Below are 70,026 nucleotides of genomic sequence, written 5' to 3' on the forward strand. Positions count from 1 at the left end.
TACTGACCCAGTCATCATTCCAGCCTCAAATCTTCCATTTCTAAAGAAAACATAAGGGGTGGGAGCGTAGAGATGACTCAGTGAGGAAGGACGCTTGCTATACAAGCATCGCTGTTTTAAGCTGGGCATGGCTGCAAGTGTGCCCACGTGGAGGAGAAGAGAGAGTTACTCAGGCACACTGGCTGCTAGCCTACCTCACGATTTTGGGAGACCCTGTCTCAAGCGTCAGGTGGAGAGTGATGGGGCAGTACTCCTCCCTTCATGCTCTCTGGGCTTTGTGCTCACACGGGTGTGTACACCTTCACGTGTGTGCACACACTGCACACACAAACAACATTAAAGCATAGTGACATGTAATTCTAGTGCTCAGGAGTCTGAGGCAGAAAGATCGTTGTGAACTCTAGTCCACTATACACAGCGAGTTCCAAGCCAGTCTACAGTCTAAAAAAGCAAAGATCTGTGAAGTGCAATGAAAAACAGATGCAGTATGCCAGCAATGGCTCGCAGTTCTTGGCCTTGTTTCAGTGCTCTGCATTCTGTTCCAGAGACCAGTGCTTTGTGCTAGCGGTACAAAGGGTACAGTAGCTTTGTAATGTAGTTTGAAATCAAGAAACATGAAATCGAGAAGGAAGTTGGCAAGCACGTTTGAGGAGCCGCACTCCTGGCAAAGGCGACTGACTGCAGACAGCTTGGCGTCTTCCTGCTGAAGTGCAGTCATGTTTCTCCAGTATTACCTCAACGAACAGGGAGATCGCGTCTATACGTTAAAGAAATTTGACCCGATGGGACAACAGACTTGCTCTGCCCATCCTGCTCGCTTTTCCCCTGACGACAAATACTCAAGACACCGAATCACCATCAAGAAACGCTTCAAGGTGCTCATGACCCAGCAACCGCGTCCTGTTCTCTGAGAGTTCGTTAATTTCCTCTGCTGCCCGCCCGCAGGCTGATTATCAGTAACCAAATGCGTCAATCCGTGAGCAGGGACGCCTTCCCGCACTGTTTGGAATCCTATCTCACCACGTGACTGACTCTATCGTAATGGGCATCTCCCGTAAAAGGAACAATCTTAACTTTTGTTTTTCATGCTTTGAATTAATGCCAGGTTATTAAAGATAGAATGACTTGAAAAAAAAAAAAAGAAACATGAAATCTTGGGGTTGGAATGATGGCAAACCATCCATCCATACACATAAAGTAGAAATAAAGAAATGTGATACTTCTCATTTGTTTTGTTTCATTTTGTTTTGTTTTCTGTTTGAAAATCGTTTCGGGGGCTGGAGAGATGGCTCAGCAGTTAAGAGCATTGCCTATTCTTGCTCCTTCAAGGTTATAACTGGAGGTTTGACCCAGGGTATGGCTAGCTACAGGATGTTTTGATCTAGGCTGTGGTTAGTTGATGCTTTGGGTAGTGAGAAGGTGATTACTTTATTTGTTCCTTCATCTCAGTGAAGAAGTCTTTTGTCTTCCCCCTCCTCTTTGAACTGGGGTATGTAAAGTCTATGAGAAATAAACGTGGGCAGATTCAGCATTCACTGGGTTGCCCTTCCAACTCTATCCTGTGGCTCTGTCCATTTCTCTTGTGTCTCTCTGCTTCTGCCTAACATAATCCACATGCTCCCTATCCTGGAACGTACGAACCCGTCGAGGCCAACAATACATTAAGCCTCAAGCCCCATCCTATCAACCCCCCTACACACCACCATACACTCTTGAGGTTCTTACGCACTCACACACTCCCTATACCACCGTGAAATGCTCTCTAAAATCCAAGCTCACCTGATTGCCGGATTTGTCTAAGAACAAGACAAGTTACATAGGCTTAACTCAGATCCCTTGAGCCAACAGCTCCATGTTCTTCAAGACCTGCCTCTGGGCCCTGCATGTACAAACTGGGGCACAGCTGTCTGTGGGGGTCCCTACCCCAATTGCACCAGGTTACTCTCCAACTCAAGAGCCCCTGGGGGCACCCATTTCACATACCCCTCTTCTCCTGTTACCCCGTCAGTTCCTGCCAAGTGGTATACTTAGTTCTGGATTTTAGAGTCATCCCTGGAAGGATAAATCAACCCGCCCCATCCTCATCCGAGCCAAAAGGGATAGTATATTACTTCCACTCCTATGAGGAGTAACCACAGCAGGGGCTGTGGCCCCGGGGAGCACAGCCACTGGACTCCCAACACGTACAACACAGCCAACTCTCCTAACCAACCAAGGCTAACCTGACGCTGGCCAGGACAGTTCTGAAAAACGCCAGACTCAGTTCCCTCGTTCCCTCACCGCAATGGCATTACAGGATGGATGGTGATAACAAAATCAGTCTCCTTGCAGCAGAGAGGGGAGGAAACCGCCGTGTTAGGGGAGGCATGTTGCTTCTACAGGAATTTTTCGGGTGTCTAAGGGAGACTACAGGCAGCTAAAAGAAAGAATAGACTCATGGGCCTGATACTCCCCACTGTTTAACAGTCTTCTGGGGCACTTGGGGAACAAGGATTATGAGGGCCAAACTTATATTTTAAGTTTAATTTACCATCATTAAGAGATCTTTGGAGCCGGGAGGTGGTGGTACACGCCTTTAATCCCAGCACTTGGGAGGCAGAGGTAGGCGGATCTCTGTGAGTTCGAGGCCAGCCTGGTCTACAAAAGCTAGTTCCAGGACAGGAACCAAAAGCTACGGAGAAACCCTGTCTCGAAAATCCAAAGAGAGAGAGAGAGAGAGAGAGAGAGAGAGAGAGAGAGAGAGAGAGAGAGAGAGAGAGAGAGAGAGAATATCTTTGGAAGAAAAAATGCCTCTAACCTTTAAGTTTCACTTGCCCAAGGACAGATGACTTCTGGAATGTGGGGGCTGTAATTCACGTAAAATAATTAGCCAGGTGTTTTCACTTCTGTAAACAAACTTGGTTGCTCCAGCTACATAGGATGTCCTTGCTCTGGCATTGGTGGGATGTGCGTGGGCAGGAAGTAGTCAGGATGTATGTTTGTACCTGATTGGATGAAGGCAGGAAGTACATAGTCCTGCTACCTTTGTCTTTATAAGCACCTGACTAAGGTAATTCGTGGCCATTCACTGGAAATCCTGGGTATGGACCTGGCCGGTGTCCATTGTCCTGGCCATTTAAATTTAATAAAGCCTGCTTCAAATCTGGTTCAAAAACTGTGGTAGTGGTCTTATTCCAGCCTGGTAGGATTAACACTCTGCTGAATTCCAAAGCAATGAACAAAGCCGGACGTGGTGGTGCACAACTTTAATTCCAGCACTAGGGAAGCAGAGGCAGGCAGATCTCTAAGAGCTTCAGGCCAGCCTGGTCTACAGAGTGAGTTCTAGGATAGCCAGGGCTGCCTAGAAAGGTGCCATCTCAAAATCCCAAAACAGACAGTGACCCTGAGCAAGGAGTGGATGAAGTTGTCTGGGAGTGGAAACTTCAAGGTAGAATTCCATCTGGGTTGCGGCATGACTGTGGTGTGGTTGATGACGGTGCTTACCGGTTTTGACCAGGGAGAGGAGAGAAAGTGGAGCAGGAAGATGGAGGAGCACGCCTTCGGACAAGAAGAAAGCGCACCCGGTTAGCGCTGGGGATGGAGCTGTTTGGACAAAGTAGCTGTGCCGGTTACTGTTCTGTGGCTGTGATAAACCATCCCAACCAAAAGCAGCTGACAGCTGACGGAGAGTTTCTTCTGGCTTATGGTTTCAGAGGAGTCTCGTGCTATGGTGGTGGAGCAGAGAGAGGACAACCAGCAACTGGCCTGGCGACAGGAAGGGAAGCTAAGGGCTCACGTCTTGAACCACAGGCACAAAGCTCAGAGAACAAACTAGAAATGGCACAAGTCTTCTGACTCTCAAAGCCTACTCTCAGCGACATACTTCTTCCAACAAGGCCGTATCTCCTAAGCCTCCCCACACAGTGCCCCACCTGGGGACCAGGGTTCAAGTACATGGAGTTGTGGGAGAGCATCTCATTCAAATCAGCACAGGGCCTGGGACCAAACAGATAATTGCCACTGAGGAGAAACCTCAGACCCTGGACAATAGGAGAGGTGCCTGGCGGGTTAGATGCGCCACCTCCAGAGCCCTAGCGTACAGCAGTGTGAACACGTGGCCAGAGACTGCCAGAAAATATGAATGAGCCTTCGGGGTACCTGTGGGAAAATGGCTGCCCAGGGAAGTGTTTTCCCAGATTCAGTTATGACGGCACACAGAGGTTGCTACAGCTGTGGCCCCAAAGGGCCATGCTGCTGCCTGAGCTGGCTTTGTCCACATGGTGCTGGTTTTGCCTGTATAAGATCCGAGAGTAATGGGGTCATGGAGGCTGGCATCAAGATTCCCAAAAGCCGAATTCCCATGGACTCCCAAGCTGTGTGTGAAATTGTAAAATTGCAGTGAAGACCCCAGGATGTTGGAGGTGCCAGAAACACACGGCATCTGCTAAAGATAGCAGCAGGCGCTTAGTAGAGAGGCTGTCTACACTGTAGGCCACCGAGCTGGAGGGGTGTGGTGACGTCAGAGGCCTTGCATTGGTCTGATCTTCCCTCACTATTCTCCTGATCCTCCCTTTGAAAAGAAGTATTTACGTTGTCTTTGTAGCAAATCACTCTCTCAAAAGGGGAAGGAGGTTTGAAGAGAGAGAAGGGAAGGGAAGAGGAAAGAAAGGGTAGGAGGGAGGAAAAGGAAAGAGAAAACGGAACTCTTTTATTTTTTAATTTGGTGGGCTGGTGAGTCTAAAAACTATTCTCCCACAGTGGTCACCAAATGGGTTTCCATCAAAGTCCCATCCCGTTTGTGTGTGTGTGTGTGTGTCCCTGTCCAGAGATAGAAGGATTGGAAAATTGCTGGTGTTAATCCAGGGCGTATCTCCTTGTTAATCCTCTCTGCAGGGACCGATGGACTGATTAGAACACGAAGTTGTGGAGAGGTTGGACTGTCCGCAATCCAGAGACTAATTACCTTAGCCTGAGCTCGCTTCAGCCCTGCCTCCTGCCTCCTGCCTCCCGGTTCCTGCCCTCCCGTCCTGCTCACAATTGCTTTTGGTTGAGGTGTTTATTACAACAATAGAAACCCTAACTAAGACCCTAGCTCTGAGCGATCTTGGGGCTACAGCCTCACTGTATCCCTGCTCTGATGTTCCTTCCCTTCAGTGTATTTTAAACCTGCCTTGATTTATGACTTTTTCTGTTCTGTGAAACTATAAAGCTTCATGAAACTGCTTCCATGTTGGAACATGGAACCAACATCTGTGTTCCTTGGCCATGGTCACTCAAAATAGCTCCAGAATAAACTCCCCTCGTTACCTTATAGGTTTTGTTGATGTTTCTTTCTAGCCTTTTCTCTCTGTGTTCTCCTGGACTCCATTTAGTAAATATTGAACTTTTGCATCTTTTCTTGTTTTTTTTTTTATCTGTTCTTTCATGTTTTCTTTTTAGTCTGTTCTGACAGTCCCTCTTTTATCATTATTTTGAGCATTTTATTTCAACTATTATGTTATTGCTTTCTAATAACTATCTTTTCTTCAGACCGTCTTATTGGCAAAGTGTTGAGTCATTTCCCTCCATTCCCAGATTGTCTTCCTTTCCTGTAGAATTTACTTTTCGAGTCTGTGTGCGTTTCGGTTTCTTTTTCAGGCTGCTACTTTTACTCAGGTGGCCATCCTTAAGGAGAGGCTGCGCAACTGGATGTCTCTCAGCGGGGAGAGTTATGACATGATGCTCTGGTGAGGGTGCAGCAAGGTTCAAATTCATTTCTAGCCGGAGGCCCCCTGGTTAATAGGACAGGACTTCCCTTAGGGGCACCAAGCTGATGACTAAAACCCCGAGATTCTCTAGGACAATCGGTGTCAGATGCTTGTTTGCTTAGGTCTGGAGTGACCGACAGTCAGGGGAGGAAAAGCTGCTGTTAATCTATCAGAGACTGCCTGGTCACACAGTTGGCTAGGCGCTCTCCTCCCCAGCCTGCTATCGGACGCACCAAGACTTTATTAAAATTCATGTTATCATGCAGAACGCAGAACCAAATCTCACTTACTTTTTTTAGAGTTAGTAAGCCAGTCTACACTCCACTCCTAACCAATAGCCAGGTTTGAGAAACTCCTGACTCCTCTCCTCTTCCCACAGTGCCGCTTTCTCTTCGCTGGTCCCTTGCACACTGAGCCCTTGTTTCACAGGGCTCCTTTTGTTCTGTTTTCCTGCCTTGCAGTTCTCAGAATCTCTCTCAGGGTCTCATCAGGTTCGGCCTGTGGTCTGACTGAGTAGCCCTACCTTTGACCTTTGATAGGGAAACACCGGCAGCAGTCCCGGCTAACCTGGTAAATACTGCAGTAACTTCCTTAGTTTACTGGATCTGATTCTGATCGATCGTTCCATGACAGATTAATAAATACAAGTAATGCTGCAGCTGGGAATCACAGTTGCTAGCTATGTAACTAATCAGTGGCCAGAAATAAGACTATCGGCCTGAGTCTCAGATAGCCAAGATTCATTTCTTCCTGTGCGTTCCACAGGCAGGGGGTTGTGAGGCAGTGGGTCCGCTGGTGAGTTCTCTTTTATTTACTCAGTATGAAGAGATGCTGTGACATTGCCATTAGGTTGTGAGGGGTGGATAACAGAGGAGTTGGCAACACGGCCCAGAGGAACTCTCCGTGGGCTGGGGCCAGCTGACACATGCCACTTAGGTTTCCAAGGAGCCAAACGCCCCACTCACACACGGCTGATGCATTTGTGTCTAAATGCGGTGCTGCCAGGGCCTCTGGCCAGCTTCAGGGCAGGAAATAGAATGTCCCCTTCTTCCCCAGTGAAATCGGCCTGTGCATGATTTATACTGGGGCCAGTGAAAAGGCTCAGAGGGACAGGCAGCCGAGGCAGGCAGACCAGGAGGCGGCTTCTACAGATCTTCATGAGCTGCCTACTTGCCCAGGTCTAAGGGCATCTGCCTGGAAGATGGCGATATTTGACATCTTACTGGAGACTTAGGGAAACAATGTCTCCGACTGGCCACTTGGGACCGCGGATGAAGGTGCCTCTCGAGTTCAGGTGATAAATTTATGGTGTGTTTGTGTTTTCAGCAGTGTGTCGGGCGCTTGCAAACCCTCCTGAAAATGCTTTTAGAGTTTGGCTTTTCTAAACAGCAATAGAAAATGAACAGCTGCTGGACTTGGATGCATGTATTTGGTTTTAGTCTGACCAGGTCTGGGGAAATTACACATGTAATTTAGAGATCATAGTGTGATATTCAAACATGTTGCTCTGATTAATAATTCAGACGTTTAATGCATTTGAGACTGTTCCAGCTGGTAACTATTCCCAAATGCTCACTAACTTTGCTTTACAAACATGTCCCAAGTTAATTCTGCTTTGTAGATTATGAATTGTGCATAAAGTTAAGAACCTTTCTTCCTAAGTTGACTGGGAATCTATTAAAAAAAACAAACCAAACAATAACAGCACAACTGATATCATGGCTCATGCCTGCAATACCAGTACTTGGAAAACTGAGGCAGGAGGATTGCTGTGTGTTTGAAGTTAACCTGGGTCACATAGTGAGTTCTAGGCTAGCTTAGGTTATAGAGTGGTTTTAAAAAAAAATAAAAAAGTACCAACCGAAAAACAAAAATTGTTGCTTTGTTTCTCATGATTTGCTACCTTTGAAGACTTTGGTTCAGCTATGACCCAGCAATTGAGCTCACTGTGACTCTCCTACATCACAGAGGTGGCTCTGTGTCAGGCTCTCTTGATCACTTCTGTCCATTTTCCCAGGGACCTTATCATGGTACTTCCCACCTCAAGAAAGTCCGTTGCTGGTTGTCTCCCTCACTCTTTCAGTCTGGATATTTCTCATCACTTTTCAGTTCATCCTGCTGGATCTCCTGAGCTTTCCCTGGTCCCTTGAAGGATGAGAGATAGAAGGGGCCAAGGAAAGGCAATTTAGTGAATACAGAGCTAACAAAACTCCAAGAAGAGCCTAGGTCCCTTATAGCTCTCATCTTTCAAGGCTCAAATTAAAGTTTGTTTTCTCCAGAACATCCCCCTACCCCCAATCCTTTTGCCTCCTCTTTCACAGTGGCACTCTGGCTAAGCATCCAGGAAGATGGTTGTGGGAGCCCAGCCACCCGCCATGCCATTTGGTCTCCTGACTCTGGCTGACCCTTTGGTTCCTGTTCTGCTTGCTTTCTGAACCCATCCTCACTCCCTCCCTCACATGGCAGGGCTTCATGAGGGTCTGTCAGTCATCCAACCCCAGACCTGCTTGGTGTGTTCATGCCCTTGTCTCCTTTCCCTGTTCTTAAGGTCACTAGGACAAGCCAGGAGCCTCTTCTATGTTCCCTCAGGTCCCTCAGATCACACACACTGGTCCAGGAAAAGAGGAGAGGTGAGATGGAGGGAAAGAGCGTAAACAGGGGAAGATAAAATTCCTTTCATCAGATACAGGCAGGCTGGAAATATTTGTGTATTGTACAGTTTTATTCCATCACACTTATGCCCTTTGTTTTTAATCTGTGAGTGGCTGTGAGGGTTAATTTTGATCATCAGACTCACGCACCTGACAGAGAAGAACCTGAACTGAGAAACTGCCTCCATCAGATTGGCTTGTTGGCGTTTTCGTAGCGGCAGTGTTTTGCTTGCTAAGTAGTGAAGTAGGGTTCAGTTCACCGTGGGTGATGCCCCCCCTCAGTAGGTGGACAGGGCCTATATAGGACAAACAATGGAACAAGCCCTGGGAGCCAATGTGAAGTGTTTCCCGCCTGAGTTGCCTCCTCTTCCTTCAGTGATGACTACGGTCTGTAAGCGGAGATAAACCCTTTATTCCCAGGGGCCAGCTTTGGCCATGTGTTTATGATAACAACACAAAGGAGACCAGAGCAGAGATAGGGCCACCTAGAGTCTGCGGTTGCTGTAATGGACCCTTCATTTTGGGGGCGGATTGGGGAAGTGTTTGAAGATTTGGGCTGAAAGAGCCATTGCTCCCCCAGGATGTAATGAAGTGTCCTGGGACTTGAGGGAAGACACCGAGAGCAAGGCAAACTATGGAAGCCTGGCTTATGAAGTCTCAGAGGGAAGCTTGAGAGTCCCTTACAGAATCTATCAGGGCTGTTTGTGTGAGCATCTGTGGTATCTGGTCCTTTGGGGCTGAAGAGTGAAGTGGGATTAATAAGAAGAGACGAGCGGAACTGAAGTGAGGCTGGAACAATTGAGGCTGGTGAGCTAGGCCTGAGATGCCAGCTGTGATAGACAGGAGACCGGAGTCGCTGAGGTGAACTCTTCCGGCAAGTGTTGGGTCAGCGCGTAGAAGGGGGCCAGGGCTGCCTTTCAAGCAAGTAGCCAAACTTGATAATGTGAGGTCTCCCACATGGGACTTCAAGGCACTGAAGGGGTCATGGAGAGCAGCTGAGAACTTAGCACCATGTGGCAGGGTTGGAGTCCCGGGAGAGAACCAAGATACAATGGTTGAAAGTGCTGCTTTGGTTGCAGAGGAGACACCAGAATAGAGAGAGGCAGGGACATCCACCAAAGAGCCACAAGCAGGGAGTAGAGTCAGCTCGATTGCAGATATGTGGGACTGTCCAAGTCCTTGGATTCCAGAGGATCATGAGTCCCAGACACTGGACATGTTTTACACTGTTGGGGTTGGTTTTGCTTTGATCTGATTGTAACTATGCCTCGGTTCGGCCCTTTAGGGATATAAAAGTATATAACTTACTTTGAATTTTACAGGCACCCACAGTTAGGAGAATTAGGTGAGACTTTTGATACGGTGCTGTTTTATATTGTGATATCGATATGAGAGCTTGGGGACGCGGAAAGGTTGTGTGTGATTCAACAGTGACGTGTTTGTGTGTCAAGTTGGTGATGGGTGGACTTGTGATGGCTGGCCTCCCAATGGTTCTCAGCTTGATGCACCTGGGAAGAGGGTACCTGAGCTGAGAAATTACCCCTCAGACTGGCCTGTGGTCATGGCTATGGAACATCTTATTCTTGTTGACTGGTGCAGGAGGGCCCGGTCCACTCTGGAGCAGATGGGTCTGGGTTGTTTAAGAAACGTAGCCGAGCAGGCTGAGGAAGCAGAACAGTAAGCAGTTCCTTCATTGGTTTCAGCTCCAAGCTCCTGTCTTGGTTTCCTTCTGCAATGTACTGTAAGCTGTAAGCTGAAACAAACCCTTTCTTGTTCAGGTTGCATTTGGTCAGTGTTCCATCATCCTTATCCATTGTTCTGCTATGCGGCCCTTAACTCCATCCAGACTTCTGGGGTTTCTTGTGGCACAAGGAGAACTCTGAGCTCACAAGTAAATACAGCCAGGGAGCCTAAATAAGATTACAATTAAAATCATCTAATATCAAAAGTCTGCAAGTCCTTCTCTAAGTAGGATTAGTCCTAGCAGATGAGTGGAGGTTTTCAAGCAATGTATTTGTGTGTGTTGCGGGGAGTACATAGGTCTGCAGAAGCTCTTCCTTCTACACACCTTCAGGGGTGTAGAGGTGCTCCCCACTTCTTCAGGAGTCAAAGATCCTAATCCCTTCTCCTCAGATGAGCAGCCAGAGGGAGGCACATGGGAAAACGCGCCACGGATGGGAGTTTCCTTACCGCGAGAGCTGGCAGAAGGATAGCCCAGGCATCTGCCAGCATGGAGCCTGTCGGCCTGGTTCTCACTTGTGATTTTATTTGGGTTTTCTGAATTGGTAGTTGGCGAATACAGCCCTCTAGAGACAAATGCAGGTTCCAGTCAGACAACAGGAGGTTTCAGAGTGCTAGATGATTACCTACATTTAAACTGAAGTTCTTCTGTGTACTTTGGAAATGTCTCGATTTTTGCAAGCCTGAGTTTGTCTTTAAAAATGAAGATAACAGCCGGGCGGTGGTGGCGCACGCCTTTAATCCCAGCACTCAGGAGGCAGAGGCAGGCGGATCTCTGTGAGTTCGAGGCCAGCCTGGTCTACAAGAGCTAGTTCCAGGACAGGAACCAAAAGCTACGGAGAAACCCTGTCTTGAAAAATCAAAAAAAAAAAAAAAAAAAAAAACAAAAAAACAAAAAAAAAACAAAAAGAAGATAACAGCTCCTACCTCCTACACTTGTTGGGAAGGCAAATAAGGTAATTTATATAGAGATGTCACACACATAAAAGGGCTGGTGTCTACCAGCCCCTTGAATGCACTTGCTCTCCAATAAACAATGAATAAGTAGATAAATGACTTAACTACCATTCATTTGGATTTAGTTCCTGGTGGTGCTTTTCGGTTTTCTTCCAGTGTCCAGCTAATTCCCTCTGCCCTTGCTGAGACAGGGAAGCTATTCAGCTGGGGATTCAGGGAGGGAAGAAATGAAACAAAAGGGCTTCAACCAGGGCTAAGATGGCTGAGCTCAGAAAACCGAGGCAAATGTACCAGCAGCACAGGGCTGGAGGGAACCACTACCCCCAGGCGAGGCTTCGGCACAGTTGTTCTTCCCACTCCGCCTCTTCAGAGGAGCCAGCCTGGCTTGGGGCTTGGTTCCAGGCAGTTTCTGGATTCATCCTGTCAGGATATGGGGCTGCTTCGATCCTCTATCTGGGGTCACTATGACAAGACAAGTTAGAGACATTTTTTTTGTGTGTGAAAGAATTAGCAACCAATCTTGGCATCTGGGGGTCCCCTGCATTTCAGCCCCTTCCTTACGTCCTCGAATGACTGTTAGAACTGAGCCTGAGGGACACAGGCCAATCGGACCCTCTAGCTGCCCCTGAGGTCTCTTAACTCCCAGAACTGGTGGGGAGTTCCATGATCTCTCTAAGGGCTTCATTTAGTCATCCAGTTCTGTCTTCGCCAATCACCTGCTGTGTGTCTGCAGAAACATTCTTCCCCTCTCTGGTCCTTAGATTTCCCATCTGAAAATCAAGGGAGATTATAGCCCTGTCTGAAATTTCTCTTGCCTCCCAGGGTACTCTGGGAAAGATCTGACTCTGGCACATCTTAGAGCACACGTCCTGTGTCGCGACCTTCTCCTGGCTGCAGTGTGCCTGAGTTCTTACGGAATCTGCACTTAGTTATGGCTTCCTGAGTTCTTTCATTTGGGAAGGTAATTGTCGGATCCTCCTAGCCCAGAGGTAATCAATTAGGCTCCCAGCCAGAGTGTGAGCAGCCCCGCAGAAGAAAATGAGGGCCTCTGACCTCTTCTGGTGCTGGTTGGGACTTCTCTGACCTGAAAGGCTGAAGATAGGAATTCCCAGTTCGCCTAGGCCTGTACCAGATTCTGAACAGAGTGTTTCAAGCCAGCTCAGCCCCAGGACTCCCCTCCCTTCACTCCACCCTCTTTGGACTACACAATGTTTGTTTCACAATTAGACAGCTTGCTAAGTGATGCAGGAAGTAGCCCCCCTGGGAAGGCAGATACAGCCCAGCAAAGCAGATAACCAAGTGAAGCCTCTGGAAGCTTCTGGGGCCTGGACAGGGTCAAAGATAAGTGGAAATACCAGGCTTATCACTAAGCCTGAGCTCTTCCCAGAGAAGTCAACCCAGCCAACCAGCCCACCTCATTCCCAGGGCTCCGTATAGTTGGGCAACATCTATCTCCAGGCAAAGTAAACACGACTTGGCCACTGTGGCCACAGGATGGGAACTCTGTGCCCTGTCCCAGCACTGTGCAGGCCTGGCACCAGAGGCCAGCAGCGGGCATCAGATTACACCCAGATATTTGCGGTAAGGGTGGCGTCAAGCCATGGTGCTTTGAAGTTAGAGCCTGAGAAACAATTGGTAAGGTCGCAGGACTAAAGGAGACAATGACGATTGTTCCCGAGGCTTAGGTCCTCTTGGATAAAGAAATGTAGTCAATAGAAAATTTTGATTGATGGGTATAGTCTGTGGATAGCCATTTTGGGCGTCCCTAGCTTCTACTAGGGTGTAAAGGACAGGCAATGTCAAGCGGTAACTCACCCTCCAGTGTGCGCTGGACTCTGGATTTCTGGGACCGATTTCCGTTTGCTTTCCTTTCTTAACTAAGTTTGGTTCCACAGAGAGCGTGTGTGTGTCTTCCAAGCTTCCAAGCATGTCGTCTAATGCTGCCTGCGGAGGGTGCGGAGAGGTACAGGGCGGACTGACCGGAGAGGGCGGAAATGTGTTCCCTGCTTGTACCCATAGCTGCCTTACTGGGCTGACAGCTCCGCGGGGAAGGTGGGGACGGCGGTCTTAATCTCAGCTTGTGCTAGACACTGTGCAGGAGCTGGGCTGACTTTCCCGGTCAATCGCAAGCCTCCGGTGAGGAGGAGGGATGCCGCAGGCAGGCAGGTGAAGCCGTTCCCACGCGCAGCAGCCCCTATGTCACTATTCTCTGAGCATATGCTTCTGGTTCTAGGAAACATCTCTTGATACTTGGTTTGTTAGAGTAGGACCCGCCCCTCTCATAACAATACGTAATATTTGTTATGAATATACAAAAAGGAGGGTGCCTTGTGTTCTGTTTCTTAGACGTGTGCCTTGAGTTCTCCGTAACAGACCTCTTTTTCCCACAGACAACGATGGAAAATTTTCAGTTGTTTTTGTTGCTGTTTTGTTTTGTTTTGGTTTGGTTTTTCGAGACAGGGTTTCTCTGTGTAGCCCTAGCTATGCTAGAACTTGCTTTGTAGACCAGACTGGCCTCAAGCTCATAGATACCCACCTGCCTCTGCCTCGGGAGTGCTGGGAGTAAAGGTGTGGGCCACCACGCTCGACTCAGCTCTTTTCCCATACGTGTTTGCTGTTAGTTCCATCCCTGGACTTCCTTAGCTAAATCGACGTGGACCTTTCTCACTCAGGCTTCCAAGCTCATCCTAATCTTGCCACATTTCTGTTTCTGCATACTCAAGTGTTTGCTTCCTTAGGGCTGTATATATTCATCGCTAAATCAATGACTGGACTCTAACATCCTTGTTTCTTGTAAGACATTTCTGGGGTTTTTGTTTCTGTTTGTCATGCCTGCCAACCGTCAGGCTACCTGCTGAAGACTTTGACTGTGTCAATCACTGATAAACCTTGTAAGGTTCCGCATTTCCCTGGTAACATGAGATACACATTTAGTTACCTGTCTTATGTCACAGAACGAGCAAGAAGGGCAGACTCAGAAGTTAGGTAACCCTTGGCCACCGTTCTAGATAATAAGAGAGAGAGAGAGAGAGAGAGAGAGAGAGAGAGAGAGAGAGAGAAGCAGGAGTTAAATCTAATCATTCTGACTCTCAGGCCCCAAGCTCTTAACATTTCTCAGATATTTTAGGACTGGGAGTGTAGCTCAGAGGTACAACGCTTGCCTAGCGTGTGAACATCACTCCTCCAACCCCTAACAACAACGAAACAACAAAAAAAAAACAGTGTGTGTGTGTGTGTGTGTGTGTGTGTGTGTGTGTGTGTGGGCGGGAGAGACAGGTTGCTGCATTTTGAGACAAGGGTTCACAATCTCATGTAGCTCGGGGTGGCTTCAAGCTTGAACTGTTGACCCTTCTGCTTCTACTTCCCAAGTGCTAGGCTCACAGGCATGGGCTACCACACTTAGCTAACTATTTTACAGACTGTTCCCCCTCCCTTAGAATCATCCCTCGGGAGAATTCTTCATTCTCCTGCTTCAGCATCGAGACTGTGTTGAAACTTTTTTCCCCTGCTTTGACTGGAGTTCAGCTTTAAAGCAGCTCCCCTGGGGAGGGCACAGGGAGGAAAGGAAACTAAAGTGTGTTTCTACATTTTTGCGAGCTCTAGAATTCTCTGGCAAGGGTGCATTGTCGTCAAAGGGAAAGGCTTTCCAACCTAGAAGTCTACGTCCAACCCAGCTGTTTTCTGGTGTCCAGTTGTTAGGATAAGAAGTCTGATGTCTGACTTCTCATTGTTGGGTTTGTGGTTCATTGTGCAGTTTTGTTTTCTAATTTCCAGAAGCTTTTATTTATTTTTTAATTAAAAACTTATTCTATTTTAAAGTGTGTGTGTGTGTGTCATGTACATTGTAAGCTGGTTCCCATAGAGGCCAGGGGTGTTGGATCCTTTGGAACTGGAGTTACAGGCTTCTGGGAGCTACTGGGCCTGGATGCTGGTTCTCTGGAAAGGCAGTGTGGACTCCTAGCTGTTGGGTCATCTCTGCCATAAAATTGCACAGTATAGTGTTTGCTAAGTTTCTGAAACCCAAGTTAATTAGATGTGACACTAGCTGGGTACATACTTTAATATATTTTTGCTTATTTTCTTAAAATAATTTTGATTTTATTTTATGTGTGTGGGTGTTTTGGCCTGCATGTAGTCTGCGTACTGCATATGTGCTGGGTCCCCAAGGAGGAGAAAAGAAGGTGTCAGGTCTTCTGGCCCTGGAGTTGTGTGGGTGCTGGAAATCAAACACAGGTCTTCTAGAAGAGCAGTGTTCTTTAACCACCGAGCTATCTCTCCAACACTTCTCTTTGCTTCTTATTTCTTCATTTTCATGTGTTGTTATTTTTAATTTTAAGTTACATTTGTCTGTTTCTTTTATATTGATTGGCTAATCTGTGTACCTTTTTACCCACAGACCCATCTCACTTACCCTATGTCTTTATTTTACCTGTTTTGTGACTATAAATTTTATGAATGGCAACCATTTTGAATTATTCTGCTTCTTACATTCTCTGTTTCCTCCTTGATTATCTTTCTTTTCTCTTTAATCTCCTAATTTCTTTGGGAGTTTTCTTTGAATAACTGATGATCTTTTTTTTTGTCTCTGTGTATTTCAGAATGTGATTTAGTGGCTGAGGCTTTTGGCTGCTCTGTTTTGTTGAATATCATCTGGGGATAGATTCCAAGGGGCCTCATCTATTCCAGTACATAGAACTCTTGTACTGTGGACCTTTGAGTTTCCCTAGAAGCATTGTCAGAGGGGTATAGTCTTTTAGCTGTGCCCTCTCTGTACATGGAAGTTTCTGTCCCACCTGGTCCTGCAGTCATTCAGTTCCAAAGAAACACACAGAGACATATATTAATTATAAACTGTTTGGCCTATAGCTCAGGCTTATTACTAACTAGCTCTTAAAACTTAAATTAACCCAGAATTCTTGTCTATGTTTAGCCACATGGCTTGTTACCTTTTCTCAGCGAGGCATTCTCATCTTGCTCCCTCTGCATCTGACTGATGACTGTGCCTCTGCCTCTCCTCTTCCCAGGATTCTCCTACTCCATTTGCCCCGCCTATAATTCTTGCCTGGCTACTGGCCAATCAGCATTTTATTAAACCAATATGAGTGACAAATCTTCACAGTGTGTACTTCTCTGTGTAGAGGTGTGGGAAACAGTTAATTAAGAGTGAATCTCTTGGTGCTGCTGTCTATACTGCTGGGGGTCAGTATCCCAGGGTTCAGATCTGGTCTGATTTAATCTTACATTGTGGGGTGACAAGTGTCAAGAAGTTAGTGCCTAAAAACCTTTTGTGGCCAATTTTAAGCATCTAAGTGATAAAAAAAGGAGTGGTTCTTAGGTAAACTGTACCTGAAGTCCACTCTGTTGGCATTGTGAATGATGTCTTAGTATCTCAAAAATGCCATTTATGTTCCTTTGTCAAAAGCTGTACTTCTATGGCATGTCAAAGGACAATAAACTTTCTAGAAACACAACTGTGAAGAGAAGATAGTGCTGCAGAAGGTTCATATACAATAGTTATAATCTAATTTGGGAGGCAGAGGGGAGGTGGTCACAGATGCGGCCTTTGCTCTGCTTTCCCTAGGCTGCTTCATACCCACGCACACAGAAACCTGGCAGTACGGTCAATGTCTCCTTACTGCAGGACCGAGCAGAGGAAAAGGAAACTGCAGCTGCTTCCCAGGCCTGCTCTCTGTTTCATTTAGAAAGGAAAACTGATGAATTCAAGCTGTAGACTTTTAGGACAAAATAAAGGATGAAAGGTAGTGGAACCATGCTGATTTTTAGGAATGTTTTTGTTCTCTAAAAATAGGCTCTCTTATGAAGTCCTCTTGACTCTCCATGCCTCACTCACTTTCCTGTTGTAGTGGTAAGGCACCATGGCCAACGCAACTTAAAGAAGGGAGGGCTTATGTTGGGCTCATGGCCCTGGATCCATCTCCATCACAGTGGGGAAGCAAGGCACCAGTACCACAGCGTGGAGGCAGGAAGAGCTGGGGGCTTGCATCTTGAAACAGAGAGTTGAACTGGAAATGGAGGGAATCTTTTAAAACCCCAGAGGCATACTTCCCCTAGCAAGGCCACACCTCCTAAACCTTCCCAAATAGGGGCCCCAACTGGAACCCAAACATTCAAATGTCAGAGTCCTCTGGGGGGGGGCGGGGAATCTCATCAAACCACCACACTTCTCTTAACAGTTCAGGAAGCAGAGTCACAGCAGGAGAGAGAAGACAGCATACGTATCATTTTCAACACACAATGCAGCTTTCTCTTGTTTTGAGACAGGGTCCCTAGCACACAAGTTTCAGGGAACAGCATTATTTGAACAAAGGGACAAACAGGAGAAATGTTCATGTGAAGATGGAGAACGGGGTGCTAATTCTCTGTATTACAGCGAAAGAATGAACTTTTTATTTAAAAAAAGAAAAAGCGAGCTTCAAAATGGATTTGATGTTGAAATTGTCATGTATACACACATACACTATACATATGTGTGTATGCAAATATACCCCAAATTATCTTTTCCCCTGGAACAGGAGTTACAGTTGTCAGTCACCCTGGGAGTGCTGGCAACTAAGCTGCTGAGCCATCTCGAGCCGCCTCTCCAGCCCTGAGAGCATTCTTAGCTCTTCCAGTGGTAGAGGGGAGGGTTCTGCTAAGTTAATGCATCTGTCAGGATGTTAGAGCTGACATAGGTGGGTCAAGATAGCTGTTTGGTAGGCTAAAGATCACCCAACATAATTGTAGCCCTGAAACTGTGACCTTCCAAACTCTGCTCAACCCTGGAGTTTAAGGAGGTCAGCCTTGGCACACAGCTTTTTTTTTTTTTTTTTTGGTACCTGTATGGTTCACACATTGTCATTGCTGGGAGCCAGAGGGTCACTGATAATTGTCCCCAGAGGGCCTTTTTAAGGAACAGGACTCGCGGGGTTGCACTTGGTGAGTAGCCTAAGTTGTTGTTTCTCAGATCTATTTTTAGGTACAAGTGGGGACCCAAGTGCATGTTTGGTAGGGGCAAGACCTGCAGACTCTCCCCACAGGCGGTCCAAATCCACACTTCATGTATCATCCAAGCAGGAAACAATAACGAAAAGCTCGTTTTTAGTTTGCAGAAACAGTAAAATTTTCGTGACGGTGAAAGGCAGAACTTGGTGGAATTGCCTTGCACTTTGCTCTGCTCTCTGCCGCGAATTAGGTGTGTGGATGGCTCTGGACACCATGTCTTCAGCGTCTGCAATTCTGAAAACTGCCTTGCATAGGCTGGCTAAAAGATATACTTGCTTAGGTTTTTTTTTTTTTTTTGCTAATAATAAATTACAAGGAAATTTAATTTAAGACAATTTGTTGATATATATATGACTTTATCATTTTAAAAGACCAAAGTGGCTGGGTGGTAGTGGTGCACGCCTTTAATCCCAGCACTTTGGAGGCAGAGGTAGGCGGTTCTCTGTGAGTTTGAGGCCAGCCTGGTCTACAAGAGCTAGCAGGCTCCAAATCTACAGAGAAGCCCTGTCTCAAAAACAAACAAACAAACAAAAAAAACATAACAGCAACAACAACAAAAAAGACCAAAGTGAATTTGTATGATGAGAACATGTTTTCCTGTGTTTTATTTTTATTTTGTTTTGGTTTCTTGAGACAGGGTTTCTCTGTGTAGCCCTGGCTCTTCTGAAACTGGCTCTGTAGACCAGGCTGGCCTCAAACTCAGAGATTCACTTGCCATCGAGTGCTGGGATTAAAGGTGTGTGCCACCACTGTCTGGTTATTTTTATTTTTAATTAAATTGCAATAATATAATTTCTCCTTTCCCTTTCCTCCATCCAACCCCTCCAATCCATTCAAATTCATGTCTTTTTCTTCATTGTTATTATATGTATAAAAGCACATCAATTTATAACTACAACCTACTAAGTTTGTTTAGTGTTACTTGTATATTAGTTCAGGTCTGTTCACTTGGTATTGGATAATCAGTTCGTGGGTTCATCTCTGGGGAAGACTAATTCTCCTGTTCTCAACTCTCCTTAGTTGCCTATAATTCTTCATCTAGAGGTGGGGTCCCGTGGATTTCCCCTCCCCAGTTTTCATGTTAAAAGATAATTTTCTTCTAGCCTTTAGCATCGGCTGTATGAACCGCAGCCTGCTCTGGGCAGATTCTTAAAATAACTGCCATCAGCAGCCTCTCAAAGGGGAATGTTAATTGTCACCATGATGTCAAAGAGGCCCCAAGAAAAGGGCCTGGGCTAAACTCACCCTGTCACTCCCTGGCAGTGGCTGAGTGGAAGACAGGCAAAGCAGACACACGGAAAACCTGGCCCTCTCAGCTCCCCAAACGCCCAGGCAGCAGAACAATGGCCTTCCAGACGTTACCGCCTAAGTGAGAAGCGGGGCTGTGGCGCTTCTTCGTGGCCTTGCCTTTGCCCTTACCTAGCCGGAATTGGGATGTCAGGAGTTCCAGAGGGGGATCCCGAGGGTCTAGGGCCCCTGGGGCTGCCAGCCTTGGGCATTGCTCCCTTAGCCAACATGGACAGCAAACTTACGGTGCTGAGCGAGAAGGTTGACAGACTCCTACATTTCCAAGAAGATGTCACAGAGAAGCTGCAATGTGTGTGCCGGGGCATGCACCAGCTGGAACAAGGTCTACATCGGCTGGAGGCCTCCCGCGAGTTGAGTCTGTCAGCGCCTGACGGCCCTCTTCCAGCCACTGCTCAGGCTGCGTGGCCTGAGGTCCTGGAGCTGGTGAGGGCAGTGCGGCAGGAGGGTGCCCAGCATGGTGCCAGGCTCGAAGCCCTCTTCAAGATGATGGTGGCTTTGGACAGGGCTATTACTTTGGTAGGGGCCACATTCCAGAACTCAAAGGTGGACGATTTAATCACGCAAGAGAACGTGCCCTGGAGGAAGGGCAGCCTGGCTGCTGGCTCCGAGGAGGTTGGTTCTGGATTCCCTGCCCTGGCTGGAGGGTGTTCCGGGACCCTGGTGGGAAGACCTGCCTGGAAATTATTCTTAGAAGAGCTGGGGACATTGTTGCCTTATCATGTGTTCTGTGTCCCGTTGATGGGGAAATGAAAGATGGACACTTAGGGGGAATAGATGGATTTCCATATGGTTCAATGATCCCCGCTCTAAGAAAGAATGAGGTAGTGGTCCAGTCAGAATGTAGCTCCTTGGGCAACTCTGCCACCTAGATGTGAAGGACAAACTAGATGTGAGGAAACGGAGGGTGCTGTGCTTAACACCCCCGGGACTTCTCTCTTGCCCCTTCCTGTCCCTTTATATCTGGAGTAAGAGACATGGTCATTTTATCCCACAGCCCTTACTCAAACAACCAAACCCTCATTGTCCCCTACACTGTGCTTTGTCCCAGAGATGGCAAAGTGTATAGCTGCCTGTGGGAAAGTGAGTGTTGACGGTGACTAACAAGGGACAGCAAGCAGAGGTATGATCCCCCCCCCCCCAGGGTAAAAGATGGCATTTCTGAGAGTGGCTGTTCCCAAGGATTGTATAATCACACAACCGCTGGCTAATAGAAGCGTGTCCACTGGGCACACTGTGTGTGTGTCTCTGTGTGTGTCTCTGTGTGTGTGTCTCTGTGTGTGTCTGTGTGTCTCTGTGTGTGTGTGTCTCTCTGTGTGTGTGTAGGGAACACCTTGTTTGAGAACAGCTGAAGACCAGCCACTTAGCAACACCAGATAGCCTGGAGCCACCATTTAAGATTCTGTGATTATCACTTGCCCCTGGCATAGAATGGATTGGTGTGAATGAGGCCTGAACTAAAAGAGGACACTTCCTGCCCAGTCCCGCAGGTCCCAGGCCACCCAGCTGTCCCTCTTCTCCCTGTCTGAAGCTCCTCCCTCCTAGAGCACACCTCTCCCCTCTCCCTCAGCTCCCTGATCCCTGCTCTGCAGCCCTGGAAATGCTGGCCTGCAGAGAAAATGGGGCACAAGGAGTGCACTGCTCTGGCCGAATCTAATTACATTACTAAAATAAGTTGAATCAATGGCCTTAGAAAGGAAAACTAAAATGCTTTTAATCTGATAGTTTAACACGGTAAAAGAAAACACTTTTGATATAGGTGGCCCTAAGTTGAATCCCTAACATTAAAGAGAGAGAGGGAGAGAGAGAAAAAGAGAGAGAGAGATTTATCAAATATAAATAAAAAAAAAAAACCCAAAAAAACCTCACATGAAAAGCATCTCCTTCTGATTCCACCACTGGGTCCTCAGGAGACTCAATTTCCAGGTTCTTGTGAGCTGCCCAGATAAAGGCTTTGCAACTAAAAGCACATTATGTGCAAAGCCTAACCAGCCTTCAAAAAGTCCATTTTAAGGCAAGGTTTGGCAGCACAGGCCTGCAGGAGGATCAGGGTCAGTCTGGGCTATATGCCTGCCGTTCGTTGTCTAAAACAATTAGAAGTCATTCCAGGGGTTGTGGGTGGAGGTTCACTATGCCTTCAGTAAAGAGCTTTCTTCTTAGTTTTCCTGAGTGTGGGGAGGGAATTCCACCCCCTCCTAGGGGATGTTTCTGCTACAAGATAATAGCTATTTGCATAGCACATTACATACATTAAGAACTATACGATACAATGTATAATGAACGGACAATTTAAAGTTGAAAGGAAGACTGAGGCTGGAGAAAAATACTACATTTCCTGCGTGTCCTGGATACTATGGGTTCTTGAAGAGGTTTGTTTCTTGAAGAGGTTTGTTTCTTTTGAGGTTTGCCATATTGAAATATTAAAAATGAACATACGATCTCAATTTTTCATTCATCAGAATGAAAAGAATAGTGGAAGAGAATCAAAGTGTTGGGTAATGTGTGTTTCAGAGAAAGTAATCTCATGCTTATCTAAGGCAGGGAACTAATCTGGAGTGAGTGGTGTTCAAAGGGGTCTCTTACCCAGCATGCCCAAGGCTCGCATTTCAAACCTAGCACTACAATCAGCAAACAAGTAGAGTTCAGCATTTGTGTCTAAAAGACATGGACTACCTCAGAAACAATTGTATTGCTGTTAGTATGGCCCTGAAGTAAACGCTTTTGCTATTATTTGAAGTCAGTATTCAAGCATCCCCGAAAGTCTCAAACTTAAACTTCTTAGTTTCCTTATTGAATCAGGCCCCAATGAAACAGTTGGTGATGCCTTATAAAGTTAACACTTCTTCTGAATTCATAGAAAGTTGTCTTTTTATTCAGGAAAACCTCAGACATAACCAAGAACAGAGAGAACGTGTCCTAACGCTTTGACATCTTTTACTAAAGGATGGACCATCGTCTAAAACCATTTGCATTTTCAGTGAATGACCTGTTCACAAATTTTCCTCCTGTTCTTTATTTTGTTTTCTACCCTTTCCTGTTTATTCATAAGGGCTCTGTATAGAATAACGGAACTAACTGGCGCCCGTGTTGTAAATACATAGGCGTCTGGGACAGAGGAGGTCAGGGACTGTTTATTCCTGCAGCTTTACCTGTCTGCGAGGCCCCACTGCATCTCCCTCTGCTCTTTGTGTTTAATTTGTGTATGGTTGACTGTCTGCTGGTTTGGGTCCTGTCTTCCCATTAGATTACCAATTGTTAATTGGATCATGGCATGCTTCTGCTTGTCATGGGTGAATTTGCAGCTCAGAGAACCCTTCTAACGAGATGGAACCACAGGCCTGTAACAAATTCCTCATGCTGAAATCTAGACTCCAGAGACTTCTGGAGACCCTCCGTTTGTTTCTTAAGAGAACAGGGGTGTAGTAATCACATGTAGAACTGAATTACATCCTAACACTGGCTGTTAAATTCGGAAATTATGCCAGGGCTTGGTCAAGGTCCTCCTTGATTATATTATATTTTGGTGGTAGTGCTGGGGATTGAACTCAGGGCCTCACTTATACAAGGCAGGTGTCCCGCCATTGAATTACTTCCCCAGACACCACCCATACCTGCTTCATCTTCTAAAGTACTCACCGAACTCTGTAATGATGTATTAGATTATCACTAGAAGCCAGCTGCCGTCAGCTTCAGTCCAACACAGTCGCGCTGTTCAGGACATCAGCCCTCACGAGAGGTGGACACAGGAGCCTTCCTATACTGAAGAAAAGGAGGGGGAGGAAGGACTGTTGGCATCAACAGGGACTGCCTCAGGACAGTGTGCAAGGCAGTTTCTGCTGACGAGGAGGTCTGTGGCAATGCCTCTGGTTTCCTAAAACAGAAGTGGCAGAGAAGATCCTGCAGAGGAAGGGAGAGGGGGGGCTGTTTGATGTGAGGATTATAGCAACAAGTATTGTGTGTGTGTGTGTGTGTGTGTGCGTGCGTGCGTGTGTGCGTGCATGTGTGCGTGTCCTTTGGGCATTGGGCTTTGTGCTCTCCATGTCCTTACTATTGAAAGAGGAAATCTGGGCTGGCTTCTCAAAAACCGAGTTTAATCCCTAGGCCTACCATACAGAGAGAGAACTGACTTCCATAAATTGTCCTTTGAACTCCACATGCCACCTTGGCACATGCACAAGTGCACACACCAAAAGGAAGACAGAAAGAGAAAGAAGGAAGGAAAAGAACGATGGAGTCCTTTAGTGTCCTGGGGTTCGCAAGACGCTTGCTACAAAGTCTGAAAATCAGTGGTAGAACGAGGGGACCAATTCCTGCAAACTGTCATGTGATCTCCAAGGGTTGGGCTCATGCTTGTTCTCTCTCACACACACTTACACACACACACACACACCTAACACACACACACTGAATAAATGAATGAATGAACGAATGAATGCAATACTTGATGTTCTGGAGCCACAAAGAAGTGAGAAGGGAACAGGGCTGAGAAAGGTGACTGAAGCCAAGGAAAAGCTGGCAAGGGAGTTGGGGGAACCTGGCCAAGGGGGTTGGGGGAGCAGAGAACTTTGGGAACTGCTCTGGCTGATGAACGAAGGACTTAGGTCAGGAATGGAAAATCAAACTCTACCCATCCTAAGTCAGATCAACATTCAAGCTGCTATAGTTCTGATTGAGACTGGATTCCGAAGTCAAATCATGCTAACAGGATGGGGCACCACAGTCAGGGTCTAACCTCAGCCTGGGGGCTGGGTGGGGGACCCCGAGTCACCCTTCCTAGTGTAGCAGTGTGGCAGGAGCCTGACCTCTCAGGTCAAATTTGTTGCTTTTAATTCTGCTTTTAGCACCTGGCCAACTCCTCTGCTTCTGTGTTTCTCATTTTCTCTCTGTAAACCAGGAATTATCCCATTAGTAAATGTTATCTCAAAGAGTGGGCAGGACAAGGGGGAACTAATCTGTGAAATGTTTGGAAAAGTGTGTCCAGCACATGAAAGTTACTTAACAGCTATGGCTATTTTGAAACAGAGCAGTGAGTGGCCGGTGTCCAGGAGCCCTCTAGTAAGGATGCTGAGGATAAGGATGCTGAGCGCTGGTCCAGAGGGATTCTCCGCAGCACTTCTTTAAACCTAAAAGGTCTGCTAGAGACCAGGGCCTGACAGACATGCTCAGAGCCCTACACTGGACCTGGCCACTCCATGACAGTCAGGAAACCCTCCACAAAAGGTTGCTTCTCTTGCTGGTGGTTTCAACCTTTGACCAGTAAAATCCCAACTGTGGCTCCTGGTGTTAAGTCACAGCAATAGCTCCGGTTAACATGTCCCTGATCCCCTGTACACCAGGGAATGTGACTCACCAGCTAACTGGCTTCTCTCTGGCCCCAGCCACAGAGTTCCTTAATGGGGAGCCCTGAGATCAAAACAGCTGAAGGCACATGTTATCTGCAGCATTGAAAAGACTTTAATTGATTTCCAACACTGAAAATTGAAATCTTTGGATTAAAATGCTAGGGATCCTTCGGGGGTAGCAGAATTGCCCTGCGTTTGTGCACTGGTTGAGCTGGTGTAGTGGACACCTTTAGGCTCAGTACTCAGGAGGCAGAAGCAGGTGGATTTCCATGAGTCTGGTCTTTATAGAGAGTTCTAGAGAGTTATAGACTCTCAGGGCTACATAGTGAGACAGTCTCACAAAAAAGTTTATAGTTTGTATGTGTAATTTATTATATACAAATGATGCTTTAATAAATTATTTTTTATTTAATTTTGTGCTTTAGTAAGTCTGATTTAAGCAAAAATCTAAGTTCAGTTTCTCTTGAACAACAAAGCTCTGGCAACTCTAGGCCTAAATGATAGAGCCCAGCTGGAGGCGGTTCCTCAGCTCCTGACGTGACCGTTGGCTGTGCTGCCCCATCCTGAGCACGGATTTGACTTTGGAATCCAGTTTCAACCAGGACGACTGCAGTAGGAATAGTAGAACTGAGCTGATGGTGATTGAGGATTGAGGTTTCTTTTCCTTCCCCATTCTTGGCTTAAGATCCCAGTCTATTTAGAACCTCTTCTCAGGGAGCCAGCCCCATAGCCGTTCAGTGAAGCCCTGGAAAGGACATGGGCTCTAGCTGTGAAGCTGGGCACATGCGGCCTCAATGTCTAGCCACACTGCTGTGGGTCATATTAAATAAACTAACTACATATGAGCATGTGGCAGGTGGTCCGTGGATGTTTGAATGATGGTGTTTTTATGGTGGTTATTTTAGAACAAGGAGCCAACAGAAGCTACGGGAGTCAAGCCGAAGCATGCGCTGAGTACCCAAGGTGAGCAAGCTGACCCTGCCAGGAGGCTGTGAGCAAGCTGACCCCTCCAGGAGGCTGTGGGTAGGTGAGGGGGTCCACAGGTGAGCAAGCTGACCCCGCCAGGAGACTGTGGGTAGGTGAGGGGGCCCACCTGCCTGTTTCTACCGCACACGTAATGGTTTGGAATAAAGTACCAGGTACGTTGCCCATGCCATGGTTGTTCTAGTTTTGTTTGGACTTTTGAGACAGGGTCTCATGCACCCCAGACTGGTCTCAAACTCCACCACGTAGCTGAGGATGACCTTGAACTTCTGGTCCTCCTGCCTCCATTTCCAGAGTGCTGGAATTAAGACTTTGGCTGGGTTTCTTTTATAAAAGCTCATTCTCTTTTAAAACTTTACGTGCCTGGTGGTGTGGTGCACACCTTTAATCCTGGCACACAGAAGGCAGAAGTGGGCAGATCTCTGTGAGTTTTAGGGCAGCCAAAGCTGCACAGTGAGACCCTGTCTCAAAAGACAAAATTCCTTTTTTAAATAGTATTTTTAGGGTTCTAAAGTCAGGTTGATAAAATAAGGTATACTAAGAGAAGCCTGCCCTTTGTCCTTTCTCCTTAAGGCCTTTATTTATGATCAATTAAAAAATCCTTATCTTTCCAGTGAGGTCCATTTTATGGAAACCACTCATAAGTAGTCATAGGTTTACACTCACAAACATCCTCCCTTCTTCTCTCAGTGCGTGTTGGTGTTTTGTCTGTATGTATCTGTGCACCGCTGTGTGTGTGTGTTGTCTATGGAGGCCAGAGAGGGCATCAGATCCCCTGGAACTGGATTCCAGACACTTGTGAGCTACATTGTAGGTGCTGGGAATCAAACCTGGATTCTCTCGAAGAGTAGGCAGTGCTCTTACCTACTGAATCATCTCTTCAGCCCCTCTTTTCTTATTTTAAGGGTGGCTGTACAACACGTCCTTGGGTGGGACACATCTCCCATGGCAGTATGGGTTACGTCCAGTCTTCGGCTTTCACAGTTGTGGTATGTGGGATGACACATATGTGTTTGTTTTCTCCTTGTGATCTGTGTCCCTTAGAGTATGTTTCCCCTTCCCGTTATCTTGTAGAGAGCCAGAAGGAGGACACAGAAGTGGGGGCAGTGGAGAGGCTGCCTCTCATCATCAGTACTTCACTGAAGGGAGCTGACTCCACCCAGGCGGGAGCTTCACTGAGGCAGGAAACTGAAGTTCTTGGCCTAGGCCAAGCACCCCCATCCACAGAGGCGGAACCCAGGCTTCTGGGAACGTCTGGTGAGAATACTGGGGCTACCCTGGAGTTGTCTGTCGCACTCGACAGAATCAGCGAGGTCCTCAGCAATCTCAAGATGTCGCAAAGTGCAGGACAAGGAACCTCGTCCAGCAAGCCTGACTGTTGGCTCTCAGAAGAGAGCATGAGACTGAATTCAGGGCTTAGCCCTCCGCCCGTAGGGTCACTAACTCCGGCCAGTGAAGTCCACGGTGGTGAGGCATTTTCCAGGTAAGGGGTGTTCTTCTGTGCTGGGCAATGGGCACAAACAGCTGTGTCCTTTCTGTGTGGCGTGGCCAATAGGCCAGTGACATGTGTTGGTGACCACTGTATACATAGAGCCGCACTAGATTGACAGGGGGAGATTTTATGTTTGGGATCCTGGGGGTAGTGGTATCTACCTGGGACTAGGGAGGAGGGATTAAAAAGAAACATCCATGCCCAGAAATCTTGATTCCTTTGGTCTGGAGTGATTCTCAGGTACCATTCTTGGATTTTCGTTTTTCATTCTAGTGGAGAATAGGTTTGAGAACGACAAACTTTTAGATAAGTAATTACTTCAGCGAACAGGCTTCACAGAGCACTTCACCACGTTCCAAGCACTGGCCTGGCCTTCTGAGGCCTCATCTCATTTTATTCTCCCCGTGTTCCCAGTGTGGGAAAGTGGTCGTCCTATTATCTTACTGACTGTGACATGGGGACTGAGCACCACCATCCCACAAAACCACTAAATCTGTACTCTTTAGGCCAGCATTTAAGTCCTAAACAATCTGGCGAGGAGAAAAGGGCGGGGCAGGTAGAGGCATCTAGAGCTTTGGGGAGGTTTGTGTCAGAGGTCCTGGAGAGGCAGTGACACCTGGGACAGGAACTGTGCTCAGCAGAAATGGTGGAAGCGAGAACTGGCCGGCTGCATTTTGTCTGTATTCAGTACCATTGGTGCAGTACTGCTGTGTCCGCACAGCCTGCGAGGGCCCTGGCCTTCTAGACCTCTCTCAGACACTCTACCTGATGCCTTCTCCACCTGCCCCACGGGTCTACCACGGACACCACAAGACCCAGCATTGGGAGATTATCTAGCCTCTTTTTGCTGAGGCTATTGGTTCTAGAAGGAAATAGGACCACATCCCACCTCCCTCCCTCTGTGCCAGGGGCCTTGGCAGCCTGGAAAGAGGGATTCCTGGTAACTGTGCCTGGGAAAACTCTGAATGTAGCAATTGCGGAAGGAGTGAACTTCCTCTGACATGTTAGGGATCCCCAAAAACCTCTCAGTGAGAAGCATGTCCCACCCCAGACACAGCCCTGAGCTGAATTTCAGACACGCCAGATCCGAAGCAGGTCTCAGGAAGTGGGGAGGCCACCACCTGCCTTTCCTTCCCTAGAATGTCTTTTGAGGAAAGCATATCAAAAATTGAGTGTCAGTTCTGACCAGAAGGGGCTGCTTGTCTAGGTGTCCTGAGACCATACCTGAACTCGGCAGCCGGAGTTGTTGGCAGTGCCTGTGGTTGGTGTGCTATGCAGTGGGTAAGGAAGCGCTGTACATCAAACATGACATAGACCTGCGTGACACTGGGGTCACCTCCTACCCCACTGGAAGAGAAGACCAGAGAGGGCTGAAGTGGCCAATGGCCTTTTTCTCTGACTACCTGGATTCTCCCCCAGCAACTGGTTTGTCAAGCTTTTTGGGCCCCTTGGTCTGAGACAGGCTCAGGTGCTTAGCTTGGCGCCCACCTTGCTTCCCACTGTCATCACAGCCAGCTGTCTCATCCCCACACTCTTGCCCCGTGCTCAACTGTAGACAGGCTGCCGGGTCTCTCGACGGCACCACTTGGGATCAGCGTCCATTTTCCAAAGGCCTAAACCTCAGAGCAGCCTGGGCTTTCCACTGCTGGAAAAAAAGCCTTGTAGTTTTCTTCATTCTTTTTACTATGATAAAGGACAGGCAACATAGAATGTACCATCTTAGTCTACGTGTGCGTGTGTGCGTGCGTGCATGTGCGTGCATGTGTGTATGTGTGTGTGTGTGTGTGTGTGTAGCTGGGAAGGGAACTAAGGGCCCTGTGTACTCTAGCTGAAGGCCCATATTAACTATTTTTTATTTCTTCTTAAGAAATCTAAAAAAAATCCATATTTGTGTTTCTTTTTGTAAACATTTTTAAGCAAAGATGTATTTCTTTATTTGTTTATATCTTCAGAGACAGCTGAGCTTCAAACTTGGAGGCTAATTTTCCAAAAGAGAACAAATGAAGAACTAAAATGTTGTTAATCTTTACTTAACTCCTAACTCATGATTTTAGATCATATACACGACAAACTCAAATTTTTATCTTCCATAGCACATTAAAGATTATTAGTGAGGGGATCATGTAACTATATTTTAATTAAATAAAAATAAGGCAACCAGGCCTAGTGCTGTACAAATGGTGACTAGAAAATACAGTTTAGTATTCTTGTTATCACAAATACTATAATATGAATGCTACTGAGGAAATTTTGTCATTTGTATTTGTAAATCTCCTAAGTATTTGTTTTATTTTTTTTACTAGCACTTTTAAGATCTCAACAAACCACCATAAGGCCTAGATCAGCCCATACAAACTTTCTGATTGCCCCTCCAGTCTCTAGAGCCCCTAGGGACCCTGGTTAGATTCTGTGGGCCATGTTATTGTGGTGTCCTTGAGCGCTCTGGCTTCTACAACCTTTCCTCCCCCTCTTCTGTGGGACTCCCTGAGCTTTGCTGTGTGTCTCTGCTTCTCAACTACCTTTCTTTTATAGCCCAGGCCTCTCTATCTAGGGAAAGTGCTGCCTATATTAGGCTAGGCCCTTCTGCATCAATGAGCAATTAAGAAAATGCTTCATAGACATGGCCACAGGCCAGTCCAATCGGGTCAGTTCTTCCATTGGGGTTTCCTGTTTCCAGGTGACTCTAGGTTTGTGTCAAGTTGACAGCTGAAGCTAACTATGACACTAAGCAGGGTTCTACTACTGAGCTGCACCCAGAAACGTCCTTGTTTTGAACCTCAGGGCCGTATTTCTCTCTGCCCAGGATCTCTATCCTTGTACAAGAGATGGCTGCTCCTGGGGAGATGCTTGAGACCCAGAGGGGCAGTCCCATGGCCTCTGCAGAAACTCCAGCAGTTACCCAGCCTCGTGAGCAGGACCCACATCCCGAGGGCCCTGGAACTGCGCTGGAAGACCAAATCCCTAAAGGAGAGTCCCTAAAGGAGAGTCCATTTCTACCACTACCAAAGAGGAGTAGCAGCAATGGAGGAGCAAATGCAGAGGAGGAGGCGGGGCCTGGGGCTGAGCCTCTCACAGGACCAAACTTGGCCACAAGGGACTGGGGAGATGAGACTGTTGGGACCACGGATCTGCTGCAAGAAACAGACCCAGGAGCAGGAAAGCCTGAGCCTGGGAAGGACCCTGCAGCCAAGGGCTCAGGGGGAACTGAGGTCGGAAGTAGGATGCCTACTGCTGCGGAGGCTGCCATCATGGTTCTGGGTAAGTGAGGCTGTGATCCAGCTCATCACGGCCTTGAGGTGAGTGACCGGGAGCCTTCCTTCTCCTTCCATAGATTATGTGGTTCTGAGGAAGCCTAAGTCTCTGGATAGTTAAGTCCTGGTACTAGAGTCCAAGATACAGAAATGTGGAAGGATTAGACTTGGGTCTTTGATGGTTGGGAAGTGGGAACCTCTGTGGCCCAACTGGGCAGAAGTCTCAAAGCAGCTCCCCTCCCTGAGGATTTTACCACTGCCATCATTCTAAATGAGGACAGGCGAGCCTGCAGAAGGCAGGAGGCTAGGGATGTCGTCAGTTGCTAGAGTGTTTGCCTAGCATAGAGCTGGAGGTGTGGCTTTGATTCCCAACACTGCAGAGAACCAAATGTGGTGTTGCGCATCTCTAATCCAAGCTTGTGGGAGATGGAGGCAGGAGGATAAGTTCAAGGTCATCCATTGCTATGTGATGAGTTTGAGGTCAACCTAGATTATATGTTCTCCCCTCAGAGATGGAGTGGAGAAGAAAAATGAAAAGACACTCACTGATATGTGTAAGACACAGTGAGCCATTCCCACTGCCATTTGCAATAGCAAGGAAGTGTTGAGAATGACCCACTTGTCTAACCAGATGGGTACCAGGCATCTCTGTTCTTCTGTTATGAAGAACTTCAGCACCAATGGTTTGGGAGTCTCCCTCCTGGTGGGAGAATTGTCTGTGGAGCACCCTTTGCACTCAGGGAGCACGCAGGATCATGGAGCACCCTTTGCACTCAGGGAGCACGCAGGATCATGGAGCACCCTGGATCATGGAGCACCCTTTGCACTCAGGGAGCACGCAGGATCATGGAGCACTCTCTGCACTCAGGGAGCACGCAGGATGCTCCCAGGACAAGCGTGAACAGATGATGACCCAGTCATTTGTGCAGAAAACACTTTGTAGTGTCATGACTGTTGTATGTTTTCCTTTTCTTTAAAAAATAATTTCACGTGATATTTCTAGATATTCATATTAATCAATTAAAATAAAATCCTAGGGCCATTTTTGTCTGGTAAAGGCATTTTTTGCCAAGCCCTGAGTTCAGTTCCTGGGACCCATATGGTGAAAATTGAACCAACTCCTGAAAATTATCCTTTGACCTCCACATGTATATGACATGGTGTGTACATGCACAGAGAGAGAGAGAGAGAGAGAGAGAGAGAGAGAGAGAGAGAGAGAGAGAGAGAGTAATAAAATTAAAAAGAAAGAACCGCAATCCTAAATGCCTGTCTTCTGAGTTTCCAAGTGCTGGCTGCCCTTTGCTTCCCTTCTAGATCTATTATCCCTCCTCACCAGCCCATGCCCTAGGAGAAGCTCCCCACGAGCTCCCCCCACGGGCTCTCTTGCCCTCTGGGATCTAGTTGAGACCAGCTATCAGGGGGCCAAGGCTGAGCGTTGAGGATGGTGTGCTTGTTTTTCTAGCAGCCTCCCCTTTACACTCCCCTGACGGTCTCGCACAGTTTCGTTGCCTTTGAACACAGCCGCCTCATGCAAACCTGCTCACTGATGCAGAGAGCTCGGCTCCCTCTCCTGATAAATGGGGTTGACTCTAGAGTCAGGGCTCCCACATGCTGGGAGTGTAAGAAGGGCGGTGGTCTTGGCACCTGGTAATCCAGGTGACGCTTAGTGGGTTTAGGAGGGGAGACGACTGGTTGGAGACTCATGGGTGCTTTGTCGTCTCTCTACAGACGACAGTGCAGCACCCCCAGCCCCCTTTGAACACCGGGTAGTGAATGTCAAGGACACCTCGGTCTCAGCAGGCTACACAGTGTCCCAACATGAAGTCTTGGGAGGGTAAGTACAGCATCCGCCTGGGTGAGGGGGGGCAGGGACTGGAACACAGAGGCTGAAAGAACAGGGGTCTCCCTGGGATGCAGGCGACTGCACACATGAGGGAGGAGGGGTGTAGGAGGCCCTCAAAACAGGACATGGGAAACAACACTCCTGAGGTAGCAGGGGTGACAGGAGGGGCTGTGGTCAGGAGGCTGGTAGGATGGGAGTGAGTATGGTGTATTCCCACGTGCAGAATAGCCCGTGGCAAGGTCAGGAGGTTTCCCCTTCGACTATGGAGTAGATCGCAGGACTGTGGGTGGTGAAGAAGTGATTTTCTCCACTCAGGGTTAGCCCAGGGTGAGTGATGACTAAGACAACAGCATGTGCTGTAGGACAGCCCACATGGGGTGTGTGAGGAGAGGAACGGGGGCCTCGCGAGTTGGTGAGGTCTGCATGTTCTCTTACCGTGTCCCTCTGCCTCTGTAGGGGCCGGTTTGGCCAGGTGCACAGGTGTACAGAGAGGTCCACAGGCCTTGCGCTCGCAGCCAAGATCATCAAAGTGAAGAGCATCAAAGACCGGGTAAGACATCTGCCCCAGGCCAGCCAGATCCTTCTAGCCGAGACCTAGAATCTTTCGTTTCCTAGCACCTGCTCCAGCCCCCTCCGTGCCAAGTAGGAAGCATGGTGTACTCCCTTCCTCTCTTCCTGGGCTCACACTGCTCACTGAGTCACCCACGTTCTTACTCCAGACCCCATTTCTGTGGATAGCCTGGCACGGCTCTGCCAACATGTTTGCAGGACCTTGGGCACCAAGGGCTTTTCCTTCTGGGGCCTCCAGTCTGTGAGAAGAGTGGGTGTGTCTATGAGATGATGAGCGGGTGTCTGTAAGATGAACAGGTGTCTCTGAGGTGATGAGAGGGTGTCTGTGAGGCGAGCGGGTGTCTGTGAGATGATGAGCGGGTGTCTGTGAGGTGAGGGAGTGTCTGTGAGATGAGGGGGCGTCTGTGAGATGATCGGGTGTCTGTGAGGTGATGAGGGTGTCTGTGAGGTGAGGGAGTGTCTGTGAGGCGAGCAGGTGTCTGTGAGGTGAGCGGGTGTCTGTGAGATGAACAGGTGTCTGTGAGGTGATGAGCGGGTGTCTGTGAGGCGAGCGGGTGTCTGGTCTGTGAGATGATAAGCAGAGGGTGGAATCAAGGTTCTTTCTGTTATAGGAACACAGTTTGGGTGATGAGTCAAGGAGAGCTGGTGTGACAGCAGCATAAGATGTGTGTGCATGCATGTGTGTGTACTTGTGTATGAATGTGTGTGTATGAATGTGTGTGTACATGTGTATGAATGTGTGAGGGTATATATGTAGGAATGTGTGTATGTGTGTGCATGAGTGAAGGTGTATATGCATGTGTGACTGTGTGCATGTGAGTGTGTGTGTGTGTGTGTGTGTGTGTGTGTGTGTGCATTTGGGCATGCCCACCTGCATACATCTTGGGAGATACAAGTGGCTTCTCTTCCTGATCTATTTTCTTGAAAACCAATCTTCTCTGGTCCCACCAGGAGGACGTCAAGAATGAGATCAACATAATGAACCAGCTGAGCCATGTGAACTTGATCCAACTCTACGACGCTTTTGAGAGCAAGAACAGCTTCACCCTGATCATGGAGTAGTGAGTATCTCAGAAGTGGTGGCTTCCTTCAGGGCCTCGTGGCAGGGACGGAGAGCCTTCAGTCCAGGCAAGCTCCCCTCTCTGCTCTCACAGGCACCCCCAGAGGCTGCCACATGCCCTGGTTCTGTGCTTTGAACCTGAGAGTGGAAGTTGGAGGACAAAGTTCTTTTGTCTCAAACCAGTGGCCAGCATGTCTGGTCTAATCTGCAGACATTATGCCAGTTTGGCCTAAACAACTTTTAGTGATTTTGTATGATAGATTAATGGTTGGAAATTGGAAAATATAGACAGAAATTGGAAAATCTTTCTATCCAGCTTTCATGAAAATATAAACAATATAGTTACATTGGAACCAAACTTATATCTGTAGAGGTGTACAGCAGCTCTGTCTGTGTGGGGGTGTACTACAGCTCTGTCTGTGTGTGGGTGTACTACAGCTCTGTCTGTGTGTGTGGGTGTACTGCAACTCTCTCCGTGTGGGGGTGTATTGTAGCTCACTGTGTGTAGTGGTGTGCTACAGTTCACTCTGTGTGTCAAGGTATGCTGCAACTCATGGTCCTTAACTCTTGACTATTTTTTCTCTGCCTCCCAAGGACTGGGATCACAGCTGGGGGTCACCATGACAGGCTTCACTTGGGCTTCTTGTCATGTGGGTGCATTTGGCACTCCCAAGCAGCTGAATTTGCAGCCCTAATTTAGATATCCAGGTTCTAGGCAAACCTCCTGTGGGGAATATGCCACAACCAAACCCCTCGTAGCAGTATCAGGAGCCCTTTGTAAGCCACCTTGGGCCTTCTGCGGGCTATACCCGACTTCTGTACACCTAGACAGGCTGCTCTCAGGCCTTCTGAGAGCTTCGCTCGGTTTGACACCTGCTTCTACTTTTCTCCGGCAGTGTGGATGGAGGTGAACTCTTTGACCGGATCACGGATGAGAAGTACCACCTGACTGAACTGGACGTGGTCCTGTTCACGAAGCAGATCTGCGAGGGTGTGCATTACCTGCACCAGCACTATATCCTGCACCTGGACCTCAAGGTCAGTGCCGGGCCTTGGCAGGTGCCTTCTGAGCCTCCGCACCCAGCTCACTGAGGTCTCTGGGGCTTCCCCTCCTGGCTCTGCCATTTACTAGTTCTGGTATCTGCAACAGACCTGTTATTTTGCCTCTATTCTTGTATGTGACGTGTAGACAATTGTGCCTCTTTCAGTGTTGCTTGAGTATTAAATAATACAGTAGCCTTTTTCTTTAGCAATGTCTTAAAATTATTATTATTATTTTAGTCTGGAGATATGACTCAGCAGTTAAAAGCACTTGCTGCTCTTCTCAAGGATCTGAGTTCAGTTCTCAGCATCTACACTGGGTAGCTCACAACTGTCTATAACTCTAACTCCAGGGGGTTTGCTACCCTCCTCTGGTTTCCACAGGCACCCAAAAAACATGGCATGCACTCATATAGACACGACCACATAAATAAAAATAAATCTTTAAAATTCTTTTTTTTAATAACCTCAAGGGATGGGCCTGTGAGATGGCTTGACAGAAATGTCGCCAAGCTAGATGACCTGAGTTTGACCCCTGGGTTCTACACAGCTCAGATCCCAGTGCCCGTGTAAGGAGCATCATGGGGGGGGGGGGGGGTTTCCTGCCTCTGCGATCCCACCAGAGACAGAGATTCTGGGGCCAGACAGTTTACCCAATAGGGGAGTTCCAGGTTCACTGAAAAACCCTATCTCAGAAATAAGGTGAAGCCAGGCGATGATGGCACACGCCTCTAATCCCAGCACTCAGGAGGCAGAGGCAGGTGGATCTCTGTGAGTTTGAAGCCAGCCTGGTCTACAGGAACTAGTTTCAGAATGGGCTCCAAAGCTACAGAGAAACCCTGTCTCAAAAAACAAAAACAAAAAACGGTGAAGAGTAGGTAGGGGACACTCAGTGTTGACCTCTAGTCATTACACATACAATCACACACGCTTACACACAGATATGTACATACATGCATGCATCACACATACATACATGCATTACACACACAGTTTTAAAGGGGATATATACTTGTGGTAACAAATATGGGCAATATAAAAGTGTGTAAAATACATTTTCCCCAACTAGTTTTCATGAACGGAGGACTTCTTCATGAGTGACTTAGCATCACACAGGAATATCTACAAAGGGGTCATGGGATGCGTCCTTGTTTACATTGTGTGTGTGTGTGTGTAGTGTATAGTGTGTGTGCGTGCATGCCCTCACAGGTGTACATATCCCATGATGCACGTGTGCCACAATGCATTATGTAGAAGTCAGTGAGGAACTCACAGGAGTTGGCTTTGTCCTCCACCATGTAGTTTCCGGGTCAAAGCTGGCCATCAGGCTGGGCGGCATGCAACTTGACTGGGTGGGCTGTTTTAGTAGCTTGTATCTTATTTCTAAACAACAATTGTAGACATCTTTTCTTATAGTTTAGAAGAGCCATCTGAAATTTCACTGAATGAACACATTACACTTTTCTCTGTCTCCTAGGAGAATCTCTGGCTGTCCTGTACGTTCAATCTCAGGCATAGTTTCTGGCAGGTAGAACATATGGTCCTTCTGAGATTTCTTAGGCTATTTCCACCAGGGGGTGCCTTTTGATCACCTGTTTCAGAAGGGGTTTGCATTTCTGTGACTCCCTTTCAGATGAGAAGCAGGGTGCTTGTACCTGCTGGCGTGTGGGCCACTGTTTTTGCCCACCTGTTTTTGCCAAGAGACTGGCATCAGACTGTAAGGCAAGCACTCGGAAAGATATTGGGTAGGGCAGGGACCCAGCTTTGATTGCTACGAGAGCCAATCTCAAGGCTTTGGACCAGATGCTCTGCAGGACAAGCAATTGGGAAAAACCTGGGACTCTTATCTGCACTTCCGGGTCAAGAACTGGCCTTTGGGAAAGAGTCCTCAAAGCTTGGAACTCTGATCTGAGATTTGGGTGGAGGAGCAGTCCTTTGGAGGGGGGGGGGGGGATTCCTATAGCTCTATAGAAGAGTAACAGAGTTTCCTGAGGCAGTACAGTTGTGAGTTGTCCAACATGGGTGTGAGGTACTGAACTCAGGTCCTCCGCAAGAGCAGCACAAGCTCTTAACCTCTAAGCCATCTCTCCAGCCCTCTATGGCACGACTCTTTCATTAGTGCGGCTCATTTACTTTTATTGTCTGTCTAGCCCCATACGACGACCCTAAGCCATTTGCTTCCCTTAGATTCTGGGGAAACGAAGGCTATGGACAAATAAGTGTGGGAGCTGTAGGCTTCCTTAGCCAGGGGTAATAAGGGCAAAATATCTTTCCCTTCCTTCTCTCTTCCAGCCAGAGAACATACTGTGTGTCAACCAGACAGGACATCAGATTAAGATCATCGACTTTGGGCTGGCTAGAAGGTAAGGCTCCTGATGTGCTGACAAAATTTCTTCTTCAGGGGGGCTGGAGAGATGGCTCAGCGGTTAAGAGCATTGCCTGCTCTTCCAAAGGTCCTGAGTTCAATTCCCAGCAACCACATGGTAGCTCACAACCATCTGTAAAGAGGTCTGGTGCCCTCTTCTGGCCTGCAGGCATACACTCAGACAGAACATTGTATACATAATAAATAAATATTAAAAAAAAATTTTTTTTCTTCAGTGGCACCTACAGCTCTCTGGAATGTCGGAGATCTAGCCATTTTTGAGTGTGGGGATGAATGCAAGAAAGTTCTTGCTTAGAGCCTGGTGGCCTTTGGCTTGCTGTTAATGCAGTAGGTTGTAGTACAGGCTCCATTTGTTCCAAAAGATCACGGAGTTAACTATACTTTGAACCACCTGTCTGAGCAGAGGACTAGAGTTACAGGGGACTGCTGAACAGGGTTCAAGGCAGACTAGCTTCCTTCAGTTCTCCCTTCTGCCAGGGGCCATGCTAGGTAATCCATCCACCACCATCCTCGCACTCTGAGAAGTCTCTAGTTTACAGGTGAAAGCACACGTGTCACAGAATAGGGTGGTGCCCTGATAAGTGGATTTGGAGCCACTGAAGACTAGATTAGAATTTAGTACAGCGGGAGGCTGGAGAGATGGCTCAGCACTTAAGAGCACTGGTTGCTCTTCTAAAGGAGCCGGGTTCGATCTCCAGCACCCATATGGCAGTCCGTAACTGTCTGAAGTTCCAGGGGATCTAGCCTCCTCACACAGTCATACATACCTGTACATAAAAAGAAAATAAATCTTTGTTGGGTGGTGGTGGCACACGCCTTTAATCCTAGCACTCGGGAGGCAGAGGCAGGAGGATCTATGTGAGTTTGAGTTCGAGGCCAGCCTGATCTACAGAGGGAGTTCCAGAACAGGCGTTGAAGCTGTACAGAGAAACACTATCGTGAAAAACAAAACAAAAAAATCTTTAAAAAATTAAAAATAAGAACTTAGTACAGTGGTGACATAATGACATTCTTGCTCATATGGAGATCGCCCTCAGATCGTGAGGGCTAAATGGGTTCTTACATGCTAGTGCAAACTCTACCAAGTCCTCAAATTTCAGTGCATTAAGTGGATTGCATACAATTAAAATTTTTGTTGCATTTATTTATGTGGGAGCAGGGAGGCACAGTGCATGCATGCTGCAGATGTTGTGTGGAGGTCAGAGGGTAGCCTCTAGGAGTTGGTTCTTTCCTCCCTACAAATGGGTCCTAGGAGCTGAGCTCAGGGCATCAGGCTTGGCAGTAAGCACATTTACCCACAGTATCTCACTGGCTCTTATATATAAATTTAAAATATTCATTTATTCTTATTTTATGTGTATGGGTGTTTTGCCTGCATGTGTATCTGCACAGCATGTGTGGAATGCCCACAGAGGTCAAAAGAGCATGTCAGATCCTCTGGAACTGGAGATACATATAGTTGTGAATCTCCATATGTGTGCTGGGGACTAAACCTAGGACCTCTGAAGGAGCAGTCAGTGCTATTAACCACCTAGTCATTTCTCTAGCCCTCCTTGTACATAATTTTTAAAATATCTTAAAGACCCTTAAATTCATAGAGCCTAATATGGACACAGTTTTACTTCTCAGTCTTGACAGTTCCCCACCCACGACTGGCACAGCTGGCAGCATGGGTTCCCAGAAGAGGCTGCAGCAGACCCGGGGTGTTTAGGAAGACTTCCCACCAAATCTCCAGTCTCAGATAGGATGCTAACTAAAGTTGTATAGCCCATCCTCCAAGCTTCCCTCCAATTTTTTTTCCTACAAGAATGTGTCTTCTTTGGGAATCACATATTTCCTGTGTAGTTCTGAATATAGTAGCTGTCTTGCTTAGGGTTTCTTTTTTTGTGTCTGGAACTTTTTTAATATATATATGTATATGTGTGTGTTATTTATTGATTTTTAATGAGCTCTACATTTTTCTCTGCTCCCCTCCCTGCCTCTCCCTTCCCCTTCAACCCTCTCCCAAGATCCCCATGCTCCCAATTTACTCAGGAGATCTTGTCTTTTTCTATTTCCCATGTAGATTAGATCCATGTATGTCTCTCTTAGAGTCCTCATTGTTGTCTAGGTTCTCTGGGATTGTGGTTTGTGGGCTGGTTTTCTTTGCTTTATGTTCAAAACCCACTTATGAGTGAGTACATGTGATGATTGTCTTTCTGTGTCTGGGATACCTCACTCAAAATGATGTTTTCTAGCTCCATCCATTTGCCTGCAAATTTCAAGATGTTGTTATTTTTTTCTGCTGTGTAGTAGTACTCCATTGTAAATGTGCCGCATTTTCCTTATACATTCTTCAGCTGAGGGGCATTTAGATTATTTCCAGGTTCTGGCTATGACAAACAATGCTGCTATGAACATAGTTGAACACATGTCTTTGTGTCACGATTGAACATCCTTTGGATATATACCCATTACTGGATCTTGAGGAAGATTGTTTCCTAATTTTCTGAGAAATTGCCACACTGATATCCAAAGGGGCTGTACCAGCTTGCACTCCCACCAGCAATGGAGGAGTTTACCCTTTACCCCACATCCTCTCTAGAATAAGTTGTCATCAGTGTTTTTGATTTTGGCCATTTTTACAGGTATAAGATGGAATCTCAGAGTTGTTTTGATTTACATTTCTCTGATGACTAAGGATGTTGAACATTTCCTTAAGTGTCCTTCAGCCATTTTAGATTCCTCTGTTGAGAGGTCTCTATTTAGGTCTGTACTCCATTTTTTATTGGATTATGTGATCTTTTGGTGTCCAATTTCTTTCTTTCTTTCTTTTTTTGGTTCCTGTCCTGGAACTAGCTCTTGTAGACCAGGCTGTCCTCGAACTCACAGAGATCCGCCTGCCTCTGCCTCCCGAGTGCTGGGATTAAAGGCGTGCACTACCACCGCTCGGCTAGTGTCCAATTTCTTGAGCTTTTTGTATATTTTGATGATCAGACCTCTGTCTGATGTGGGGTTAGAGAAGATCTTTTCCCATTCTGTAGGCTGTTTTGTCTTGTTGACTGTGTCCTTTCTTTTACAGAAGCTTTTCAGTTTCAGGAGGTCCCATTTATTAACTGTTTCTCTCAATGTCTGTGCTACTAGGGTTTTATTTGGGAAGTGGTCTCCTGTGCCAGTGCGTTCAAGTGTACTTCCCACTTTTTCTTCTATGAAGCTCAGTGTGGCTGGCTTTATGTTGAGGACTTTGATCCATTTAAACTTGAGCTTTATGCATGTAGATCTATTTTCATTCTTCTATAGATAGATATCTTGATATCTAGTTATGCTAGCACCATTTGTTAAATATGCTCTCTTCTTTACATTTGATATTTTTTGCTTCTTTGTCAAAAATCAGGTACTTGAAAGTGTGTGGATTAATATCCGGGTCTTTGATTTGGTTCCATTGGTCCTCCTGTCTGTTTTTATGTCAATACCAGGTTGTTTTTAGTACTGTAGCTTTGTAGTAGCATTTGAAGTCAGCGATTGTGATACCTCCAGAAATTCTTTTATTGTACAGTATTATTTTGGCTATCCTGGGTTTTTTGCTTTTCCATATGAAGTTGAGTACCATTCTTTGGAGGTATTTGAAGAATTTTGCTGGGACTTTGATGGGCATTGCGTTGAATTTGTAGGTTGCTTTTGGTAAGATTGTCATTTTTGCTATGTTAAGTCTACCTACCCAAGAGCATGGGAGATCTTTCCACTTTCTGGTGTCTTCTTCAATTTCTTTCCTCAAAGATTTAAAGTTCCTGTCATACAAGTCTTCCACTTGTTTGGTTAGAGTTACTCCAAGATATTTTATGCTAATTGTGGCTATTGTGAAGGGTGATGTTTCTCTGATTTCTTTCTCAGTCCATTTATCATCTGTGTAAAGGAGGGCTGTTGATTTTTTGAGTTAATCTTGTATCCTGCTACGTTACTGAAAGTGTTTATGAGTTGTAGAAGTTCCTTGGTAGAATTTTGGGGGCCGTTTATGTAAACTATCATATCATCAGCAAATAGTGAGAGTTTGACTTCTTCTTTTCTGATTTGTATCCCCTTGATTTCCTTTTGTTGTCTTATTGCTCTAGCTAGGACCTCAAGAACTATATTGAATAGATATGGAGAGAGTGAACAGCCTTGTCTTGTTCCTCAAAGGGCCCAGATTCATGCCCAGACCCACAGCGGTTTCTGGGTCTGGCCCACTGGTTCAGCAGTTGCTTCCCTGTACCTGCTCCTGTGGAGCTTGCTGTCTCAGGTCTGCTCTGGCCCAGGTTGCTGGCTCAGACCTGTTTTTGTAAATATTCCTGGTCTGGATCCGCTCTTACGGAGGTCCGTGGCTTGGGATTGGTTCTGCAAAGTCTCTGGCTTCTATCTACTCCCTCGGAGGTCCTAGACTCAGGTGTTCCTTGACACGCAGAGGCCCTGTTCAGGCCTACTTCCTCAGAGGTCCCAGACTCATGCCCAGACCTACAGGGGTCCTGGCTCAGGTCTACTCCCTTGAAGGTCCCAGATTCATGCCTGGACCCACAGCAGTCTCTGGCTCTGGCCCACTGACTCAGCAGTTGCTTCCTGTACCTGCTCCTGTGGAGCTTGCCGTCTTAGGCCTGCTCCGGCCTAGGTCTCTGTCTCTTACTTAGGGTTTCTATTGCTGTGAAGAGACACCATGACCATGGCAACTCCTATAAGAAAATAAATAATTGGAGGTGGCTTGCTTACAGTTTCTGAAGTTCAGTCCATTATCCTCTTGGCACAGGCAGACACGGTGCTGGAGAAGTAGCCGAGAGTCCTGCATCTTATATGCAACAGGAAACAGTCTCTAATGCCTCAAACTTGGTGAGGATGACCTTGACCTTTAAGTCTTGATCTTCCGACTTCCACCTCTTTAGTGTTGAGATTAAAGCCAGTGCCACTGCACAGCTTTGTTTACCAGTTTGTTACTGAGACAAGGTCTTATTATGCAGTCCTTGGCTGGCCTCAAACTTGTGATCTTCCTTCCTCACCCTCCTGAGTGCTAAGATTGTGTGTGTGTGTGTGTGTGTGTGTGTGTGGCCAGATTTTCTGTCGTCTTCATGGCTTTTTTCCACGGGAGCTGTCTTTGTGGTTCCCGAGCTGCTAAGTATTTCCCCCCACCCTTTCCCCACCATCCACCAGAGGCAGAGCTACTCACCTACAGTTAGCCTCTGGCTTCAGCCCCTGCTTCCAGGAGGCATCCTGAGCCACAGTGGCAGTCTTTTGGGGTCACTCCTCCATTTCATTGCCCCATATGCTGTTTCTATAACAGAAGATTGTCACCCCACCACCTTCAGTGAACAATATAAACCCCTCTACGCACATCACCTTCTATCTGTAATGTAGAAAACCTGCTTCATAGACTCCTAAATGATGTCTTCTAAAGTTGGGGTTATTTTGCACATACGTGTGTGTCTTATACAAGAGAGTGGTGCTTTTCAACCTATTTCTCATTATCACCATTTGCCTCCAGCAGGCCTTTTTAGACTTTTCCCATAATCGTTGTCCACCACTCAGTGGAGGGCGATGCCGTAGAAGCACGACATATCTGTGGTGGTCCTGTGGCCGCTGGCAAAGCCATAATAGAAAAATGTTTTTGATGCCCCAAAGCCCTCTTTTCTGGATCCTTGTGACATAATATTGTACTTATTGTACAGCACATACAAAATCAGCAGGACACACTGGAATGCCAGTTGGCATATGTCACTCACAGTGATATACTGAATAAGAGCAACAAGAAGCTAGATGCTTGGCTAGAAGCTCCTGGGATGAGGGACGCTTCTCTCATGGGCTGGACTTGCCGTGGGCAGGGACTGATATGCTGACGAATATTCAACGACCAGCTCAGAAGAGGAGGGAAGTGGGGACACAGGGTTGATTTGTGATATTTTCCAGTTTTTACAAATTGATGAACGTAATTAGCTTTGGTGCACTCCTGAGAGCCAGAGCCAGTGTGAGCAGGAGCTACAGAGGGGAATTAGGGGGGATGGAGAGGGGGCAGGGATGGCACTAGTTATGGTCTGAGAACAGATGTGTGAGTGTGAGCAGAGCAAGCTAAGGAGAGCACAGTAGGGGATGAATGCCCTCAAGAAGAATCCTGAATGTGAGGCTAAAAAGCTTGAATGTTACTGACAGGCCACTGAATCTTACCACACAGTGACTTCGTTTTGGTCCCTTGAAACTACCCTGGGAAAACCAGTATTTACATCACCCAAACTGGCAATTACTGCAGATCCAATCTTAAAAAAAATCTAGACATCTAGACAACCAATTTTCAACATTTACCTACACACCACTATTTGAGATCATTAAGCTGGCTCAGTTTAGTTAGTGTTACATTTTATCTAATTACATATATATGTATATGCATATGTGTATGGGTGTTTTGCCTATATGTATGTCTATGCACACATGTATAGTGTCTATAGAGGCCAGAAGAAGGCACTAGATCCCCTGGAACTGGAGTTACAAATGGTTGCGAGCCACCATATGGGTTCTGGGCATCTAGGTGTTCTGCAAACATTCCCGTCTCCTAACCACTGAGCCACCTCTCCAGCCCCTCGGTGAGGTCAGATAAGCACTGTGTTTCTCACTCTCTTCTCATGGCTGTGACACAGGGGCAGATACAGCCTAGCTTGGTTATTGACTCTGTGTCATTTTTACTCAAATTCCTCTGACTAAAAAACAATTCCGATGGCCAGCCCCAGCATCAGAGGAATGCAGCAAGGTATTCCCACTTCTAGTGGAATAACTATCACATCTCAGGACACAGGGGTAGAAAGGGGACAGAGGAAAGGGCACAACTGTCCCCTGGAGCCCCACTTTCAATACTTTTGAATACATGCTCAAAACATTGCTAGATCACATCATCCTATTTTTAATTTTCTGATTGGTCATCTCTCAGGATTTTGTTTTTTTGGGACAGAGCCAGTCATCCAAGCTTGCTTAAGCTCATTGTGTAACTTATCCTGGTCTCAAACTCGTCTTGGTCCTCCTGTGTTGGCCTCCTGGGTGTTAGAATCACAGTTTAAGACACCACACCCTGCTCACTTTTCTGTTTTCCCCAGCGTCTGCTCCATTTAACACTCCTTACCTACACTCCATAAAGGATGGGAATTCTCTGCATTCTAGTTAACACTTGCTAGAGTCTCTCTCCCTCTCCATATGTGTGTGTGTTTTAGCACTATAGACATTTATATAGGAGCATATGGGGGCCACGTTTTATTATTAATTTGTATTTCTCTAATGATCGCTTAGAATGACCTTTGTTTCTTTTTCTTACTATGACGTTGTGTAAACCAAGAAAGCAGTCGCTCTCCAGATGCTCTGCCCCATTTGTCTGTGCTCATTCATGTGGGTTACACCAAGTAAGATATATGAGTCTTCTCTCATCTTCAGACTGTAAGGGGCTGGAAGGAGCATAGCTTTCTGCTCTACCGCCAACTTAAGGCTGGAAGGCATGTCTGAGGGTGTGGTTATTCCCTGGGAAACGTCGTGTGTAGTTTGAGTGTCGGGTCCATGCAACATGCCTGACAGGTAGAATCCACATCTGTATCCACATGTTCTCTCCCATGGTGCACCGCATTCTCTCCCTTTTCCTCAGGTACAAGCCTCGGGAGAAACTAAAGGTGAACTTTGGGACCCCAGAGTTCCTGGCCCCAGAAGTTGTTAACTACGAGTTTGTCTCCTTCCCGACAGACATGTGGAGTGTGGGAGTTATCACCTACATGCTGTGAGTACCCAGGGCCTTGTTCTGGGTGGGACCGGGGCTATCCATCTTATGGTGGTACTTTTAGAAATGGAAAACCACAATTTCGGGAGTGTTCTCAGGACCACTCATAGAGGAGCAGACTAGTGAGATTGAAGAGAGGCAGTCAGCTAAGGATGTGCTACAAATGGATCTTACTTCTAGATACTGAATAAGATGAGGACATGAGTGTTCCTAGGTATGGTTGAGGAGAAGGTTTCAATGTAGTTATGAGGGAGAGGAAATCCAGAGGCACCTGGAAGAGTCCAGACTGAACCGAGCCCTGGGGATGGGATGAAGAGTGAGAGAGGAAGAGAAGAAGGGGTGGGGGCCAGGGGACCAAGAAGCCAAGAGAGGAACCAGGAGCCAAATGCTTATCCACAATGAATGAATTTATATAGAAAAGAGAGGCTGAGGAAAGGGAATCCCAGTTCCCGGGAGGGAGAGTTTTAGGGTAGGGGGCAGGTGAGAAGTGCTGTCAGGAGCCACAGGTACTGAGTGATCCTGGGAAGGATGGGAGGAGCCACAGGTACTGAGTGATGCTGGGAGGGATGGGAGGAGCCACAGGTACTGAGTGATGCTGGGAGGGATGGGAGGAGCCACAGGTACTGAGTGATGCTGGGAGGAATGGGGGAACCACAGGTACTGAGTGATTCTGGGAGGGATGGGAGGAGCCACGGGTACTGAGTGATGCCGGGCGGGAGGGAGGACCCACAGGTACTGAGTGATGCTGGGAGGGCTGTCCAGGATCCAATTTGATATGTTAAACACTTTAACTGCTATATTTATAGATCTCTGAAGAGTTTGAGGACCATTATCTATTAAGTATACTTGATATGAGCGAACTTAACTTGTTTTTAGTTACTTGCTTTTAGCTTAACCTTGGGAACATACACAGGAGGCTACACAAAGCTCACTAAATGAATTACATTTGTACTTAGCATGACTATGAGGCTAGTTCTAAGCACATGAAAGAATCTGATCATTTTTAGTAAGGTGACTGACCATTAACTTGCAAGTCTTAATTATTTTTAACAGTTTACAAGTTGGTAGCTTTCATAAGATTAGGATTTTAGTTTTATCCCTGTTAACTTTGAGCCTTAAAATTTTGAGTTGAAGATTCTTTAGTATCAAAATAAAACTTTAGACTATAAATACAGTTCATAGAGAGACTGGGAACTTTAAATGCAATCTACAGAGGGATTGGGGTCCTTATTTTCTTGATCTTTTCATAGTACATGATTACAGAACATCACAGTTTCTTATATGGACCAGTTTATCCAAATAGCTAAGGCTTAACAAAGTTAGCAAAGACAAGGAGACTAGACATGTATCTTCAAGTCTGTTACTGTTAACCCAAGAAGACCTTGGAAATTTATAAACCTTATTTATCAACCATATTATCCCTTATTTAAGTTTTCTAGAAGCCTGTTATTGAACACAGTTAACAAAGACATATGTAGTTATGCGTATAGTTCTAAGCCAGTTTCTATTAACCCGAGTAGACCTTTATAACCTTAGGAATTTATCATCAAACAAAACTCCATCCTAATTCAAGATATTTTGGAGACCTGCTGTTGCCCCCTTCATCTAAAAGGAGATACAATGATACGCAGAGGGCCTAGTAGGACTAAGAAGTTTTATGATTGTTGTTTTAGTTGGTTTATACCACATGACCATCTTCACCAAGATGGTGGTGAAGTTACATGGTATGTACCAGCCATGTGGTTGCTTCCATCCTAATGAGGTTATCAGTCAAGATGGAGGCAAGCCGCGTGGTTGCTATTTAAAACATCTATTTTGCTAAACAAGAGTTGAATTCAAGTTACACATACTGTTAGCAGATTTGTTTTTTATAACAGTTGGATCACATATAGCAAATTAATATTAAATCTTTGTGTTAGGTTTCAAGCTAGTTTTTTTTTTTTTTTTTTGTGACAGATTCTTTAACCACATCCAGTGAGTTTTCAAATGCTGAGATAAGAGTGCTTACACAATAGTCTCAGAAGATTCCTCGAGAGCAGAGTGCAGAGAGATTGTAGGGATAAAAGACTGTAAAGAGTGGAGAGTGGAGACTTTGGGGACTGCAGAGCAGGGAGGGTTTAGATCTAAGAGGTCTGGGGTCTTTTGTATGGTGAGAGAAGCTGTTGTGATTGGGGAAGCGTTTGAAAACCGAGTGTGCCGATTTTTGGCCAATGATTGAGCTGAACCGAGGCCAAGCCTTTTGCAGTAGGACAGTGAGGTTTAACAAAATCTGAGCCCGAGACTGAAAGAAGAGTTGAAAAACGAACTCCACCCAAGGGAGGTTCGGGTAAGCTCCAAGAGGGAGCTGAGAGCTGAGAGCCGGGTAGCCGTGAGGACCAAGGTCCGCAGATAGGAGTTTTGCCTGAAGGAGGACTCCTAGAGGCCACAAGGGCTGCAGCTCCTCAGGGGAGGCAAGGATGCTCCTAAAGGAGCCAAGAACAAAGGGAGCAGAGGAGGTAAGTGTTGTGGTGACAACAATGTCAATCCGGGGCATCTCCACACAAACCGTGTCCCAAACACAGAGCAGGGGCATCTCTTTACACGTGATAGGGCCCCAGCAGGGTGAGAAGAGCTTCCTGGCAAGTAGACAAAGCGGGCAGCTCCAGGGTGGCAAGGAGTTCAAGACGAGAGATGCGAGTAGAAGAGAAAACAGCTGGAGGTGGGCAGGAGAGGCTCTTGGGAAAAGGGAGGGTTCCGGTAGAGGGAAGTGTATAAGGGCTGCTCAAAGGGTGGGGCCCCAGAGGGTGCCAGAGGCATCTTAGTAGAAAGACGCCCATGTGGTGGGCGCTCCAGAGGATACAGGAGGCTCCAGACGCCAGAGAGAGGACACTTACCCAGTAGGTGAAGAAAGACAGATAGCTGGAGCAGGTGGAAGAAAGAAGCTATGAGGAGTTAGACTCTGGAATTGGGAGTCAAATGTGGTGGGTGTCAGAAGCCAGCAGAAACAAGTGATCCCTGCGTACCTCGGGACAGTCAGATCAGCAACTTGGTTTGGAGAGGCTGAGTCCCCTGGAAGGGAGCTCGTAAATGCCAATCCTGTGGTTTCAGCATTAAAAGAAGGAAAATGAGGACGTGACTGCTCCTAGGTATGACTGAGGGAAAGAGTTTTATTGTAGCTATGAGGCATCTGGAAGAGTCCAGACTTAACTGGACCATGATGGGGGAGGCAAGAGAAGAAGGGAGAGGGATGTTAGGTTATCTTGTCTCTCTGCCTTAGCCTGAGCATAGTAAAGCCAATATTCCATTAGTTTGAAGGACAATAGTATCTATTAGCCCTAGCTGTCCCAGAGAAATAGAAAGCTATTTTTAAATAAATACACACACTGGGCATGGTGGCGCACACCTTTAATCCCAGCACTCAGGAGGCAAAGGCAGGAGGATCTCTGTGAGTTCAAGGACAGCCTGGTCTACACAGTGAGTTACAGACTAGCAAGGGTTAACTAGAAAGTCACTGTCTCAAAAAACAAAAAGGACAGCAAAAATAAACAGATACACACTTGACAGCTGGACACATTGTGGTAGACGCCACTCTCCAGATCCTCTAGACGTACGGAAAGGGTGGTACGTGATAGGCTGTTCAGAATGTCCTTCCCATCTGCCTCCTTCACGTCAACACGTGGAACCACAGGCAGTGGAGAAGCAATGGAAATAAAGCTCATGACACACTGAGTGTGTGACACACTGAACGTGTGACACACTGAACGTGCGACTCACTGAGCATGTGACACACTGAGCGTGTGACTCACTGAGTGTGTGACTCCACTCATGGTCCTTTCTCTCCTCTGTAGACTCAGTGGTTTGTCCCCATTTCTAGGGGAAACAGATGCAGAGACCATGAATTTCATTGTGAACTGTAGCTGGGATTTTGATGCTGATACCTTCAAAGGGCTGTCAGAGGACGCCAGGGACTTTGTTTCCCGGTTGCTGGTCAAAGAGAAGAGGTATTTTTAATTTCTGGTCACTCAGTGATCGTTATAACGGACCCTGGTCTGTGTGCTGAGCTGGAATGCTGAGTCCTTTCATCCTGGGGGATTTCTTAGTCTGTTACTCGTGTGGAACATTAAAAGGGGCAGCAGCAAGACAAAGAGAATTACTATAAAAACAACTAGACAAGACAGAATCTTAGAAAGAGCTATATATTCAAGTGAGTCCTATTCCTATTCCCAAGTTATCACTTACAATAAGTTAACATTGAGATATTGTATACGAGCTCTTTCTTTATCCCACCTGCCAGCTCCCAAATAATAAAATGGAGACTTAGTATTAATTATGAATGCTTGACCTTAGCTTAGGCTTGTCTCCCTAGCTCTTTAACTTAATTTAACCTGTGTCTCTTCATCTATGTTTTGCCTCAGGACTTTTTACCTTTCTTTCACTCTGTATGTTCTACTTTCTTGCTTCCCTTGTGTCTGGCTGCTCCCTGGCATCTCCCTGCTGTCTCTTGTTTTTTATTTTCTCTATCTCCCTCCGTCTCTCTGGAACCTAGATTCTTCCTCTCACTTACTTTCTCTGCCCGGAAGTCCCGCCCATACCTCCAGCCTAGCTATTGGCCATTTAACTTTTTGTTTGACCAATCAGGTACCTTAGGCAGGCAAGGTAGACAAATGCAACGCATCTTTACAAAGTTAAACTAATATTCACAACAAGATATGAAGGTGCCATCCTTCAGAATACAGGTCTGAGTGCTTCGTTTCTTGGTCACAAAGGCCTCTTTAAATTTCAGCAGTGTCTTAGGATGACTATTGCAGTGATGAAACGCGTGGCTAAAAGAAAATTTGGGGAGAAAAGGGTCTATTGCAGGCATAGTTTTATATAATAGTTTGCCATCCAAAGCAGTGAGGGCAGGAACTCATACAGGCTAGGAACCTGGAGGCAGGAGCTGAGGCAGAGACCACGGAGGGGTGCAGCTTACTGGCTTGCTCTGCATGGCTTGCTTAGCCTGCTTTCTTTCTTTTTTTTTTTTTTTCTTCGAGACAGGGTTTCTCTGTGGTTTTAGAGCCTGTCCTAGAATTAGCTCTTGTAGACCAGGCTGGCCTAGAACTCACAGAGATCCGCCTGCCTCTGCCTTCTGAGTGCTGGGATTAAAGGCGTGCGCCACCATCGCCCGGCTTAGCCTGCTTTCTTATGGAACCCAGGACCACCAGCCCAGGAGGCACCATCCGCAATGGGTTGGGTCCTCCTGCCACCAATCACGAATCAACAAAATGTCCTATAGACTTTTCTTCAGCCACATCTTTTTTTTTTTTAATTTTTTAAAATTATTTATTTATTTTTAATGAAAAATTTCCACCTCCTCTCCTTTTCAGCCACATCTTATGGAAGCATTTTCTCAATTGAGGCTCTCTTTTCTCAGCTGACCCTAGCTTGTGTCAAGTTGACTTAAAATCTTTGATACTCAGACATAAAATAATTGAAAATAGCCAATGACAACAAAAGTACACCCCCAGGAGAAAGGCCCAAGAGCCCAGGCTTTAGGAAAGCTCACTGCTCTCTTTGTACTGTAAAAACCTTCTAGGTGGAAACCCCAAACTTGTAGGTTCAGATGAGCCAACTGATGCGCTAGACTCTGCCACGAGAAATGGTTTTGTTCAAGCACCACATTCTCCTAAGAGCAATCCAAATGGGTCTTCCTGGGTCTTCCTTTGCTCTGCCTTAGCTTCCCCAGCCCTTCACTGGAGGTGATTGTGAGTCACTGGGTGCAAGATTTGCGGAGGTCAGGAAACTTTCACTGACTACTTCCTGGCTATTGTGAGGAGTGGAAGGTCGGGTGCCTGCGTGAATCTGCCTGAGTGATGAACCTGTTCCATCGACTCAGGCTTCCTACCCAGTGGAACAGACTTTTAGACAACTCTCAGAGGCTAGTACAGCTCAAACTTTCTACTGCGTTTGACTCCACAGCTGCAGGATGAGCGCCACACAGTGCCTGAAACATGACTGGTTAAACCATTTGCCTGCCAAAGCCTCAGGATCCAATGTTCGTCTCAGATCCCAATTATTGCTGCAGAAATATATGGCCCAGAGCAAATGGAAGGTATTTTGTTTTTTTTTTTTCCTTCAGTCAATGCCACATCTGTCTTCTGTCCTTTGAAAGAATTACAGCCAAATTTTAACTAATACATGGATTCCTGATACGATGGTTATAAAGGGAAAACTCTTTCATGTCGCAGATGCTAGCTGGATTATGAGATGACACAGGACTGGGCATGATGGTAGATTCCTTTAATCTCAATGACCTAAGAGGCAAAGAAAGAGGCAGGCAGATCACTGAGTTCAAGGCTAACCTACTCTACATATCAAGTTCCAGACAGCCAGGGCTAGAGATCAGGTTACAAATAAACAAACAACAAACAAACAAACATGCCACAGATCAGAAATCACTGGTATAAAACTGATTTTAGCCCTTAGCTATCTGAATTCTTGAAGTACCAGGATGAAACTCAGTGCATATTCTCAGTGGCGACAGTAGGCAGGATCCTGGCTTAGCTGTGTGTAGCTAGAGGCTTGATCCTGCCACATTTCGGAGATGCAAGATGGAAAACCCATATTTTACACGTTATTCACCATGGATCCGTTTGGTCCTATCAACACAGAACCTGTCTTAACAGCAATTGTTTTCCAGGGAACTAGCTTCCCAAAATTTTGGTGCTGACTTAGATCCCCATGGGGAGAAACAATATCAGGACTTTGTGCTGGGCTCGGCATGTGTGAGGCTCTTGGTTCAAACCTCAGCATCAAACAAACAAACAAATAAACAAGATACCCCCACCTATACCTCCGTCAACTCAGAAACAGACAATGAAAGCAAAACCCCTTTCCTTGGATCCGGGACTTAAGCATAAACATGCACACAGCCCTGTGAAGCAAGCATTTACCCTACTCCAGCAGTGTAGGTCAGCCTGTTTTCATTTCTGCGCCATTTGCTTCTAGTGCACAGGTTGGATTTGACGGCGTGTTGGCGACTATAAGTTATACTTTGAAAACTTGTTCCAGAGAGCTCTATTTTCCACTTGAAAGGGCAGAGTAACTTTCCTTCCCAGTCATGACTCAGAATGTGACTGTTGATTATTCTGGAAACTTGGTCCCCCTTTGGAGCACTGGTTTTATTTATTTTTCATTTCATTGAAAATAGTTTTTTCCCCCCTCATGTAATATATCCTGATTACGGTTTCCTCTCCCTCTACTTCTCCCAGTCCCCCACCTCCCCTCCTATCTGGATCCATTCCTTTTCTGTCTCTCATTAGAAAACAAACAGGCTTCTAAGGGATAATAATAAAATAAGATATAATAAGACAAAACATGTTGAAATTAGGAGCGGCAGGGCTGCGTCCCCGGCACCTGGCCGCCCGCATGGCTAGCTTATACCCAGAAATAATTACACGGAAACTGTATTATTTCAAACACTGCCTGGCCCGGCTAGGTCCAGTTTCTTATTGGCTAGCTCTTACATATTGTTCTAACCCATTTCTAATATTCTGTGTAGCCCATGAGCTGGCTTACCAGAGAGGATCTTAACCTTCGTCTGTCTGGAGTGGGAGCATCATGGCGACTCACTCACTAAGCTTCTTTCTCCCAGAATTCTCTTCTGTTTTCTCCACCCACCTAATTTTCTGTCCTATGAGGGCCGAGGCAGTTTCTTTATTATTACAAGACCCACCTCCATCAAAAACAAAAACTAACACATTGGAATTGGACAAAGAAAACAGAAGGAAAAGAACCCAAGAGAAGGCACGAGAGTCAGAGACCCCTTGTTCACACATAGGGTACTAGTTTTTAATAAGCCCACATGCCTAGGCTTATTTTTTTCATCATTTCCTCTTAAGTGTATCTAAAGATATTCCTCTGTTTCTCTTTTATCCCCTTCCCCCACTTTACTTCAAGAAACATTTCCATGTGGTGACTGCAGTCAACAGGTTAAGGAAATTTCCAACGTGTCCCTAATCTTCAGCTCTGCTGCTCCACTGGGCCCAGGAATGCTTGAGACAACATGAGGTGGTCATATGAAGAGATTACCCAAGATTTTATGTAGCCTGGCCTTTTGCTATTATTGATTCCTCTTGGTTTGCAAAAAATGGTGGAAGAAAGAGAGAGAAAGAAAAGAAGAAAAAAGAAGAAAAGAAAAAGGAAAAAAGCTAGGGAGGAAGAAAGGTTGCTGTTGCCTTCCTTGTGGATAAAAAGTGTTTGGTTTGGTTTTTTAAGCTCTAGGAATGTTTCTCTGCCTTGTAAGATCACCAGGTCTGATACACTGCTTCCTGCCTAGTATCCTTTCTGTTGGTAATAAGAGAAGGCTTGCTCAGGATGGGCAGGGAAGTCCTACTTGGCTTTAGTCAAGTTTGAATTCCAGACTTGTCATGATTGAAGAACTCAGTAATGTGGGAAGTATGGATCTGGAAAGGGTTAGGGGCAAGAGTGGGGAATGAATATGATCAGAACATATTGTATGAAATCCTCAAAGAATTAATAAAATATATTTTAAAAAAGGAATCGGTAGATTTGAGCTGCTTGCACCTGGTCAGAGAAGCTCCTTTCTGCAGTGGTGGTAGTGAGTGCCCAGACTGGGAACTGGGCAAAGAGCAGAGCAAGTAGGCTCAGCTCTAGGTGAGTCATCTTATTACCCTCCCACCATCCAAGACTTGGAGAAAGTCACATAAGGGAGGACAGAAAGAATCTAAGAGTTAGGGAGGAGGATGAGTGAGTGCTCTGAAGTGCTGTCTCCTAGACATGACACAACTTTCGCAGGCATCCAACTCACAGCATCTGTAGCTACAAGATCAAGTCAGTCAAAAGCGGATGGGAGGGAACTCTTGAGGTTCACCCCTATTGGTGGAGCTGTTGACAATCGATAGCTGATGGGGTAGGGAGAATCCTTCTCCTCCAGCCTCTAGTAGTAGCTGTTCATACCCCTGGGATGCTACATTCTCATGTGCATATGAGCAGTACTGTTAGACTTGGGAGTTTCCTAATAGCAAAAAAAAAAAAAAAAAAAAAAAAAAAAAGCTAGGAAGGAGGTGGGAGGATATTAGGGAGAACTGGAGGCAGGTAGATGGATACAATCACTATGTATTGTACTACTGTATGAAGTGTTCAAAGAATAAAGAATATCGTTGAAAAAAAAAAACTCAGTAGATTCTTTTGCAAGGAAAGACCTGTCATTTTTCTTTCTCCCAGTGCAAAGGTTTCCAAGTGTCAAGAATTCCTAGAATTATGACTGACTTAAGGGCAGCAATCTCATACTGCTCCACTCTGCTCTCAGGATATCCGAGAAAAACCCTCGGATGTTTTAACTCCTCTTTTAAGAATCAAGATTGGTCAGGCAGTGGTGGCACACCCTTTAATCCCAGCACTAAGGAGGCAGAGGCAGGCAGATATCTGGGTTCGAGGCCAGTCTTGTCTACAGAGTAAGTTCCAGGACGTCTGAGGCAACACAGAGAAACCCTGTCTCGAAAAACCAAAGGAAAAGAAAAGAAAAAACAAACAGAAAAACATCAGCCAGGTATAGTGGCTATACCTGCAATTCCAACACTCGAAAGTCTGAGGCCTTCAAGATCAAATTTGATTATTTTGAATAGTCTTTTAAAACTTGATATGTATGATAGGTTATAAAATTTCAAATAATACTAAAGAAATGTAGGTTGATGTTGGTTTTTATTTTCTATTTAATTGGAAGGGTTTTTTGAGACAGGGTCTCATCATGTAGCTCAGCTGGCCTCAACTTGAAATCCTCCTGCCTCAGTGTCAAGAATTCCTAGAATTAGGACTGGGGTGGGGGTGGGGTGGGCATGGGGTTGTCTCTTAAAGGGACAGGAGAGACCATTACACAGTCCCTGTCTGCCACTGCTGAATGTGCAGGGGAGTGATGGGAACACGCAATGTATGGCCCAGTGATGGCTGTAAGCTGAGGCCTCCAGGAATCACCACCGTTTTAGGTCTGTTCCTGGGCTCAGAGAAGTAAAAGCAGCTCAGCCATGTACCTCAGAACTTGGGGAAAGGAAAGTGGGAGTAGTGAAAACGGTGTGGCCCTGCCTGACTAAGCTCCCTGCCAGGCAAGCCTGTGGATGCCTTGGTCTCAAAGTCCTTTCAATGGCAGTTACCTGGGTGCCTGTGATGCAGCTAGGTTTGTCACCCACCACCCTTGTTGGTCTCCAGCAGGACCACTGAACCACAGAGAGCACGACCTGCCTCCTGTCAAGACCCAGCAGGCATCTGGCAAACTGGAGCCTGCTCCACAGGCAGTCACTGCTGGGGAGCAGGGAGCTGCAGGAGACAGGAAAGTTTGGAGGGCTCTTCTTCCTCCTGCTGCAGTTAACGGCAGGGGATGGCTGGAGGCAGCATGGCCTGCAAACCCGACAAGCCTGTATGGGTAGATCAATAGTTTTTAGCAGAGGAGAGGATGCAGGCTTCTCCTATTTTGGGGGTTAAAAAGAAATCTGGAGAGTGGAGAAAGATGCAGGATTTGAGAGGAGTTAATGAGACCATGAAGCCTCAGGGAGCTGCCCCACCTACCTAGGAGTCTGTAAAAATGCAAATTGTTGCCTGTCAGATAATGAAAGCCTTGCAGCTTGGGTTAAAAAGGTGTTCAGTACAGATAAGCCAGATGGAATCTAGGCCATATTTTGGTAGGGGACCTAATGTGATCAATGTTTCCTTATACTAAGCAACAGGTCGATGGGTTATTTCAAAGTAATGATTCTTGAGCAATTGGGTTTGCTCAGTTTGTAGACCGAATTGGTAATCTTTTTCTGCTGATCGATTGCTGCAATTTGCACAAGTACATTTCTTTATTTTTCCTAAAATTGTAATGAAAGATCCCTTAAAGGATGCTAAGGTAAATTTTACAGATGGTTCTTCCAATGAAAGAGCAGCGTACGTTGTTGTTGATGAAGGACATGTAGTGCAAACAGATCTGTCCTCGGCTCAAATGGCTGAGCGGTGAGCTGTGGCTGTAGTAGTCCAGCTTCTACAAATAAGGCGTTTGATTTATATACTGACAGTCATTACATCTTTAAAGCTCTTCCGGTCATAGAAACTGTCCCCTGCATTGGACCTAGTAATAGTAAAGTTAAATTAGTGTTCCAGCAAATTCAAGATGTCAATCATCAAAGAAAATTGCCATGCTTTGTGGGTCATATTAGAGCACATCCAAATCTTCCTGGCCCATTGGCTGAAGATAGTGCTTTAGCTGATAAATTTACCCAATTTACCACTTTATCTCAACTTGAGCTTGCTCAGCAGTCATATGCTATGTATCATCACAATAGTAAAAGCTTAAGAAAACAATTTGGATTAACAAGAGAAATTGCTTGTCAGATTGTTTTGTTAAGGAATGTGATATATTTACCTGTATCTCATCTGGGAGTAAAACCTTGAGGCCTGCTTCCTAATCATTTTCGGAAAAAGGATGTTACTCATTTTGCAGAATTTGGCAAATTAAGATATGTGCATGTGACAATTGGTACATATTCAGTTTTCTTAAAGGCCAGACTGCACAGACTGGAGAAGCCACTAAGCATGCAGTAACTCATTGCTTAAAGTGTTTTTCATATATGAGAATTCCTAAAATTATAAAGATGGATAATGGGTTCAGATATACAAGCAAAGCATTTCAGCAATTTTTGTTCCCAGTGTAATATTGAGCATAAAACAGACATTCCTTACAATCCTCAAGGACAAGGAATTGTGGAGTGTGCCCATGTCTCTTTGAAAACACAACTTCAAAAGATAAAAAGGGGGAAATTTTACCCCCAGTCATCACATAACGCCTTAAATCATGCCCTTTTTATTCTAAATTTCTTGGATGTGGATGCCTGTAAGCAATCTGCTTCACATAGATTTTGGCATGATGGCACCAAAGTGACCTTCACTAAATAAAAATGGAAAGATTCTTGCATTTATGGAAAGGACCTGACCCTGTTTTAATATGGGGTCAAGGACATATTCATGTTTTTTCACAAGAGGAGAATGAAGTTCAATGGCTTCCTGAAAGCTTGGTGCAGTTTGTGGAACAGAAGAATACCAACCTTGATGACACAGTAGCTGCTGAGACCTTCCCAGAGGAGTTGAAGTGAGAGATTGCTGAATCTGTGTTCCTGACCCTCTGATGCTATCATGCTACAGTCTGAGAAGGAAAGGAGATTGTGGTGATGGTTAAGATTCCTGCTTTCCTGATAGACCTGCCACACAGATTTCTAGACCTTTGTGAGTCCTATTTACTCTAAAGACGTCTAAAGAGTAAATAGGCCCAAGAATGCTGACTGAACGTTTGACAGTTTTTCTACACTATAGCTTGGGACTCAGAACTCATTTTCCAGTATAGTGTTCCTCTGTTGTAGAAATGGAAAGCCTTAAAAGCAGGTGCCATACTGATTAATATCTTGCATATCACTATAGAACCTTCATCTGGAGATGGATGGAGATAGAGACAGAGACCCACACTGGAGCACTGGACTGAGCTCCCAATGTCCCAAGGAGGAGCAGAAGGAGGGAAAATATGAGCAAAGAAGTCAGGACCACGAGGGGTGCACCCACCCACGGAGACAGTGGGGCTGATCTATTGTGAGCTCACCAAGGCCAGCTGGACTACGACTGAAAAACCATGGGATAAAACCGGACTCTCTGAATATGGCGGACAATGAGGGCTGCTGAGAAGCCAAGGACAATGCCACTGGGTTTTGATCCTACTTCATGTTCTGGCTTTGTGGGAGCCTAGCCAGTTTGGATGTCCACCTTCCTAGACCAAGATGGAGCGGGGAGGACTTTGGACTTTCCACAGGGCAGGGAACCCTGACTGCCCCTCAGACTGGAGAGGGAAGGGGAGAGGAGAGGGAGGAGGGGGGAAAAGGGAGACGGGGAGGGAAATGGGAGGCGGGGAGGAGGCAGAAATCTTTTTTTTTTTCAATAAAAAAATTATATTTAAAAAAAAAAAGCAGGTGCCTCAGAAATTTCCCCTCTTAGAGAAAAAGACTTGTTAAAGCAACTGAACATTATTATGGAGATAACGTGTGACTGAAGCTGCTCTTCAGAATATGAGAAGTGGCAAAAAAAGGTTTTGCTGCTACTCAGAGACTGAGACAGTTCAAACTTACCTTTGAAAGTTTAGAAGCAGCAGTGCAATTGGACTGTAGAAGAGGAAAAAGACTCATAGCTCACCCATCACAGAAATGTTTTCTTGTTTTCTGTTTAGAACAAAGTTATGAGAATTGTGACATGACAAATTGTGTGTTTATTGTTAATTTTCACAGTAGAATCATGGTATTGAACTGTTAATGTTTGCAACTACTTTGGTTTGCTATGAAGATGTTACTGGTTAGAAAAAGGTTAGATCTTATTTGAGGAAAAACTTGACATGATGCCAATAAGTCCTTAGATTTGGTACATTTAATAAGACAAATTTGGATTTTGATGCAACTAAAATTGCTAAAGACATGGTAGACCAACTTAAATAGGCCATATTTACTCCTTTATTAAGAGGTTTTGTGGCCATAGGAGCATGTATATCACAAAGCATTATCTACCTGTCTATCTAGTTATTTGCAAACTCTCTCGATGAAATGTTGGCTCAGAGGAGCATGACGTCTAGCTATGAGCTCTCCCTTAACCCTGCAAAACAGAGGCAGATAGTCAATGACTGGTAAGATCTTGTCCCTCCAGGCAATTTAAGACAGGACATGCATGATGGAATGTATGTACTGATGTTGGGTAAGTCTGAAAGGTGAAAGGAAACAACCTAAGCCAGGCACAGCCATCTGTTTTGTGGCAGAAGCACAGGCTTTATTAAATAAATTTAAAAAGTGGAATATGTCAGAGCAGTTGGATGTGGATCCATTCCACTTTGACTAAAGGTCAGAGAATTCAGGCCTATTATTGCTCCTTCAAGATTAGGGCAGGAGGTTTGACCCAGAATGTGACTACCTATGGGATGCTTGGCCTAAGGTGTGTTTGCTGTCTGTCCTGCCTAAACAGCAGAATACTTACCTCAGGATATAGTTACTTGATGTTTTGGGTTTTGAAGAGGTAATTACACTGTTTATTCATTGTATCATGGTAAAGTAGTCTTAGCCTTCTTTCCCTCTTTTGGATTGGGGTATATAAAACATATGGAAAATAAATGGAAATGAATTTAGTATTCACTGGGTTGCCCTCCCAACTATTCTGTGTCTCTGTCCTTTTCTTTCGTATCTGTTTTTTTCTACCTAACATTTCTAATCCACATGCCCCTACCCTGGAATGTGTGAGCCCATTGGGGCTCGACCCCGACAGTCATTGATGCCTTGAAGCAGAGGAGTTAAGAAGATGACTTGGCCCACAGTCATAGCAACAAAGGAAGCAGAGCATAACTGACATGGAGATCTAGGTAGTGGTATTCCACTTTTTGGCATCTCATGGGTCTTATTGAATGAAGGATTATTTTGGACTACATATTAAGCACACAAGCACCAATTAAACCTAATATGAAAAATTCAATGTAAAATTTTAGGATATCAGCCTCCACAGATAAGTAAAAGATTTCTCACATAATAGTCCTAATTATATGGTGCTCCATTTAGACTCTAAATTTTAGAGAGTGTTTTAATTGTGGAGCAGGTTCCAAGTGTGATACCATTAGTAAGTGACTACACCTAAGTAATACAACTTCATCAATTTTTATTTTTGTTATAAATGTGAAAAAAAGAATAACAAGACTAGTGGGATATTGACATCGTATTTGCGAGGTGAACACATCAATATTTGTAGCTGTGCTGCTTATTCTGTATTTTGGTTTTAATTTTACTCTTGTTGAGCTTCATTCTTCAAAATAATTTCTCACAAATATGAGTGCCATCAGAAAGTGATGACACACTGCGGATAGGAGGGTATTTGTCACTGAGAAGGCAGGATGATTCTATAGTGTAGTAAAGAAGTCAGGCATGGTGGCAAACGCCTTTAGCCTCAGCACTCGGGAGGCAGAGGCAGGCGGATCTCTGTGAGTTCAAAGCCAGCCTGGTCTACAGAGAGACTTCCAGGACATCCTGAGCTGTGTAGAGAGTTTCTGTTTCAAAACACTAATGCAACAAACAAACAAAGTCCTCAAACCAAACGAAGTCTACTAAGGAGACATGATCCAATTTTTTTTCTATGCTGAATGTCAGATCACCAGGAAACTTTTTTATAAATTGAAAATAGATTTTTTTTCAAAGAATATATTCTGATCATAGTTTCCTTCCCTCATCTCCTAGATCCTCCCTACTTCCCACCCATCCAACGCCACACCTTCTTTCTCTCTTTAGAAAAAACAAGCAAATAAAACAAACATAGAGAATAGAATAGAAATAACAAAGAGCACAGGAAACGCGCTCAAACACATACACACACGGGGGGGGGGGGGGGGGGGGGGGGACACGGACCTTGGAACACTCAGTCCTACACAGGAAGTCTCCACCCAACCCTTCCCTCAGGGCCCAGGAAGCTATGAGGAAAAGGAGGCAGAGATTTTAAGTGCCAGATGAGATGGTTGACACCAAGGAATGAATGGTGTCTTAGACACAACAGCACTGAAGCACATGTGAGCTCGCAGAGACTGTGGCAGCATGCACAGGGCCTGCACTGGTCTAAGGCACATGGAGCCCTAGTGTTGAGAGGGGGAGGTGGGCATAAGCTCCCATCTCTAACAACAACAGCAAAACTATTTCAATTTGACAGTCGCAAAGGAAATTAATTTTCTCCAATGGAGTCTCACTGCGTTGATAAACCACACGTAAAGGTAGAAGGCCAACACAAATTGAACTCCATGTTATTTTTATACATTTTCTTTTGTCTCATATTCCTTTGTTTGGACTTTTTTTTAGATCCTATTGATGTTTTGCTTATATATTGTGGTTTCTGAATTTGTGTTTTTATGGGTTTTGTGTATGCGTCTTCATTTCTTGTGCCTTTTCTGTTTTTATGTGCCTGTTTGTTTTCTGTAGAAAGAAAGATATGGAGCTGGATGGGTGGGAAGGTGGGGAATATCTGGGAGACGGAGGGGAAATTTATAATCAGAATATATTGCATGAAAAATATTTTCAACCAAAAGAAAAAAAATCTATAAAACTTTCAGTGTTAAAGGGTTTACTAAGGTTACATTTGTTTTAGTGTATGGTTATCAAAGAAATAATCTTTGGTGCACTGTGTAATGCACCAAAGGTGCTAATATGTAATTATGTCAGGCCTCCCTCTGTATATTTTAAGTATATTTGGCATTTCTTCACAGCAGATGTTGTACTACATGCTTTCATGCATTGGGTCTGATCCACTTCCCCGCTATTCTAGGCAGCAGTGAAACAGGTTTTCGTGTAACCCATACCGGCTTTAAACTCATTACGTAGTTGAGGAGGACCTTAAACTTCTGATTCTCCTGCCTTCTCTTCCTAAGTGCTGAGATTACTGGGGTGCACTATGCCTGGTTTTATGGCGCACTGGTAATCCAACCCAGGCCTTCGAGCATGACAGTCACCGTAGCAACTGAGACACATCCATAGTCAAAGCAGTGCCTTTTAGTTTCCAGTTTATAGATAGATCAAACAGAAGTTAGTTCTGTTTGTTCAAGTGGCAAAGCAGAGTGGGTCTTAAACCCAGGAAGTCTGAGTTCCAGAAGTAGTAGGGCTCAGTGCACATGGGCTTGTTCTTCATTTGAGTAGATAGATTGTTGGCTTAATGAAGATAACTCAAAGCTGAGGACTGCAACTGAAATGCATATAAAAATAACATTTATTGGGCTGGAGAGATGGTTCAGTGGTTAAGAGCACCGGAGTTTGAGTCCCAGCACCAACATGGCAGCTCACTGTCTGTAACTAGTCTTAGCAGACCCGGCATCCTTTTCTGGACTCAAATGGCACCAGACACACATGTGGTGCACAAACATATACGCAGACAAAATGCTTATAAACATAAAATAAAGCAAATAAATGTTAAAAAAAATAAACATTTATTAACTTAGGCTGTATAACACTGATTTAGTGAAATAAAATAAAAAGAAAATCACAAAAACAGGTAAAATATCTGTTCCGCCTTTCGGCTTGAAATGTACATTCTAGGTGAAGTCAGAGACTTCCTTAAGCTTAACAGAGAAGCAAATGGTCCCAATCCATCCCACAGGAGGAGACAGACCTGAGTCTACGGAGGTGGCATGGTGATCTAGTTCCATGTGAGGTGCCTAGTACTAGTGTCTTCCATATTGAGACAATCCTCAGCATTCCTGGTATACAAGTTTAGACAAGACTGCCCTTCATCTTCCACACTGCACAGGACAGCAGTGGAATGAAATCACTCTGCTGTTGCTGTTTGAGCTTTGGCAGCATTTTCCAAAATCTTCCTTTTCCATTCTTCATAATCCTGTGTCAGACTTTCATCTTTCGGTGGTTTATGTGGGGTTTCTATTACGTCCTCGAGTTCTGTAAGACAAAGTAATCAAAAGTAATTTCAAACTTATATTTACAAATGGCATAAAAGTAAAAATTAAAAGTATCTACTTCAATTAGGGTAAAAGAATGAGACCCTAAAGGTGAAATCTAACATGGCAGCGTTCACTTTTCTTTTACATGCCAAGTGTTCTAAGACACTGAACAACAGTTTGTATATAAGTAATCCCATCATGAACAGTATACAGTAGGTGCTAACATTAATCAGGTATTACAGATTAGGAAACTGAAGTTTGTTGGAATTGTGTTACCTTTTCAAATGCACACAGCCAGTGGGTATTGTTAAGCAATTAAAAGGAGGCCATTAACATCAGATTGTCTTTGTAGCTGGAGTTCCTATGTAAGTAACTAGAACTTAACTTGAAAATACATTTTTAGGGAAAAAAAGTAGCCAATCACAAGTTACTTTTCTTGTTATCCAAACAGGGAGCTCCTCACATTAGAACACACTTAAAGGCAATGAGTAGTTTGGCTCAATCGGATCTGTTCTGTTCTCCTTTTAGGTTCAGTCGACTAAGACTTACTGTTCAACTACGAGGTGGGGTTCTCTGAAACAGTTTTGGGTTTGGTGCTGCCCAATTTACAAGTCAGTCTCTGTTTAAACTTTATTTTATTTGCCAAAAGATTCTATCAGACACAAAGCAGGATATAAACTCAGGCAGCTTAGCTACCTACTCTCATACATGTGTTTTCTTAAACTCCTGGTGTGGCCCTGAGTGGTCTAGAACTTGCCCTGTAGACCAGGCTGGCCTTGAACTCAGAGATCTGCCTGCCTCTGCCTGTGAGTGCTGGGATTAAAGGAGTAAGGAGTGCTGGGATTAAAGGTGTGTATCATCATGCTTGTATGACACAAACTTTTAAACATTAGGCAAATTTTTATTTTTTGGCCACGTTAGATATATTTTTACCTACACTTCTTTTACTTCCATTTTATTTTTGCTTAAAAGGCTGTAAATGGTATTACTGTATCACCCATGCTGGCATGGAATTCACTGTATAGACCAACTGGCCTTGAATTTATAGCAATCCTCCAGTGTCTATCTTCAGAGTGCTAGGATTACAGGTGTGTACCACCACACCTGGCTTGAAAAACAGATCTTATCAAGAGATAGTTAGTGGTTAGGCTTTTCTCTAGTGCTGGCTCTTATCATGTAAACTAGGAATGTCACAGGATTGCTCACTGCAGAAATCACACAGCACCAATTTCAGTACCAGGACAACTAGCGTGCCGTACCTTTTGCTGGTGGTTCAATCAATATCTTCTTTTTTTTCAGTGCTGGACTTGCTAAATCTCCAGAGTCTCCTTTCAGAAAAGGAAAAAGTGGTTTCAAGGTTAATTTTTTTATTCAATTTTATTACTTGATTATTTAGGTCCTTAGTTAAATCAGAGAAATTCAAAACCAATAGGAACGAGAAAAATGAACGAAAGGCAGATAACCTTGCTCCTCTTTTTTTCTGGGTGTTTCTCTTGTTAGACGTGAGAATCACTTTCATCCTATTATGGAACTCAGAGGCTGGCGTTTAACACTGAAGTTTCTTTGTTTTGTGACAGGGTTTCACTATGCAGTGCTGGCTGACCTGGAACTCACTATGTAGACCAGGCTGGCTTCAAACACAGACAGACATCTGCCTGAGCCTGCACCCTGAGTGCTGGGGCGGCTGCTTGGACACTGATGTTTCTATTTTCCAGGCACGGATTTGTAGAATCATAATTTTTAAGGTACTAAACCATTGTATTTGAGGAACTGGCATGTCAATTTCCTCACTAAAGAATTCATAAACCAGCACTTTCAACTTGAGAATACTCACTGTTAATCTGCTGCCCAGTCTTCTCTAACTGCTTACACAGACGATCAAATATTGCTTTTTTCACACCGGACGTAGTTATCATTTTCGTTTTATCCACTTTTAGCTTCAGGATTCTAAAAAATAATTTTATGTTTGTTTTTTTCAATATCACCAATTTCCTTGTTAAGTTAATCAGATTACAAATTTATTACCCATTGTCTACATTTTACTACGATTCTCCAGCTGTCTAGGTTTTCCTCTATCCCAAATATCATTAGCTGGAAGCTCATACCTTTGCTCTCTGATTGAACCAAGAACTAAAATACATCTGTTCTGCAATAAATGGGGCAAATAAAGACATCTCTTGTAGAGCTTCATGCCTCTTAGATGTTACCAATGTGCAGAATGGACTTATAATGTCTTAGTGTTCAACTTGCTTTGAGAATGTTTCTATTTATTTATACAGGAATGTCCTATCACTTTGCCCCACTGCCAAAACCCTACTCATATTCCTCTAGAGCAAGCAATTAAAAACAGAACAAAACAACTGGGGCTGGAGAGATGGCTCAGTAGTTAGAGCACTAGAAGGCCTGGGTTCAATTCCAGCACCCACATGGTAGCTCACGGTCACCTGTAACTCCAGGGGATCCAATGCCCTCTTCTGGGCTCCACAAGCAGCACATATACACATACACACACACCTCAAGACAACTGACCATTTCTTGCTCAATTTAATATAATTCTAAAAGTGGAGTTCTTTCAGTTTTTTTTTTTTTGTAACATCAACTACATTCCTTTCTTGTACAATCAAATATCCTCGTTGAATTGAAAGGATATTGGCTGTGAATGATCACTCCTAGGTATACTGCTAATCAAAGCCAAACATGTCAAAATTAGTGACTAGATAGTGACATTCTTTAATAGACTTCTACATGATTCTTATGTAGAAAGTTCTCTCAAAAGGTGAAATAACATCAAAGTTATAAAAAACTATTAGTATTTTATGGTAATAATTCAGTATGTATACTGATAACTAAATATTTTGATGATTCAAACATAAGAATTTATTTCAGAAATGTTTTATATGCAGATGAATAGTTATAGGCAATACTTTTTAAACAATATGCCTGGGAAATCAAACATGACCACTGTACTGACAGATTTTTATCACTTACAAAAAGTAGGGTTTGAAATGAGACTACCCTGCTTACTTATATACAGGGTTGCCACTTGAAAAGTAAACTTCATGAAACACTAGTTCTAAGTTGGCAGCTATATTACCAAGTAACCAAAAATCTGAACACCGGGTCACAAACCACGGCATCACAGGTTTATAGTAGACAGTGTGCTGAGCTGAGGTCAGTGGAATTATAAACATTCTTCCGGAATGAAAAACTCACATCCTGGCAACATTTCCCAATGGTAAAAGGACACTCAGACTGGAGCGAGGCGTTGAGGTACATACACTTGAGATCTCAGCATTTTGGGAGTCGGAGGCAGGAGGATTACCATTAAGTTTAAGGCCAGCCTAGGATCCACAGTGACTTTCAGGCCAGCATGGACTACACAGCAAAACTCTGTCTCTAACGCCCACAGCAGCCCCTCCCCGCACACAGCCCACTTACTTGCACGCTGAAAGTAGCGCAGCAGTGGTGAAGAGCGGCCTGGACAAGTCGAGATCTGCTCGCTGTGTTTCCGCAAGACTAGACTCATAGCTAGGAGAAGCAATGTTTTTGAATTAGTTGTCAGGGAGTATTACTTCAAAGGGGCTCGAAATGCAATGAAGCAATTTAGAATCAAAACTTAGGTGTAGTTCCTCCTAGCTTCCGACTTGAATTGAATTGTCCTGACCTATTGCTACCATTTGCTTGTTGCTGTGCTGTAACAACTGACTCAGATACTTTTTAAAAACTATTTATTTAGGAGCTGGAGAGATGGCTCAGTGGTTAAGAGCACTTGCTGCTCTTGCTGAGCATCTGGGTTCAATTCTCAGCATTCACATGGTGGCTCCCACTCATCCACAACTCCAGTCTACGGAACCCAGTGCCCTCTTCTGACTTGAGGGCACCAGGCACGCATGTAGTACACAGACATACATGCAGGTGAACACTTACTCACACAAAATAAATGTTAAAAACTACACACACCTTTGCAGTATCTTTGAAGCCATGTTCACTGCTTCTGTGCAGCCGAACTGTACAGCTAGGTCTCTAATTCCAATATTCGAATTTAATCCCAGTAAACACTCAAAAGATTTAAGGCAGCTCTGATACATCTTCTTGTTCAAGCCAGACAGCTTAATTAAATAAGCCTTTGAAAGGAAAAACACACAAATTTTAAGTTCAATGTATTATTACCCTTAGATAGTTGTTAAGTGGTATTATGTATAATGTTATTTAACTCAAAAATCCACAAGCATGTCAAGCAGACTTGTTTCAAAGAACTCATACTACAGAAGGGTATAATCATGTATGCGTACAAATGATTTAAAAATGGTTAAATACTGTCTAAGCTGTGCAAAATATCAGAGGGAGACACATATGTGTGACTTGGGTGGAAATGTACAATTACTGGGGAAATAAGGGAGTATGGGGGTAGAGTGAGGAAGGTGTGTGTCTGGAAGAAAGGGGGGGGGAAGAGCAGGAGACCCCACCACAGTAGGGCACCAACTCCATCTGGGGGAGTCAGGGGAGCAAGCAGAATCACATTAAGACAAAAAAGGAACTTGTCAGAAAAGAATCAGGGGGTGGGGCAGGAGGAGTGTGCATTTACAAAACTACAAGTCATTATTACAGCTTGGGGTCAGGGTAAAAGAGATGGAAGCGTTGGATAGCGACAGAAAGTGAACAGAGCTTTAAGGAACACATCAATTCCGACACAAGTACTGTTAGACACATTATACAAAGAGATTTTTTTTTAATCGAGCCACAACAATTTCCAGCGAAAGACTTTTTTTTTTTTAAATCCTCACTTTATGGAAGAAACTGGCAGCTCACATAGCTAGTAAATAGTACTAACATTTGGTTCCAACACGTGACTCTTCCTGACTCTAAAACCCTAAAACATTAAGGATTTTGAGAAGGCCTGGTTCAACTTTCAACAGCTGAGATCCAGAATAGCAGGGAAGAAGACCGGTGGGCGTGTCTAGGAGGATTATGTAACTCGATTAATTGACGTGGGAAGATGTGCTCACTGTGGGTGGTATAATTTCCTGCCACAGGATCCTGGACTGTGTAAAAAGGAGAAAGTGAACCAGGTACAATGAGTCACTGATTTCTGCTTCTTGGCTGTAGCTGTCATGTAGATTCGTCAAGTCCTTCGATTTCTGTGCCAAGGTAGATTGTACCCTTAGTTAAGAGCTAGAAACCCTCTCCCGTGAGCTGCTTTTATTGGGGTAATTTATCACAGCACCATGAAAAGCCACCCCCAAGAAGATGTAAATGGAACAAAGAAGCCTGAGCGCAGTCAGACGGTTCACATGTCATATGGAGGCACGTACTCTATCCAAGGGGCACTCCATGCAGGCAGCGGCAAGGTCGAGGCATATGACAGCGCTGCTGGTTTCCGAGCTGTGTGCAGACAGACCGGTGCACTTCACCTTGGACAGCCGCAAGTACTCTTCTGCTTTCCTGGGTGGAAATGCAATACGTTCACTAAGATTGTTGCAGAACTCAGTCCAACACTAAGGCAAAGAACTGAATGCAGCACGGAGGACTCATACCCCATCTAACTTCTGCGCATGTTCATTTGGGGGAGAGGGGAAGTTCTATAGATAGAACCAAAATGACTCCAGACCTAGCTGTGTCCAAGCGTTTTTAAAGAAGAGTGAATTCAAGTCTCCCCAAACAACCCCTCTCCTTCTAACACTACTTGAAGAAGTACACAGAGGTGAACACAGGCAGGTTAGAGCAAGTCAAATTCTTTCTCTTCCTTGAAGTGGTTCTCAGCTTTGGAGGGTAGTGGAAACAGTTCTGAGTCCCATCCCATTTCTGACCAGTAGCCCCGGGATGAGGCGTATGAACGTTTAACAAGATGACATTGCTGCTGCGGCGGGTTCGGGCCACATTTTACAGCCCCCTATTTAAATGATTTCAGAGTCCCATCTTCACATCTATGTCAATGTTCCTTTCTTCCCCTTCCCTCACCTCACTGGGTGCTGAGATTCGTGGCCTGGTTCTGCTCTATCCGTCTGTCTGCAATAGCTTCAGCTTCCAACGACAAATCATACACCGATCTTCCCAGTCACAGGGCTTCTGAAGATCGAGGCGATCTGGGCCACTCGTGACACATTTTTCCACGCGTGGCACTATCTAACAAACCAGCCTCAAAGCCATCGGAACCTTTTCTGAATTCGTGCGCCCTGCTTGTTATTCCAGCTTTTCACTCTGCACTGTATTCTACCTGACTCTTGCCATTTACAGTCATGGCCATAGGGTCTGCGCGTGACGGGCTCACCGCCGTAAAACAGGTTCTCGAGCCTGAGATATGACCAGAGTTCACCCTGACTGGTTCCTTTTCCGACCGCAGCACATCCCACAGAGTAAGACGACTACGAACGCTCTCTCAAGTCACCCCACAAGCCTGAAAGTTTTTCTCGCGGTGGGGCCGCCCGAGTCTCGCTCAGACCCGTGTGCGGTCATTCCCGCACCGCCAGTGCCTCCAGCGTCGCCATGGGGGAGGAGGATCCAGGGCCGCGGGGCAGGGACGTATCCCAGCACGCACAGCCGCACTCACCTCAGGACACCAGGCTCGGCAAGACCGAGGCGCGGGGCGAGGCGCCGCACCAGCTCCGACTCCATCGCTGGAAGAAATGCGCGCCGAAACGCAGACTGTCAGAGCGCTAAGACTCGCCCCCGGCGAATCCGGATTGGTCGCGACAAGAAAATGAGCGCGTCCCACAAGCCAATCCTGGTCTTCCTTCTGCGCAAGTGCACACGAGGGTGCGCCGGTCCCGGCGAGGTGAACGAGCCCAGCGCTCTATGGCTGCTCCTTCTGCCGCGATCTCCCCCAAACACAGCTTCGCTTCCCGCTGACCGTAGCCCGTGGCGTCGCAGGACCGGTCTCGCCCCGCCCCGTCCACTACACACTACCGTCTGCCTCCCTCCGCAAACCCACGCGAGACTTGAAGTAAGCCAATCGAAAAGCCGCTACCGGCCGAGGGCGGGGCTAGAGAGGGCGGGGCTCGGGAGGCCGCGTCACCTGACGGCGGGCGGCTCCGGCGGAGTAGGCTGTGCTGCTTGCGGGTCCACGGAGTCGCCATGGTGAGTGCGGGGAAGCCGTGGGCCCGTGGGTTGCCCCGGTCGCCGACTTCGCTTGCTCCCGGCGGACGGGGAGCCTCGCGGGCAGTGTCGGGCCGGACGTTCCGATCGAGGCCGTCCTCGCTGGACCGGGCCTGCGGGATGGGGCACGGGCTGCGGAAGGCCGCGAGTAGGCTGCGGTGGGTTGCAGTGGGCGGTGGCGCTGGGTTTGGTCTTTGCCCCGAGACCGGGAGGCCTCTATAAGGGGTGTCTGGGGCTGGAGGTTCAGGGTGTCGGCGGAGGCCTGCAGCTTGTATGGAATGGCCGCCTTCCGCGAGTCGGAGTTCCAGGTCTGCGGTCCCGAAGGTGGAGTTGAGGCTGAGAGGAGCCTCGGAGCTTTGGGCTGGCGCGGTAGCTGGGACGCGCCCTGATGGTGCCTCTC

At 45.8% G+C, this 70,026-nt stretch overlaps 4 protein-coding genes across 8 annotated transcripts in view; 3 read left to right on the forward strand and 1 right to left on the reverse strand.

The window, feature by feature from the left end:
- The first annotated feature begins 629 nt into the window (after positions 1-629).
- Positions 630-1,135, forward strand: LOC126487719 (H/ACA ribonucleoprotein complex subunit 3). Its single transcript, XM_050120686.1, has one exon. It carries the CDS (start codon positions 717-719, stop codon positions 909-911), a length of 195 nt encoding a protein of 64 aa, XP_049976643.1. The 5' UTR covers positions 630-716; the 3' UTR covers positions 912-1,135.
- An 11,234-nt stretch (positions 1,136-12,369) lies between these two features.
- Mylk3 (myosin light chain kinase 3) lies at positions 12,370-54,112 on the forward strand. 4 transcript variants are annotated; one of them, XM_050120673.1, is made up of 14 exons: positions 19,511-19,996; positions 25,629-25,686; positions 25,767-25,802; positions 26,782-27,190; positions 30,003-30,457; positions 32,179-32,284; positions 32,750-32,843; positions 33,815-33,924; positions 34,820-34,961; positions 37,257-37,327; positions 44,963-45,091; positions 48,919-49,071; positions 51,029-51,161; positions 53,009-54,112. In XM_050120673.1, exons 1-14 carry the CDS (start codon positions 19,511-19,513, stop codon positions 53,066-53,068), a joined length of 2,442 nt encoding a protein of 813 aa, XP_049976630.1. In that variant the 3' UTR covers positions 53,069-54,112. The 4 variants fall into 4 exon arrangements, with proteins under 4 accessions (XP_049976629.1, XP_049976627.1, XP_049976628.1 ...); XM_050120670.1 differs by lacking the exons at positions 19,511-19,996; positions 25,767-25,802 and adding an exon at positions 12,375-12,709 and having other exon boundaries at positions 53,009-54,111; XM_050120671.1 differs by lacking the exons at positions 19,511-19,996; positions 25,767-25,802 and adding an exon at positions 12,376-12,655 and having other exon boundaries at positions 53,009-54,110.
- Positions 54,113-62,049: 7,937 nt separating this feature from the next.
- Positions 62,050-69,372, reverse strand: Orc6 (origin recognition complex subunit 6). Its single transcript, XM_050120682.1, has 7 exons — positions 69,082-69,372; positions 67,847-67,976; positions 66,495-66,658; positions 65,973-66,062; positions 64,369-64,481; positions 63,794-63,862; positions 62,050-62,532 (listed from the first exon to the last, which is right to left on the reverse strand). Exons 1-7 carry the CDS (start codon positions 69,144-69,146, stop codon positions 62,405-62,407), a joined length of 759 nt encoding a protein of 252 aa, XP_049976639.1. The 5' UTR covers positions 69,147-69,372; the 3' UTR covers positions 62,050-62,404.
- A 108-nt stretch (positions 69,373-69,480) lies between these two features.
- Positions 69,481-70,026, forward strand: part of Vps35 (VPS35 retromer complex component) — a 31,033-nt gene continuing 30,487 nt past the window's right edge. Inside the window, exon 1 of one of the 2 annotated variants that reach the window (XM_050120668.1) lies at positions 69,481-69,608. In XM_050120668.1, coding sequence (XP_049976625.1) covers positions 69,606-69,608 — 3 coding nt within the window. In that variant the 5' untranslated portion in view covers positions 69,481-69,605. Of the gene's footprint in view, positions 69,609-69,762; positions 69,785-70,026 lie in introns of those variants that run through there. The other variant, XM_050120669.1, reaches the window with a different exon arrangement.

The sequence above is a fragment of the Alexandromys fortis genome, unplaced genomic scaffold (genome assembly GCF_014885135.2).
Source record: "Alexandromys fortis isolate MF-2015 unplaced genomic scaffold, M_Fortis_MF-2015_v1.1 scaffold_186, whole genome shotgun sequence".
NCBI lineage: Eukaryota > Metazoa > Chordata > Mammalia > Rodentia > Cricetidae > Alexandromys > Alexandromys fortis.

What these genes read in the sequence shown, in the direction of transcription:
- LOC126487719 (XM_050120686.1), top strand. Translation starts at nt 717, where the DNA reads ATGTTTCTCCAGTATTACCTCAACGAACAGGGAGATCGCGTCTATACG.
- Mylk3 (XM_050120673.1), top strand. Translation starts at nt 19,511, where the DNA reads ATGTCAGGAGTTCCAGAGGGGGATCCCGAGGGTCTAGGGCCCCTGGGG. An exon ending in TGGCTGCTGGCTCCGAGGAG is followed by an intron (nt 19,997 to 25,628) that starts GTTGGTTCTGGA and finishes TGGTTATTTTAG; the next exon opens with AACAAGGAGCCAACAGAAGC. An exon ending in GCATGCGCTGAGTACCCAAG is followed by an intron (nt 25,687 to 25,766) that starts GTGAGCAAGCTG and finishes GGGGGTCCACAG; the next exon opens with GTGAGCAAGCTGACCCCGCC.
- Orc6 (XM_050120682.1), bottom strand. Translation starts at nt 69,146, where the DNA reads ATGGAGTCGGAGCTGGTGCGGCGCCTCGCCCCGCGCCTCGGTCTTGCC. An exon ending in TGGAGTGCCCCTTGGATAGA is followed by an intron (nt 66,659 to 67,846) that starts GTACGTGCCTCC and finishes TTCCTTTCAAAG; the next exon opens with GCTTATTTAATTAAGCTGTC. An exon ending in GACTGGGCAGCAGATTAACA is followed by an intron (nt 63,863 to 64,368) that starts GTGAGTATTCTC and finishes CTTTTCTGAAAG; the next exon opens with GAGACTCTGGAGATTTAGCA.